The sequence below is a fragment of the Coregonus clupeaformis genome, chromosome 20 (assembly GCF_020615455.1).
Source record: "Coregonus clupeaformis isolate EN_2021a chromosome 20, ASM2061545v1, whole genome shotgun sequence".
NCBI classification, from domain to species: domain Eukaryota; kingdom Metazoa; phylum Chordata; class Actinopteri; order Salmoniformes; family Salmonidae; genus Coregonus; species Coregonus clupeaformis.
Window position 1 is genome coordinate 28,711,588 of NC_059211.1, and position 72,089 is coordinate 28,783,676.

The 72,089-nt window shown below is 41.5% G+C and overlaps 1 protein-coding gene across 1 annotated transcript; it reads right to left on the reverse strand.

Moving 5' to 3' along the window:
• Positions 1-26,987: 26,987 nt before the first annotated feature.
• Positions 26,988-40,396, reverse strand: LOC121532953 (calcium-activated chloride channel regulator 1). Its single transcript, XM_041838731.2, has 14 exons — positions 40,247-40,396; positions 39,879-40,016; positions 37,907-38,057; positions 37,703-37,808; positions 36,751-36,910; positions 34,791-35,012; positions 34,295-34,519; positions 33,926-34,103; positions 31,553-31,659; positions 31,256-31,471; positions 28,725-28,995; positions 28,405-28,569; positions 27,934-28,167; positions 26,988-27,689 (listed from the first exon to the last, which is right to left on the reverse strand). Exons 1-14 carry the CDS (start codon positions 40,394-40,396, stop codon positions 27,283-27,285), a joined length of 2,730 nt encoding a protein of 909 aa, XP_041694665.2. The 3' UTR covers positions 26,988-27,282.
• Positions 40,397-72,089: the final 31,693 nt, after the last annotated feature.

Consider the following 72,089-nt stretch of genomic DNA (forward strand, 5'->3'; position numbering starts at 1 on the left):
GGACAGTGTCAGCGGATTTCTTGTCATCACAGCATATCATCATCGTTGTCTCGACACCACAACAATACAGCCACGGTTTCCTTCCTTGCCCACAATGGACCAGCTGTAGTGTTTGACCTGATTAAGTTCACCCAGTACTACTATTGTATTGGTGTAACACTCTTTCAAGAGCCACCATCTTTCCAACTCTAATGAGTGATCATGGAAAGTGTGACTGTGTTTTCCAGACTGAGTATAACAAGTGATGATAATATGAGGGTTTCTCTGTAAACTCAGAACTCCAAACCACCAATTTGATGATTGTTTTATTGGGTGTTTTTTCTGCGGAGGTATCCATGCTTGTCCCTAGAAATTGCTTTATTGTAACTAGTGGTTTTATGTAGTTTACTGACGCTCCTAAACATTAGATGACATCATCATGAGTAGGTTAATACTTTGTGCTAGCTACAATTACAGTGTCATATTACAGCAAAGATCTGCTGTTGTCAACTGCAATATAGGCCACAAAGCTAGCTACTCAACAATATTAGAAAATAATTTACCTGACTTAGTTACTGGATAGCTACAGTAGCTGTATTGTTTTGGGGCTGGCCAGCTAATAACGTACATGTGTAGCTAACGTTAGCTAGCTAGCTAAATCCATCAGGTACAAGCTAACTAGTGAAGTAGCTTTATGGCGAATACGTTCTTTAGTCACGAAATTCTATGCACAGACGTGTCATTACATGCCTCGATTGGCTTGTCAAACCATGAACCTTGATCACATTTCCCAAGTTTATTTCACTTTTCCCGGGGTGAAAGTTGCTTTCGTGAACTGGAATTGACTGACGAGGCAATACAAAAGCATTATGGGACTTGAAGTTTATGGGAAGTAGGATCCCCTGTAGCTCAGTTGGTAGAGCATGGCGCTTGCAACGCCAGGGTTGTGGGTTCGTTTCCCACGGGGGGCCAGTATGAAAAGGTATGCACTCACTAACTGTAATTCGCTCTGGATAAGAGCGTCTGCTAAATGACTAAAATGTAAATCATTAGCCTATGAAAGTTTGAGTTTTTAGTGACAACCTAGTTTACTGCATTTAGATGTTTTCCTTCAGAGTACAAAGCATTTGATGTGTTACGTTGTTAAATAAGGTATAAATCAGCTATATATTGACATGTTTTAGCCCTTCCATTGATGAGAAGTACTATGAGATTATTGCCTTGCAGTTTCCTTGGACCTTGGAAGTCACTTCACTTCATTCTGACCTGGAATCTGTTTGAATGATATGTTTGAGGGGAAATACCTGAGATGCAAAGGAAAGCAATAGGACCGTCTCAGTAAGCCCTGGCCTTATAGGAAAATGACCTGTTTTGAAAGTCAAAGACCAAAGAAAGGAGAATATTTGCATAGTGTTGGATGATGCTAGATTATTTTGGTGTTAGAATCATGAATTGTATCATATACATACACATACTTTTGCTGGCTTCTGTTTGAAATAGAAATTTTCCAACATCATGACCACAATACTAAAGCACCATACCAGACAGACTAAAGACAGTGAAGAAAAGCTAATGCTGGTACTTGACTGTCACCCTGTGGTTAAACTAAGCAAATACATCTCAAATCAAATATTCAAAGCATGCAAGATGTTAATGTGTTTGTCCTGAAATAATATAAAGTTTAAAAATATGTATGAATATGATGACAAGTTACAAAATATTATGAATATAATGAAAAGAGAGAAGTAGAGTGGGGGGTTCAGTTCATATCATGTTTACCTGTGGGCTGCCACTCAAATATAACATAAAAAAGGCACATAAATACAAAGTATTGATCATTATGATCATATTGCAGAGTTAAAAAGTAATAATAGATTTAGTATGTAAAGGAAAATAAATGAAAAGAAGTATGCCTCTGCCTATCCAACAAGACTCTGCCCATCCAGCCTCCAGCAACTACGGTTGCTTGTCACTGTTGCTTGTAGGGAACACAGTGAACAGTTGGGAGTTGGGACCAATTTCATCGTTAGACGTTTCCTTGATGTTTAACACAGTCTGTAAACAACCTTTAAATGTATAAACTGATGGTTCGGATTACGGGATGCCAATGTCATATTTTTCCATATTCTGTTCCAGTTAAAGGGTTCAGATTCACTTAGATCTGTGGACCATACTTTTTTAATGGCTATCTCAGAATATGAGCTTTCCTAAAGTTGTTTATACTGTATATTGTAGAGATCAGTCCTTTCCGGAGCCCAGATAATGAATTTATAAATCCCATCATTGGATGGTTCGGTAGTTGGGTTCCCATGGGACTCCATAGGCCAGCATAGCTGATCTAAATTGTAAATAAATAAAAAGGAGTTGCCTGGTAATATATATGTGTCTTTCAAATCTTGGAATGTTCTAAAACAATTACTGTCCATGATATCATCAAGAGTATGGATTCCATATTTGGACCATTGGCAGGCCCGGCGCCACCAGGGGGCAGAAGGAGGCAATGCCCCCTTAGTTGGAATATTGTGCCCTCTCAGTTTTGTATCCCTATTCTGTCCCACAATCTGCCCCCTCCGTCATGCCCAACCGATTTCTTGTGCATGCTTCATTCATGCAACTCCCTTGCACGCATCATACCTACATCATACACATTTTACCGGTTGAAAAAAATGATTGATTGGCGTTCACAGTAGAAGGGCGGGGTCAATTTGACCGTTTAGGTTTACTTTCAAAGTTACGTACTACGAAGAAGAAGAAAAAAAAGTTTCACCGCGCAGCTGGATGGAATTTAGCTAATGTTAACAGTTAGGTAGGTAGCTGATAGTATGATGGATATTAGAAAGTGGCTTCGCCAGGGCACAACGGCAGCATCGTATCAAAGTGGCGGGGAGGGGGAGAAGCCTGCCACAGAGGCCAAAGGCAAGGCCGCTGAGCCGACGCTAATCACCGAGGCCAAGGCCGCCGAGCCCAGCAGCAAAGGCAACCTGCGCAACCGTCTTGCAGCCTGGTGACATAGGAGGTAACCAACCCAAGGAGGGGCCTGCAGCCGACAAATCCGAACCTAGCAGCAGCACCGCCAGTACATTACAAGCACCAACGCCTCCGTTAGTGCCTGACGACCTCGGTGATGAGGAACCAGCGCAGGTTTGTCTGGGGAAATATTCAACCCGCCTGTACTGTGGGAGAAAACGGGCATTTTGTAGCGTGTGGTTCAAAAACAGAGAGTGACTGGAATATTCCTGCAAGGCAGATGCAGTTTGATGAGTTATGGACATTTGGACACCCCCGCTCCAAGCAAACGGCAAAGAGTAGTGAGTAGTAATCTGAAAGAATATGTGGTGGAAACAACAATGGGCCAGCAAGAAGAGGACAATGAGAGGGAGTGCAAAATACTGTTTTTCAGCACTCTGGATGCTGTACTGAGAGAAATGTCAGCAAGATTTGACGAACGAAACAGCCAACTTGTTGAGGCCATGTGTGCCTTGCACCCAGAGAATGAAACCTTTATGGATGTGGTGTGGAAAAAGTTAAACCACTGGTGGACTTAATCTCAGGAGATTTTGTGGAAACTGAGTTTACTGTCGCACGCCAGTTTCTACAGACTGAAATCGGCCGATCTGGAGAAGAAAAATTGACAACGCAGAGCATTTTGGATAGATACTCCGGGCATATAACAGCAATGCCTACTGTGATGATGGGATTAACATTTGGAGCATCCTCAGCAATTTGCGAGAAATCTTTTTCAACATTGAAAAACATATTCAGCGAGCACAGACGGAGCATGTTGCACAGGAGAGGGATCCTACAAGCAAATTCCGTGGGGAGTGGAACGAGAGACTGCTGAGGAGGTTCAAAACAGCATCAAGGTGGCTGCAACTTTTTTGAATCCGGGTAAGAACAGGCAGCCTGGCTGGGCTTATATTATTTTGTTATTTGCTAGCTTTTGTAAATGCATGACAAATGTCAGAAATAGGCATAGACGTGATTTTCTTTATTGGCGTTGCTGCCAAGTCTACTGCTTGATTTCTGTGATGTGATTGGATTGGTAATGTTTGGTTTATAATATAATCTGATAGTTTTTTATGTTGTTTTAAATGGTAGAAGATATGCTTTGCATTACATTGATTAGGGTGGGCAGACCTTAACCAATTGTTGAGTAATGATGTGGCTATTATGTTGCCATAAACAACTTGTTGCTATGGAATACTAATTTCTCTGTTATCATACACAGCGTAGTACGGCACTTTTGTGGGAAGACAGCTTGGTAGCTGCGTCCATGCTGCATTGTACCGATAAATCGTGGTAGTGCATTGTACATTATTGTTTGCTTTCCGCGATTGGAAATGCATTGTATTGGCATGAGGAAGTATTATTACGGTAATTAGCAACTGTTTTGCATTAGATTGATGGGTATTGTGCATGTAACTGTGTAGCGTTGTCATAACTTGCAATTTCTCGAGCCGGTTATGAATTGTCCATGTTTGTAAAGCGGTGTAGTAGCCTGTATTATTGCGGCAAGACAGCCGTGCGTGGCTGCAAATACATTGTGTGTAATTATACTATCGATTATTATCCATCCTGTGTTATCAGCAAGCGAAAATAGTTGTGTCCCCTTAGTCATTTCTGATGCCCCCTTGCCGAGTTAATCGTGCCGCCGGGCCTGACCATTGGGGAGATGCAAAAGGCCCCGCTCCAGATCGCAAGGCATTATTGTGAAATATTTGATTATAGGCATGCCATTTTGATTCCCAGTTACATTGTTTTTCAATTTTGAGCCAAATAGAAATTGTATGAGCAACAATAGGACCAAAGCTTAGTTTACATTCTTTAAGGGAGTCAGTGTCAGTGAAGACCACCTCTTCCAGGGCTATAGGAGACACCATTTTTCTCTCTATACTCAGCCAAGGGGCAAAATAATAATTTAAAAACCAATTTAGGATGGGAGAAATGCTAGTGCCTGTCACGAATGCTGTAGGTGGGTGTAGTGGTGGAATCAAACGCAGGACACCGAAGTATAGTCCAAAAGACTTTAGTCAATTTCCAACAAGGAAAAATACGAACTGACTTGCCTGAAGGCGAAATTACGCACGAAGGCGAACAAAACAAAAGGCGCACTAAACAGGTGCGATAAACGCTCCATCTGTCATGGTGTGCTGAAGGTGGGTGTGGTGTATGAATCAGGCGCAGGACGCAGAGGCTCAGTCCAAAGGCTTTAGTGCAAAATTCACACAAACAAAAGCACAATAAGCCTGAAGGTGAATACAAGGCGCACACAGGCGACAAAATAAATGGCGCACAAAACATGTGCAAAGTAACCACTCCAAACACTGGAGGGAAATAGTAGCTCCAACACGTAACAGAAGCGCAATCACACACAAACACAGACACACACAACGAGAACTAAATAGAACACTAACGAGGACTAACTAGACACAGGTGTACAACATTAAGACCAAACCAAACGAACATGAAACATAGATCGGTGGCAGCTAGTACTCCGGGGACGACGACCGCCGAAGCCTGCCCGAACCAGGAGGAGGAGCAGCCTCGGCCGACACCGTGACACCAACGCAGTGGAGGGAAGCTCAACCGAGCGAAATAGCAAAATACAAGCCCAACACACGACAGACCTAAATCAATAACACACAACACTAGACAAACACAACGAGAAACTTATAGGACACTAATTACGCTAAACGAGAACAGGTGTCACAACAAACAGACAAAAGCAAACGAACATGAAACATACAACGGTGGCAGCTAGTATTCCGGAGACAACGAACGCCGAAGCCTGCCCGAACAAGGAAGAGAGGCAGCCTCGGCCGAAACCGTGACAGTACCCCCCCCCCTTGACGCGCGGCTCCAGACGTGCGCCGACTCCGGCCTCGGGGACGACCCGGAGGACGCGGAGCAGGGTGCGTCGGGTGCCCACGATGGAATTCCGTCAGGAGAGACGGGTCCAAAATGTCTCTCCTCGGCACCCAGCACCGCTCCTCCGGACCGTACCCCTCCCACTCCACTAGATATTGGAGACCCCCCATCCGACGTCTCGAATCCAAGATGGACCTCACGGAGTACGCCGGTACCCCTCGATGTCCAATGGGGGCGGAGGAGTCTCCCTGATCTCACTTTCTTGGAGTGGGCCAGCTACCACCGGCCTGAGAAGGGACACATGGAACGAGGGGTTAATACTTTTATATTCAACAGGTAGTTGTAATTTGTAACACACCTCGTTCAACCTTCCCAGGACTTTAAATGGCCCTACAAACCGCCGACCCAGTTTCCGACAGGGCAGGCGGAGGGGCAGGTTTCTGGTAGAGAGCCAGACTCGATCAGCAGGTGCGTACACCGGTCCCTCACTGCGGTGGAGATCGGCGCTCGCCTTATGACGTCGGAGGGCCCGCTGCAGGTGGACGTGTGCAGCGTTCCATGTCACCTCCGAGCGCTGCGCCCACTCATCCACCGCAGGAGCCTCGATCTGGCTCTGCTGCCAAGGTGCCAGAACCGGCTGGTAACCTAACACACATTGGAAAGGGGTTAGGTTAGTGGAGGAATGGCGTAGGGAATTCTGGGCCATTTCGGCCCAGGGAACGTACCTTGCCCACTCCTCCGGCCGGTCCTGGCAGTATGTTCTCAGAAACCTACCCACATCCTGGTTCACACGTTCCACCTGCCCATTACTCTCCGGGTGGTAACCCGAGGTGAGGCTCACCGAGACCCCCAACCGCTCCATAAAAGCTCTCCAGACTCTGGAGGTAAATTGGGGACCTCGATCAGACACAATATCCTCGGGTACCCCGTAGTGCCGGAACACATGGGTGAATAGGGCTTCGGCAGTTTGCAGGGCGGTAGGAAGGCCCGGCATGGGGAGCAAACGACAGGCCTTAGAAAACCGGTCCACAACGACCAGTATAGTGGTATTCCCCTGTGAAGGAGGAAGGTCAGTAAGGAAATCCACCGAGAGGTGGGACCATGGTCGTTGTGGAACGGGCAGGGGTAGTAACTTACCCCTAGGCAGATGTCTAGGCGCCTTACACTGGGCGCACACCGAGCAGGAGGAAACATAAACCCTCACATCCCTTGCCAACGTGGGCCACCAGTACTTGGCACTAAGACAGTGCACTGTCCGGCCGATACCCGGGTGTCCAGAGGAGGGTGACGTGTGAGCCCAATAGATCAATCGATCCCGAACCTCGAGCGGAACGTACTTCCGACCCTCCGGGCATTGCGGTGGACTAGGGTCGGTGCGTAACGCCCGCTCGAGCTCAGCATCGACCTCCCACACTACCGGTGCCACCAGACACGACTCCGGCAGTATGGGAGTGGGCTCCACGGACCTCTCCTCCGTGTCATACCGCCGAGACAGCGCATCTGCCTTACCGTTCTGTGACCCAGTGATGTACGTGATCTTAAATGTAAACCGGGTCAAAAACATATTCCATCTTGCCTGCCGAGGGTTTAGCCTCCTCGCTGCCCGGATGTACTCCAGGTTACGGTGGTCCGTCAAAATGAGGAAAGGGTGTTGAGCCCCCTCGAGCCAGTGCCTCCACACCTTTAGGGCCTGTACCACGGCTAACAGCTCCCTGTCCCCTACGTCATAGTTTCGCTCCGCCGGACTGAGCTTCTTGGAATAAAAGGCACAGGGGCGGAGTTTAGGTGGCGCGCCTGACCGTTGTGAAAGCACGGCTCCTATACCGGCCTCAGATGCGTCCACCTCTACCTGAAATGGTAAAGAGGGATCCGGATGCGCCAGCACCGGAGCCGAGGTAAACAGGTCCTTCAGCCTCCCAAACGCCCTGTCCGCCTCGGCAGACCACTGCAGACGCACCAGACCCCCCTTCAAAAGAGACGTGATGGGAGCTGCCACCTGTCCAAAACCCCGGATAAACCTCCGGTAGTAATTCGCAAACCCCAAAAACTGCTGCACCTCCTTCACAGTGGTACTCACCTGGAAGGAATCCCCAGTGCGGGACCTGTCGTCCTCTCCCCTAGGAGGCCATCCCCAGCACCTAGCCGCGGTGTGTCCTCCCCGACCACAGTTGGTGCAGGAGATGGACCCCTAGTAAGCCGACCCCTCCTCTCTCTAGCGCCAGCGCCCGAGCTCCATGGGGCACGGCTCGGAGGCGCTGGAGGGTGAAATGGACGGACCCCCCTCGGGACGTCCGCGGGTAGCTAGCAGGTTATCCAGCCTGATGGACATGTCGACCAACTGGTCGAACGAGAGGCTGGTGTCCCTACAGGCCAGCTCCCGGCGGACGTCTTCTCGTAGACTACATCTGTAGTGATCGACGAGAGCCCGATCATTCCACCCTGCATCTGCCGCTAGAGTACGGAATTCGAGGGCGAACTCCTGGGCACTCCTCCTCCCCTGCCGGAGGAAGACCAGACGTTCCCCCGCCGCTTTCCCCTCCGGGGGATGGTCAAACACCGCCCTGAAGCGGCGGGAAAACTCGTCGTATGTGATGGTGTCCGCGTCGATCCTCCTCCACTCCGCGTTGGCCCATTCCAACGCCTTCCCGGAAAGGCAGGAGATCAGGGCGGACACGCTCTCATGTCCCGAGGGTGCCGGGTGCACGGTGGCCAGGTACAGCTCCACCTGGAGAAGGAATCCCTGACACCCGGCCGCGGTCCCATCGTAGGCCCTCGGGAGCGAGAGTCGGACTCCTCGGGGTTCCGGTGCGGGAATGGGCTGACTGGCCGATGGTGCTGGCAGGGAGGATGGCGGTGGAGGCGTCCCCCAGCCTCGGATGGTGGTGATCACCTCCTGCAGTGCGGTCCCCATCTGCAGGATCTGGTCACTTTGTTCCCGGACCTTGTCCTCCAGCGTCGCCTGGGCTGCTGCGGCTCCTGCTGATTCCATTCTTCAAGGTGTGTTATTCTGTCACGAATGCTGTAGGTGGGTGTAGTGGTGGAATCAAACGCAGGACACCGAAGTATAGTCCAAAAGACTTTAGTCAATTTCCAACAAGGAAAAATACGAACTGACTTGCCCGAAGGCGAAATTACGCACGAAGGCGAACAAAACAAAAGGCGCACTAAACAGGTGCGATAAACGCTCCAACGCAGTGGAGGGAAGCTCAACCGAGCGAAATAGCAAAATACAAGCCCAACACACGACAGACCTAAATCAATAACACACAACACTAGACAAACACAACGAGAAACTTATAGGACACTAATTACGCTAAACGAGAACAGGTGTCACAACAAACAGACAAAAGCAAACGAACATGAAACATACAACGGTGGCAGCTAGTATTCCGGCGACAACGAACGCCGAAGCCTGCCCGAACAAGGAAGAGAGGCAGTCTCGGCCGAAACCGTGACAGTGCCGGGAAAGTTTGGTATGGATAGTCCTCCTACGTCTTTCCCTCTTTGTAATATATATATATATTTTTTTTTTATCAAGGATCGCTTACCTTGCATTTACATTTTGAAACCACATTATGAATTTGATCACAATAGCTAGAAGGAAGAGACATGGGAAGAATTGAACTACAGAAATTCAGCCGTGGCAATATATTCATTTTGACAATAGATATTCTGCCGGTTAAAGCAGCTGGGATGTTAGTCCATCTACTGAGGTCGGATTTGAATTGATTTGAGTATTCTGTTAAAGTTTCTTGCAATGGTTTTATCTATGGATGAAATATACCTACTCCCAAATATTTTAAATGGGCAACGATTGGGATTCAATAACTAAAGATTGAGTCCTCCATCGGGGTCTTGAGAGGCAGTAGGGCTGATTCGGTTAGATACATTTTATAACTTGGGATGAAGCTGAATTTTTCTATATCTTCAATGCATTTAGGAACGATTGAGGTACATTGTCTAGATATAATAAAATGTCATCCGCGTATAATGACATGAAGTGATCAGTAGATTTTTAGGGAAGTTGGTGTTATTTCCTTCGATTGACGATTTTCCTGGGCCAGGGGTTCCATGGAGAAGTCGGACAGCCTTGTCTGCTGCTTCAAGTGATTCTGCCTGTTATAACTATGGCTGAGATATTGGCATATAGTATTTTAATCATATTAATGAAATTGGAGACAATTCCCATATGTTCCAAGACCGAGAGATAAAACAGCCCAAGGAGCTGTTGTTTCTGTTGAAACATTTATGATATGTAACAGTCGACGGCGATTGTCCGAGGATAAATGTTTTTTAACAAACCCTGCTTTGGTCCGTGACGACCAATTTGGGTAAGAAAGTCTCGAGACGGGATGACAACATTTTGGAAAACAGTTTAATATCTGTGTTTATCAAAGATAGGGGGCGATAGTGAGAACAATGAATGGCATCCTTTTTTTAAATAAAAGCGAAATCTCTCCCAAATGAGCCTTTGTGAACGGCTGTCTTAATAATTACGAGCAATAGTGGGCCGAATTGATTCCAACATTTTAAATAGACATCAGGGTTCGGAATACAAGTGATTTGCCTTTATTCATTCTTTCCAATGCCCTTTTGAGTTCATTGAGAGAAATTTGGGCTTCCAGCGAGGCAGCATCCTCTGAGAGAAGAAGAGTTGTTCATTCTTTTTAGAAATGACTTAGTCTGGCTTGGTGTGGATTTACAATAAGAGGTGTACATTTTGTAGTGTATTAGGATTATGTCTTTGTTAATGTTTTTCATGTGGAACTGAACGGATGTTTATTTTAGTTCAAAAGTAGCCATTTGTAGGGTGACGCCCCAGGGGAGACAGGTGATTGGACAGCAGAGGGAGCAACCCATATTTTTGCATTGTTTATAAGTATATGCTGGACGAAGAAGAGGTTAGAGCAGCCATTGCAATCTGGGACGTTGCTCTCCGGGTGATCTTGACACCTGTAACTCATGCTGAAAGCTTGTGATATGAATAAACTTATGATCAAGGTTCAGTATGAGCGGACTCCTTTGTTACAGCAATGACTAGCAACTTTTACTCGATACTACAGAATGGCGTCACGAAAAGGGACGGTCTGCATCTCTTCAGTGTTTTATTCATGAGCAACGACGTGACTCTCGCTCAAGGCGCCGGCATAAGGTGAGATTTCTCACGGTCTTGTGTGTGTGTTTACTTCGTCTGCTTCTGGGTATGTGCGCTGGGTAGATGTACCGTGTAAAGGAACGATGTGTGCCTGGTGTTGCTTTATTGCTGAGAACTGGGGGTCTGGCTAATCATTATAAATTTGGTTGCACTGGTAGACAGCGCAAAAGGGGGGAGAGAGCCTATAGGGTGTCTATAGAGATATTTGCTTGAATAATAGTTCAAGAACAATCGATTAAGTGGAATAAGGAATGCCTAGGCAGATGTGTGTGTAACTTAGAGCCGCTGTAAATCATGGAAAAGCCCTGCTAGACAGGCGGCCTATTAAAGGTGGGCCAGAAAAGCCTGAAAACGCGTTAGATGCGTTTTAGGTGAGCCCTATGGGCTGGAGACCGTGGTATATTGATGATGTATATTGCCCCTCAGCTGGCGGTTGACGGCTTGTTTGATGTAATCTCTCGTGTCGATTCCACAGATCTCGTGGTAGCATAAATTTAGCTAACAAATGGTATTTTACGGTACAGCGGAGGGAGAAATGCTAACGTGGCCTGCTAATTATGCTTCATGCTACATGCTAATGCTAAATGCTAATGCTAATCATGCTACATGCCAATTTTGGATGCGGGTTATGATTAATATTTCTTCCTTGGTGGTCCATAGGAATGGGACGAGCCATCAGAAATGTGTTTAGTTAGCTTGGGCTTGGTGCCTGGTGTCTTGTGAACTGTTAAGTGTTATTGTTTGTCTATAAGGGGTAAAAGAGAGGAGCTATAGCGGAATGCTAACATTCTGTTGTCTGGAGCTGCTTCCATGGTGAAATCGTATTGATGAATGTAATGCGCATGCGTTTGATTTTACGGCACTAAAACTACAACACGAGGGGTTTTACTAAAACTACAACAAGGGGGATTTTGGGTAAATGGGTCATACTTCTGTTACACTGCAGGGGGAGACAGAGACACAGACGAGGGAACAAAGAGGAGCGATTTTAACACGAATGGAATCTTCTAGTTGTTACATCGGCTGTTGGTTAAAGATGAAACTGTTTTTGTGACCTATTGAATTGATAAATGAGAGAGAGATGTTGACGGATTAAAAATAAAAATAATGAAATAAATAAATAAAATAAAAATGTTATTGAGCTATTTGAATGCGATTCCTGAGTTGATTCTTTTATTCTGTAAAATTAAGATAATTAGGTGCTTATAGAGCAAGGGGGTTTATGGGTATTGTAGTCTGAAGTTGACTACTTGCATTTACTTTCCGGATGGGTTGTGGTAAGATAGCCACTAATTGATAAATTGGTAAAATAGGATATAGAAATAAAAAGTTGTTTTTGATTATTCATAATTTTTTTATTGATTTTTTATTTTAATTAAAAATATTTTTTTGAATAAATTTTTTTTAATGGAATTTTTTTATATTCATATTTTTGTTGATTGATTATTATTTTTTTTTTGGTTGTTTAGTTTATATTAATAATTAAAGGGGGGAGGCCATAGGCTATATAGTCTAAAGTAAAATAATTCACAATAAAGGAATATAAAAGAGTTGGTACAATGGGAAAAAGATATCAGGACTATGAAGGTAATTACACCTGCTGGTATAGTACAAAATAGTAATCCTTTAACTAAAGTATTGCAAGGTTATCTGGCAAATGAAACAAAAGTTGGCCTGACATTGAACAAACCATAGCTAGTAGAGGGAATCTTAACCCTGACGTCATCAACATAATGAAAGTGCTTCTGTCAATTCATAAAGCAGATCAAAAAAAGGGAACTACGTAAAGAACAGAGACAGAGAGCTGGGTGTTCTTAAGTTGTCCTTCATTCTCAAGCAAAAACTGATAAAAGATTCCAGCGATAAGATAAACAAAGGTATAGAGAAAATGCTAAAGGAAGAGAAGGCGACAGAAAAACTAATGGCAGAAGTTAGTACACCTTTCTCACACACGGATTCAGCAAAAAGACACCCACCTTATGAGAAGGAAGTAGAGCTTAGGGATGTTTATCCTCAGCTTCCAGTGATCATCCAGGAGGGTGATTATTGCATCAGAGATGAAGATGAACGAATAATAGATACAGTGGGGAAAAAAAGTATTTAGTCAGCCACCAATTGTGCAAGTTCTCCCACTTAAAAAGATGAGAGAGGCCTGTCATTTTCATCATAGGTACACGTCAACTATGACAGACAAATTGAGAGAAAAAAAATCCAGAAAATCACATTGTAGGATTTTTAATGAATTTATTTGCAAATTATGGTGGAAAATAAGTATTTGGTCACCTACAAACAAGCAAGATTTCTGTCTCTCACAGACCTGTAACTTCTTCTTTAAGAGGCTCCTCTGTCCTCCACTCGTTACCTGTATTAATGGCACCTGTTTGAACTTGTTATCAGTATAAAAGACACCTGTCCACAACCTCAAACAGTCACACTCCAAACTCCACTATGGCCAAGACCAAAGAGCTGTCAAAGGACACAAGAAACAAAATTGTAGACCTGCACCAGGCTGGGAAGACTGAATCTGCAATAGGTAAGCAGCTTGGTTTGAAGAAATCAACTGTGGGAGAAATTATTAGGAAATGGAAGACATACAAGACCACTGATAATCTCCCTTGATCTGGGGCTCCACGCAAGATCTCACCCCGTGGGGTCAAAATGATCACAAGAACGGTGAGCAAAAATCCCAGAACCACACGGGGGGACCTAGTGAATGACCTGCAGAGAGCTGGGACCAAAGTTACAAAGCCTACCATCAGTAACACACTACGCCGCCAGGGACTCAAATCCTGCAGTGCAAGACGTGTCCCCCTGCTTAAGCCAGTACATGTCCAGGCCCGTCTGAAGTTTGCTAGAGTGCATTTGGATGATCCAGAAGAGGATTGGGAGAATGTCATATGGTCAGATGAAACCAAAATAGAACTTTTTGGTAAAAACTCAACTCGTCGTGTTTGGAGGACAAAGAATGCTGAGTTGCATCCAAAGAACACCATACCTACTGTGAAGCATGGGGGTGGAAACATCATGCTTTGGGGCTGTTTTTCTGCAAAGGGACCAGGACAACTGATCCGTGTAAAGGAAAGAATGAATGGGGCCATGTATCGTGAGATTTTGAGTGAAAACCTCCTTCCATCAGCAAGGGCATTGAAGATGAAACGTGGCTGGGTCTTTCAGCATGACAATGATCCCAAACACACCGCCCGGGCAACGAAGGAGTGGCTTCGTAAGAAGCATTTCAAGGTCCTGGAGTGGCCTAGCCAGTCTCCAGATCTCAACCCCATAGAAAATCTTTGGAGGGAGTTGAAAGTCCGTGTTGCCCAGCGACAGCCCTAAAACATCACTGCTCTAGAGGAGATCTGCATGGAGGAATGGGCCAAAATACCAGCAACAGTGTGTGAAAACCTTGTGAAGACTTACAGAAAACGTTTGACCTGTGTCATTGCCAACAAAGGGTATATAACAAAGTATTGAGAAACTTTTATTATTGACCAAATACTTATTTTCCACCATAATTTGCAAATATATTCATTAAAAATTCTACAATGTGATTTTCTGGATTTTTTTTCCTCATTTTGTCTGTCATAGTTGACGTGTACCTATGATGAAAATTACAGGCCTCTCTCATCTTTTTAAGTGGGAGAACTTGCACAATTGGTGACTGACTAAATACTTTTTTCCCCACTGTAGAGGACAAGCAGAAACGACCAGAAAGATGAATCCAAAACTCCAGAAGTAAGGAAAACCGAGATGTCTGGAAACTAAGAGAAGAATGAGGTTCGGAAAGATGAAGATGAAGAGAAGAAAAACTGCTGAGAAAAGAATCCCAAGAATTGGAGGAGAAGAATACATTGAGGTCAAGGAAAAAGGCCAATAGTAAGAAGATGATGGAAGATGATATTTCGAGGACAGAACTTAGAATATAAGCTGTTGAAGAATACTGATATGACAACAACAAGAAAGAACAGGACGAAGAAACTCTCAGAAAACTCAATCAAATACAACTGAAGGAGAAGAAACAAGCTTTGGTTATGAAGAATCAGAGTGAACCAAATCAACAATCACTGCTACAGCTTCAACTGAACAAGGTCAAATGCAATTGTACCAGCCACCATTGGGGGTACCAGTTGTTTCATATCCACAGACAGTTTCTGGACAGACACAGAATTGGAGAGGAAGAGGACGAGAAGGCTTAGAAGGAGGAGGAAGATTTCAGCCACACTTACAGCAACTTTCAGAAGAGTGTTATAATTGTGGACAGGTTGGTTACTTTACCTGTGAGTGCAATGGGCCAGGAGGAAACAACAGAGGAAATTTCTGAGGAAGATAAAGGAGCAAGTGAAGATCACCTGTTCTCTAGGTGAACCCTTCAAGGATTCTAGAGTGCCTAGAAGATACGAAGGGGGTGTCAGCTGATAGCACCAATTAGAGAAGAAGATAAAATATCTAACAATTGAAGTAAAAACAAAGGACTAGGAGAGGTGAATAGTGGAAAAGCTTTTATCTGTGTTCAGCCTAAAGAGGTTAAACATCTCACTATGTAAAATTAACTAATTAGGATAGGGATTTGAGGTAGTAAAACAGCTAATTACTCTTAAGGAACCAATTGAGCTCTTCTATAAAAATCAAAGAGAAATTAAAATAGACATACTAATATTAGAACATATACCTATTGCATTGTTGGGAAGAGATGCATGGTGTAAATTGAACTGTACAATAAGATGTACACTAGACGGCTGTCTGGTAGAAGATTTTTAAAAGAATAGGGTTTTGGGGAATCATATTTGCTTAAAAAGATAATATCATAGGAAGGATGACAATCTATTAGACTGCCTATTAGACAATCTGTCTGAAAAATAAAGTTAAAAGGGGTGACTGTTATTCTTGGTTACATTCCTACACCAAGGGATTTCAAACTAGGCTAAAAGGTGTTTAGTCGTTTGCCAAGTCTGTGTGTAAAGAAGTCAGAAGCAGGTGGGGACTTCCCAATCACATATTCAAAAAATTGGTGGTAAAGGGATTTTGTGAATAAATCAGTGGAAAAGGTTTTTAAAGGTTAGGAGAAAAGATTAGATTAAAAAAGTTAGGAGAACTAGGGTTGAAGGAACTCTAAGACAGTAAGCTAAGTTTCAATGTTAGTTAGTAGTAAGAGAGAGAGAACAGTGGTGAAGGACATTTTAGAGTTTAGTGGGAAGATAGATATGGTAGGAGTTTAGATCTGTTAGGAGCAGATGCATTGGGAAAGTATGCGTTGCTGAATGATAAGAGAAGATTGAGGGTGATTGAGTATCTATACTTACAGTTCCCAGCAGGAAGATCAAGGTAATTGTAGGTGTATTTTTTATAATCAAAAGTTTGAAAGTCAGGGATTAGAGGTAGGACTGAGAGTTAAAAAAAAAGTGACACTAGTGGTGATAGAGGGAAATACAAGTAAGGAGTTAAAAGTCTTAGGGAAAATAGATGAAGTAACAACAATGACATTAACACTTCAGCATATTAAAACAACAGTGAGAAGCAATTTAACTCTTTCAACATTGATAGTTATTAAAGCCATAAATATATCGCATTTGATTATAAGGGAACCAATAGCTCCAGCACCAATTTTAGGGGAAAAAAGACTGTTGTTAGGGTTAGGATGGTGACGTTCCTCCCACATGGAGAGATAATTATGGAGAATAAGTATTGTTATCAGGACCAGATGTAGAAGCTGTTGCACCTAGTCAAAGGAAGTATAGTTTGTACAACGATATGAAGTGGAAGAGGGTTATGAGTGATTGTTCATTTATTTTGCGTAATGATAAGAGAAAGATTAGGGAGAATATATGTGTACTTATCTAGTGCAAGCATTAACATTTGTTCCGGTTAAGAATTATTGGTTAAAAGGCTATGTAATTCGTAAAGTGACGCTTATAATGGAAGATTTGAAGTCTGTTGAAGCTTCCACAGTCACCGAAGGAGTTCAGGAGAAGTATATTACAGTAGCCACTCCAACAGTAAATAATACACAGAGGATATTGGTAGCTTTCCCACTAGAAGTAGTCAAGGGTGTAATACATCAACTAAATCAACTACTTTAATGGTAACTTTGGAAGGGATTAATGATGCGACGGCAATAACAAATGTAGGAAGTATGACACCGACACCGACAACAACTTTTCTAAAATTAAAGGGGGTAGCAAGAGGGACTCAGGGGTTTATGGTACGGATGGAGAGTGCTGTCAATGATAGTAAGGATAGGGTTAAAATAGGAGAGCAGATAGTGGTAGAGAAGAATATAGATTCATCTGAAATAGTGAAGGATACTATCATGGAGGTACAGGATGAGTTCTTTGATTTTAATGACAGACAAGGAGAGGTATCTGATCAGTACCGCTCGTTAGGGAAGAGAGAAACTAAATGGAAGGCATATGGTTTGATTCTTCTGTTGTGAAAATTAAAGATGGATGGGCAGGTAGGAATCTTTGGTTCCAGCAGCTAGCTCATTCTGTAAGATCAGTGAGGAATCTTGAGGGTCCATGTCTGTTGAGAATTCCAGCACCAAACATTTTAGAGACGGTCGCTCAACCTCTATCGAGTATGTGTCAATCTTATGCTTTGTCATGACTGTTGTATCAGCAACAATCAGTAACAGATAAAATAATGTCGTTGTCAAAACATTTGTTTAAGCCTAGGTTTAAGTGTTATTGGGTTAAGTGAATTAACCTATGTGAATTTGTTAGATGGGAAGGAAATCAGGTAACAGCGAACCCTGAAGCATTGGAGGTGAAACCAGTGAGGGCTAAAAGTTGTTTTTGTTCTAATAAAACATATGATGTAAGGGGTATGTTTATGGGAATATCAGATTGTGATGATGACTTTGGGTAAGCATGACCTTAAGGGTAGTAATGAGAAATATAATGTTACTTTTTATGTTCCAGGTAGTAAGAACAGTAAGACTTTGATGGTGAAAGATTAGCTTTTGCCTGACAATGTGACTATTGGGAATCTTAGAGATATTTGGAGGGTTTGTGGTGATAAAGCGTATATATTCTTACCCTATGGATGGACAGGATGTTGTTACATGTCAACGTTGAAGCTTCCATATGAGGCTTTTACCATTAAAAGAGGGGTAGCACCGGACACAGATAAATCTGAATCTAGGTTTGGAAGTAGGGTGAAAAGGGACATGGCGACATGTCATAGTCTTGAAGCCTATCATTGGAGGATAAGTCTAAGAGAGAAGGGGGGACTTTTTCCATGGTATGGTGTAACATTTTTGGCAGATCATATTGATAATATTACCTATACTTTGATTCCAGATAGTTATAGATGCATTGAAGAATATAAGGGATGCGTTTGGTAGATCTGAAGGAGCTGGATGGTCAGCAAAGACTTGGTTGCAAGATCAGTTAGGCCCAGTAGGAGCAGTGATGGATTAGATTTTAATGGCAGTTTTGATAGCACTGTGTGTGATGTTTGTAATTTGTTACTGACCTTTGAGAAAGCTATGATATTGAGATAGGTTGGAGTTGTGATGCCTGGAGACAACACTCAGATGCCGTTGTTGACTGTTCCTGATCTGGATGAAGAGGGACAAGTGGGACTGGATGGAGTATTGATGATAAATATCCTTTTTGATTTTTTGATCATTTTTCAAAAAAAAATTCAATATTAGTGTGATTTTAGTATGATGTTATGAATCAAAGGGGGGAAGTGTATGAATGAATCACATTATCCTATTTCATTATTCTATCATTTATATTGATTCATACATCATTTATATATAATTTTTATATTCTTAGTTGATATTGATGTTTTAATTTGAAAGTGTTGTTTTGCAAAATATACTGTTTGGTCTTTTCTTTTCTTCCAGAAGCATTTGGGGGAATATGTAGAGATTGAAATACTCAAACAAGGACAATATGAAGGGACAATATGAAAGGACAATGACTGGAGGAGATGGAACAAGGAAGGTGTGGAAAGGTTCCGATTCCATCATCAACAATGCATTGGAAGAGGAGACTACGGAGGAGATGAAGTGTAGTGGACTACATTCCAGTGTCTGCAATGAAATATAGACATATTTGCATGTGTAATACATAATTTGTGTCATATTCTTAGGTATTAATTTTTGTAGAATGATATTTGATGTTATTGAATACATGTGGGAATCTTAGATGTTTTTGTTTATTTCGTGAATGCTTAGGGACAGGGAGTCTAGGCAGGGATAGAGGTCCACTATAGGGTCCGATGGGTTGACCAGCCTTAGAGTGGACATTTTGGATAGTATTTTGTTTGCAGGGGCTTACATGTGTATTTAATTGCATCATACTTTCAAATGCATTGATAAAGATTTATGAATTCATCGGGAGTACCTAGGTGGTTGCCTGGGGCAGAGGGACCGTGAGAGAATTTTACTGTCTTGATTGATGGATGGATTTGGAACGAAGGTTGCCAGACAGTTTTTCGCTCTCACACTCCATAAAGATTTGTTCATGGTTCATAGTAATGTATTCACACTTCATAAACAGTTATTCATATTTCATAGAAAGGTATTTACACTCTAGAGAAAAATGTTTTTTGGTTTAATGTTAAAGATACTCAATAAGATAAATTGTTACTTCTCATAATCCTGTTTTGTTTGTTTACGAGACTTTTAGTTCGTCTCGAAGGGGGGAATGTAGTGTATTAGGATTATGTCTTTGTTAATGTTTTTCATGTGGAACTGAACGGATGTTTATTTTAGTTCAAAAGTAGCCATTTGTAGGGTGACGCCCCAGGGGAGACAGGTGATTGGACAGCAGAGGGAGCAACCCATATTTTTGCATTGTTTATAAGTATATGCTGGACGAAGAAGAGGTTAGAGCAGCCATTGCAATCTGGGACGTTGCTCTCCGGGTGATCTTGACACCTGTAACTCATGCTGAAAGCTTGTGATATGAATAAACTTATGATCAAGGTTCAGTATGAGGGGACTCCTTTGTTACAGCAATGACTAGCAACTTTTACTCGATACTACAATTTCTTTATAGAAGAAGGATCATCTTTGATTGATTAATTTGGGTTCTGATAGTAATTCCCCTGTTTCAGATTCAAAAGTTGCTATATCAGCTAATTGGTCATTACACCTAGTTTGTTTGCCGGTAAACAACTGGGGCAATTACCATGATGGAAGTAATGGTTGTGTCTTACTCGATGGATGGCAAATTCTGCTCTCTGTCTTCTCAGTAAATACAATTCTGTCTTGACTTTGGAAAGGGTAATAGCTTTCAAATTCCAAGAGAGAATAGCTTGCGTTGCCATTGTTTTTCAGAAAGGAGTGTTATATTAATGATATAATTGTTATCTTTAGTGTTGATAAGCCCATGGATGCATACGTGCTGTGAATTGTTACAGAACGCTTGTAGAGACCTGTGTCTCTGTGAAGTCGGGATTCTTCCTGGGTCTGTTGGGTCGCATCCTGCTTACAACTAGCACAGCAATAATGACTGCAGCAGTACCAATGACTGATACAACCACTGCCACTATATTTGATCCAGAGGACTGCTTTTGGTTTGGACTTGAATATTGTGATATCGTTGACGTAGTTGTAGTTGGAACAAATGGTACAAATGGTACGATTTTTGTGGTTTTAGCAACATTAGAAATGTCAGACTTCAGAGAATCCTTGTCACGAGAAAGCAAAGAACATGACAGTCTCTGGTTCAGTATTGATGATGTAGCTGGAAAGGAAGGAGTATTCCTCTATAGAGCCTGCCTCTAGTGGTCGGATGTCAGAGGTGTTCATTAGATGTGCTCCACTGAAATTTCCTCTCAGGACTTCCAAGTCCATGCTGACTCTGATCTCATAGGAATCAGCTGGAAGAAATGCATGACAAAGTGGAAAGGGAAAATTTGAACAGGCTATAACACATATGTATGAGATTCACACATGGTTATTCAATGCAAATGTCTGATCTCATCTAGAAAGTGTTATGGTAAATAATGATTTCAGGATCAATATGTTTATGATGACGATGATGATAAATAGTAGGGATGGACATTTGAAATGATTTGACTAATATCATGACATTTTTTTCGGATATCCGTATAGTCGAAATTTAAAAACCAAAACAAATGTTTTTTATTTTAAAAAATCATATTGACTCTCGACCAATCAGAATGACGCAAATGCACATAGCAGAGGTAAGCAGCAGACGTGCTTTTCTGAGGTAGTTTGGCTAACAGCAAAAGAGAAGTCAGATTTTTCGCCATGATAGAACCTATTCTGTTACAAAAAGGTTTTCTGGTGAGTGTTTTGCATTGATCTGTGTCAGGTATTGTGGAAACTCCATTAGGTGAGCACCTGTAATTACTATTTAAAGTGTGGAAAATAGCATACCGATATCAGGGCAGCCTTCCGTAAGGCCAAATAAAAATGCTAATTCCTTATCTTCCTGTGAGATGATAAGGCTTAGAAGGGTGCAACATTGCATGATGGTAAAGGGCCACACCCTCTCATGCAATGCCATGCATATTCACCATATGGTGGCGCTATAACAATTGATTTAAAATGCAAAAATTGAAAGGTCACACCTCTCACCCCGTGTGATCTAGAGTCATAAAATTCAGAACATAGGTCCCGCTCATTACAAGGAACAAATTTGCCCCATAAGGTCCGCCATGATGGATTTTCCACCATTTTGAATTTTGCCAAGAGAATGCCAAGAGTGTGCAAAGTTGTCATCAAGGCAAAGGGTGGCTATTAGAAGAATCTCAAATATAAAATATATTTTGATATGTTTAACACTTTTTTGGTTACTACATGATTCCATATGTGTTATTTCATAGTTTTGATTCTTGACTATTGTTGTACAATGTAGAAAATAGTAAAAATTAAGGAAACCCTTGAATGAGTAGGTGTGTTCAAACTTTTGACTGGTACTATATATATACAGTGAGGGAAAAAAGTATTTGTTCCCATGCTGATTTTGTACGTTTGCCCACTGACAAAGAAATGATCAGTCTATAATTGTAATGGTAGGGTTATTTGAACAGTGAGAGACAGAATAACAACAACAAAAAATCCAGAAAAACGCATGTCAAAAATGTTATGAATTGATTTTCATTTTAATGAGGGAAATAAGTATTCGACCCCCTCTCAATCAGAAAGATTTCTGGCTCCCAGGTGTCTTTTATACAGGTAACGAGCTGAGATTAGGAGCACACTCTTAAAGGGAGTGCTCGTAATCTCAGTTTGTTACCTGCATAAAAGACACCTGTCCACAGAAGCAATCAATCAATCAGATTCAAAACTCTCCACCATGGCCAAGAACAAAGAGCTCTCCAAGGATGTCAGGGACAAGATTGTAGACCTACACAAGGCTGGAATGGGCTACAAGACCATCGCCAAGCAGCTTGGTGAGAAGGTGACAACAGTTGGTGCGATTATTCGCAAATGGAAGAAACACAAAAGAACTGTCAATCTCCCTCGGCCTGGGGCTCCATGCAAGATCTCACCTCGTGGAGTTGCAATGATCATGAGAACGGTGAGGAATCAACCCAGAACTACACGGGATGATCTTGTCAATGATCTCAAGGCAGCTGGGACCATAGTCACCAAGAAAACAATTGGTAACATACTACGCCGTGAAGGACTGAAATCCTGCAGCGCCCGCAAGGTCCCCCTGCTCAAGAAAGCACATATACAGGCCCGTCTGAAGTTTGCCAATGAACATCTGAATGATTCAGAGGAGAACTGGGTGAAAGTGTTGTGGTCAGATGAGACCAAAATCGAGCAATTTGGCATCAACTCAACTCGCCGTGTTTGGAGGAGGAGGAATGCTGCCTATGACCCCAAGAACACCATCCCCACCGTCAAACATGGAGGTGGAAACATTATGCTTTGGGGGTGTTTTTCTGCTAAGGGGACAGGACAACTTCACAGCATCAAAGGGACGATGGACGGGGCCATGTACCATCACATTTTGGGTGAGAACCTCCTTCCCTCAGCCAGGGCATTGAAAATGGGTTGTGGATGGGTATTCCAGCATGACAATGACCCAAAACACACGGCCAAGGCAACAAAGGAGTGGCTCAAGAAGAAGCACATTAAGGTCCTGGAGTGGCCTAGCCAGTCTCCAGACCTTAATCCCATAGAAAATCTGTGGAGGGAGCTGAAGGTTCGAGTTGCCAAACATCAGCCTCGAAACCTTAATGACTTGGAGAAGATCTGCAAAGAGGAGTGGGACAAAATCCCTTCTGAGATGAGTGGAAACCTGGTGGCCAACTACAAGAAACGTCTGACCTCTGTGATTGCCAACAAGGGTTTTGCCACCAAGTACTAAGTCATGTTTTGCAGAGGGGTGAAATACTTATTTCCCTCATTAAAATGCAAATCAATTGATAACATTTTTGACATGCGTTTGTCTGGATTTGTTTGTTGTTATTCTGTCTCTCACTGTTCAAATAAACATACCATTACAATTATAGACTGATCATGTCTTTGTCAGTGGGCAAACATACTAAATCAGAAGGGGATCAAATACCCTTTTCCCTCACTGTAGGCCTCGTAGTCCCAAATATTACAATTTTAGAACTAATTAAGATTGGACTCTGATGACCCCGCTGACCTGAAGAGAAGAAAAAGAGGACATGAACATTCTGGGATTTTCCGGGTCAAACACTTTCTTACAGTTAGCTAATAATGTCTCTGTACCACAGAATGTACTGTATCAGCTTTCTGGGTATGTGGATTGTTACCAGACAGTGCACAACTGAGCAAGAGGACAAATACATTAGAGTGTCTAGTTTGAGAAACAGGCACCTCACAGGTCCTCAACTGGCAGCTTCAATAAATAGTACCCACAAAACACTAGTCTCAACGTCAACAGTGAAGAGGCGACTCTGGGATGCTGACCTTCTAGGCAGAGTTGCGAAGAAAAGCCATATCTCAGACTGCCCATCTTTAATGTTTTCTTTTTATTGGCCAGTCTGAGATAACGCTTTTTCTTTGGAACTCTACCTAGAAGGTCAGCATAATATGAGGTTTGCTAACATTACAAGTTGGAATGTAAAAGGTTTATATGATGCTGTAAACAGAGAGAATGGCATGAATCATCAGGTATAGGCCTACACACCTCCAGGGTCTGGTTGGACAACCAGATACTGTCTTTCCAAAGATCCTTACAGTTACACAGAGACTTTTCAATATGGGCGTTCTAATGTCCGAAGTCCAGGTAAAATGCACATTTATGGTACTCGGCTTTGCCTGGTACCTGGTACCTACGACCACAGCCAGGCTAAAAAGGTTGTAACCCACTCCCTTTCGTGTACAATTTCTTTAATGTGTACAATTGCTGTTAGCAGCTCTGCTGTGCACATTAACACAGCAATAGGCCTATTCAATGATAACTTGATCTATTTGGTTCAACCAGAAAATAATATATTAATTAGTAATTGTTTTATATGCAGTGCATATTTTTTTGAAGCATGTTCAATAGAAAATCCAAGGTGCTTTTTAGTCATAGAACAGACTATCTTGGTCTGGGAAACCTGAGACAGTGATAGTGACAGTAGTCCATATAAAACCATGATTCTGGTAAGTCATAAAGAAGTATGAATTTGCATTCCTTTATGCATGTTCACAACACTCCTTTGTATTGGTATCTGGCCTCTGTTCCATCATGATTCTATGATTATAGACACAATTGCATTGTTTAGCTCTGAGCACAGAAGCAGGGATGCTGCATATCACACCAAGTTGATGAGGTAGTTTTAAAGGGGCAATCTGGGATTCGAAAAACAACAAGCGGTCAACCTGCTGCTTGTTTTGGTTAACAGCTGAGAGATGGGACTAGAGAAATCGACAGAGCTCTGAATGACCATCCATGAGATCAAAATGATAGTTTTAACCATGTTTTGAAGCTAAACAGTGTTTGACATTTTTAACAAACAATGAAGTTGAACTAAGCTCATAACTAATAAGTTATATTATTCAAGAATCAGTGGCTATAGGTAATTAATTTAAAAGTCCAAAAATGTATGTAGCAATTAGGGGCTGCCCCTTTAAAACCTGCTGTTTTTTGTGTCATGGTACCCTCAACTTTCAGCTTGAACTCTACCAGGAAGTCCACTAGACAAATGTTGTTACATGTTTATTGTTCCAGTAAAGGTACTTATCTTTACCATGCCGTCCCTAGGAGGGGTGCGTCACTTGAGTGGGTTGAGTCACTGACGTGATCTTCCTGTCCGGTTTGACGCCCCCTCAGGCTCATGCAGTAGAGGAGAACTTCGTGGGCTATACTCAGCCATGTCTCAGGGTAGTAGGTTGGTGGTCAGTTGATATCCCTCTGGTGGTGTGGGGGCTGTGCTTTGGCAAAGTGGGTGGGGTTACATCCTGCCTGGTTGGCCCTGTCCGGGGGTATCGTCGGATGGGGCCACAGTGTCTCCCGACCCCCCATGTCTCAGCCTCCAGTATCTATGCTGCAATGGTCTATGTGCCGGGGGGCTAGGGTCAGTCTGTCTTATCCAGTGTTCTGTGTGAATTTAAGTATGCTCCCTCTAATTCTCTCTCTCTCCCTCTCTCCCTCCCCTCCCGGAGGACCTGAGCCCTAGGACCATGCCTCAGGACTACCTGGCCTGATGACTTCTTGCTGTCCCCAGTCCACCTGGTCATGTTGCTGCTCCAGTTTAAACTCTTCTGCCTGCGGCTATGGAACCCTGACCTGTTCACTGGACGTGCTACCTTGTCCCAGACCTGCTGTTTTCAACTCTCTCTACCGCACCTGCTATTTCAACCTATGAAAAGCCAAGTGACATTTACTCCTGATGTACTGACCTGTTGCAACCTCTACAACCACTGTGATTATTATAATCTCCACCGGGCACAGCCAGAAGGGGACTTGCCACCCCTCAGAGCCTGGTTCCTCTCTAGGTTCTTCCTAGGTTTCTGCCTTTTTAGGGAGTTCTTCCTAGCCACCGTGCTTCTACATCTGCATTGCTTGCTGTTTGGGGTTTTAGGCTGGGTTTCTGTATAGCACCTTGTGACATCTGCTGATGTAAAAAGGGCTTTATAAATACATTTGATTGATTGATTGATTTTATTATTCTGACATGGTCCATCAGCAAGGAATTTCCTTTTCACTGTAATGATCGTTATATAATTCTAGAGGATAATGTGGTCATATAGGGACCTTAACAGACAGCAAGGTTTATACAAATCTCCGCTGTTGATAACTAAATGTTAGTCTAAAAGAAAATGTGAGATAAGGTCTAGATGCTTTTTATAGTGAAGATCACGTTTATAAATTGCCTGGCTGGGCTGATGAGACAGTGTATTGCTCAGTCAGATGGAACAGAGTAAATATATTATTATATTATTATATTATTATTATTATATTAAATAGGCATTTTAACGTGATTAGATTTAGCCAGTGGTAACTTGTGGAATAGACACCGGCTGGAATGCGGTTTTAACCAATCAGCATTCAGGATTAGACCCACCCATTGTATAACATAGCACAATCATTTTAATTTAGGTAGCTATCATTCTAACATTTCAGCTATTTAAAAAATAAAATAATGGTAGATGAGAGAATTTGAAGTTTCCTTCCAAAACGCTATATATCCATTTTTGTTGGTAAGTTTGGCAAATTAACTTTTTTTGTTAAAATAAATTATTAAATCTAATCATGGCATGGGGTTGTTCAATGACAGACATGATGGTTTCATTTCAGAGTGACAAATAATCATTTATTTTTGCACAATTCTATATATCCACCTCACTGAGCGAGATAAGTAGTACTTCTAGGTTTTATATAGTCATAACAAAAAACTGCTTTTTTTAATCAAGTAAATTATACAAAAAATATAAACAAAAAAAACACAAACAAAAACAGTAATATGAGATCTGTATGTAAAACATTTACATTTGACATTGTAGTCATTTAGCAGATGCTCTTATCCAGAGTGCATTCATCTTAAGATAGCTAGGTGAGACAACCTAATATCACAATCAAATATACAGGATATGAACTTTCCATTCCAGCCAATGGATATATAGCATTTTGCAGAAAAACACATTGTTTTTTTTTTACAATCTATGAATACAAAATTGATTACAAACACATGAAGGCACCCATAAGGAATCATTTCTGATGAAAAAACACAAAGGTGAAAAATGCATGGATATAACATTTTGGAAATAAACTCTTGATTTCCCTCCACTTTTGATTTAATGTTTTCTACAGTCTGAAATAAAGGAAGGTTTGCTATGATTCAGTTCAATGAGCTGCAGCTACATTTGTTTATAATCATAGTTTGTCTTAAGCATGACTAACTCTCCTTGATTTCATTGAACACATTGTCACACTAGCAATCAGACAAGCCACCATAGTTACTGTGGTGACTGATATGACTATAGCAGTAATGTTCACACCACCGCCTGATGTACCTGGCCCACCAGGAGCATCAGTTGGAACAGGAGCTTTGGGAACAATCTTGGTCACTTGAATAATGTTGGATGTTTCAGATTTCAGGAAAGCTTTGTCTTCTGCTTTTGCTGCAAAGAACAGAGTGGTGGCGTTTTTTATGATTGAGAAGAGAGTGAAAGAGAGCTTTTCTATGGAGCCTGCCTTCTTTGGTGGGAGGTTGTATGTGACAAGATGTGCGGTACTGAAGTTGGATCTGAGTAGGTCCGAATCTTCACTAAAACGGATCTCATAGGCCGTTGCTGAAAAATAGAGATGCCAAGTAGGTGTAAGTATATCATACACCAAGACAGCACACAGATTATCTGATTGTTAGCATTTTGCACCCATGTCGTATGAAATATAAGTATTGGTGAAATACTGTACATGTCAGTGTTGCAGTGTTTTTTATTATTATTATTATTTTGTGAATATTAGGCCTGCAATACAGATTTTAATCCAAGCAAAAAATCTGGAATGAGATGCTCATTATTTATTATTATTTACCTGTGCCTTGATCCATGTCTTCCCCAGGTGCAGTCCAGATGAGTACTACTTTGTCCTCCTCTATCTCTGCATTCAGGTCTGTGATTTTGTTAGGGGGAAAATTTGGAGGGGGGACACCAGGTGGGAGACTGACTGAGAAGCTCTCTCCTATAGCTGTCCTGGTGAAGCTGCCCACATCAGCCTGCAGGTCGTCCTCACTGACTGGGGGCTTTGGGGGATTCATCACTACTTGTCCTGGGACAAATTCATCAAACAAATGAATTTATACATATCCCAACTAATTTACTGCCTACAGAAAATCATACACTTGATTGTTATAAGGCTAGTCATAGGTATGGATACTGATCAATCACATTAAACGATATTTGGATATTAAGAGATATCATGATCAGTGGCATTTATACACCAGTGATCATGATCTACAATTCATGAATGAAAAACATATGTAGTGTCAGATGTAATATACTGTACCATCAACCACATATCCAGGTATGTAAAGTGCTCCACTGTGTCTCCTGAGGGAGAATCTGGCTGTGCCGTCATCGTTCTGTACTTTCACTTTCAAGCTGTATTTTCCTGTTGCTAGATTAGTGAAGTAACTGGAATAGATGCCGTCATGTCTGAAAGCATCAGCACCTGAAAAAATAGGATTTGTTATGGCAAGATGATCTTAATGAAGTAACTTGAATAGATGCCATCATGTCTGAAAGTATTTTTTTCAAACTTAAATGAATAACAGCATTTGAGGTTTTGACTCCTGTAACACCTACTCCATTGTGGTTCTACCTTACCTGCTCCATTATCTTGCAGTTTCAGCTCATATGGGACTCCACTGTCAGGCGTTATTGTGGCAATCACATCTGCCAGAATCACTGGAACTTTATCCTGGCTGACCTCTGCATACACCACCATGGGTTTGCTGCCATCACTGGACAGTTGGCTCATGTGGGCTTTGGCAGTGACTGGTAATATATCTTTACTGACAGCACGACTTGTCACAGTCATTGACATAGCCTGGGGTGTTGGTTGTTTATTTCTAAGGCTGTATGTCCACTTTCCAGTCTAGTAAATAAGATAATGATTAATACAATTTGACATTCAACTATTGAAATAATGTTTTACTACTTGCAGATATGAAACAAACAGACAATCATAATATCAGTTACAAATATCAAATTCCCAGTTTATGCTACAAAACCATCTTTATAAGAGGTTTTAAAAATAGATTATATTTTACTTAAAATTCCATGACGTACAGTAAGGCATTGTGGCAGAATAGATGGAAGCAGTTCAATGTATGATTCATATAATTCACCAATACATCTTGGTAGTCCCAAAAATATTGCTATCAGGTTGTAAATCACAGCTGGCCTGGTACATTGTTTGCTGCCTCCATTCGGGATGCACTGTTTCAGTTTCAATGACTCAATATTTTGAACAAAAACAGACTACTGTAACTAAGGCTGGGAATGTCGATACAATCAAACTAGCAAGGGCAATGATCACAAGTCAGTCATAATGTGGCTAATAGGCTAGCGCACGTGTCAAACACAAGGCCAAATAGGACACACAAGCGAGTATAAATGAGTCAACAGTTGAGTCATCTACTTTATGAAATTACAGCCTGATGCATCAGTGAATTCGACTTCAATTGCGCTGCTTTCGTGTGTCCCCTTTACAACACGCAGCAGAGGGAATGTTTACAGACACATGGTACAGTCCTAGCTAGGCTACTAAAATGTTGGTCTGACTTCGGTTTTTAAAGCTTGACAATGAATAACCAAAAAAACTAAATCTGCAACAAAACACCATGCAAAGGAGAAACATGTAGGCAGCATATTACAGCAATATTTGAGCAAGTAACCTAGGCTGGCTAAACAACTACAATACATTTTGAGTACACCATGCAGCAATGCTGCATTCAACCGCTTCGGTGATCCATGCAGTGCAAAAAAAATGAAATCATTTTTTAAAGTTAAAATGTTACAACAACCTATAGCTATGTTTTTTGATTAGGGTTGCATCATATTAACACATCTGCAAGCATAGCAGCAAAGGATGGTCAAATACACATTTTCTTTTGTCTTAATATGTTAAAATGCTATAGGCCTGTACAGCATCCTATGTATATAAGTGGACATTTGAAAAGGACATATTTTTCAAACAATGGCATAGTTTTTTCGATATGGCCCTTGCACCGATTGAGTTTGACTCTCCTGGGCTAGCGTATCTATTTATGTAGCTAGCTATTTATTTAGCAAGCTAAAAACACGGAGCCTAACGTAAGCTAGCTAGCTAGCTGCTGGGAGGATGTCATGTCATTGGAGGAGTGGGTGGGTGACCAACTTTTTCCCCTCATATCGTTTTTCGGTGGCTACAGGCTACAGCTAGAGATGCAGGTGTCATTTGGTTAGCTAGCAATAAATATATGAATCGCTTTGCTAGCTAGGCTGAACTTAAATGACTGTTATCCACAGTTAGCATATCTCTTAGTTGTCATTTCAATATATTTGGTATCGATCAAATGGGCAGACAGGCAAGTTACCATTCAGTTGTCAAAACGTGGGTTGGGACAAGCATGCATTAACAGGCAAGATGCAGAAGGATGAGCAGCCTATTCCCGATTGTTTATCAGTGCAATTTTGACAGACAACTAGCTGTAGAAGTTTGAGAGGGTTTATGTTCCCTCGTTAGATTTTAGCTCATCTCGCTCTGGCTAACATTAGTTCTTAATCTTGTTGTTGTTGATGTGCATAGGCAACTGAGGGAGAGAGAGCCTACCTTTTCATGGTTGTTTGATCAATAGGACTGTAAAGTTCCCAAATGTAAGAGGACTCCCGTGATATTTATATATTTACATATTATGCTCTAAAGTTGCAATGCCTTTAAACACACAGTCCAGTTCAAAGTGAATGACGGCAGGCCCATGTGGCAAATAGCTTATTTGCATATAGGCCTTCAGTAGCTGTGATTGGCTATGGCGCACCGGTCTGTGTAGACTCAGGTCCTGGACAAGACAGATGGTTTCATTTACTGCAGTGTCTATTATTTGTCCAAAAGCACGGCCGCTTTCCAACATTATGTTGCTATAGAATTTTCACAAATGCCTTACTATATGTTATTCCCAAAATTTGATGAATTTATGAAAACGTGAAAATGACCATATCTAAGTGCTTGCTTGTTAGAAAATGTTTTTTAAAAGTGTCACTTTAATTATTATTGGCATAAAGCAAATTCAAAAACCAAGGCAAAGACTATGAAAACATGTTCATTAATACCAAATCTGTTTTTCAACATGTAAAATGCACACAAAAAGACTCACTTCTGCAGTTCCTGGAATATCCATTGTGCAACTCTTTGCTGAAGGGTCAGCTTTGAATTTTGATTCATCATATATTTGTCCAGAGGGGCTTGTTAAAAGGATGGCAGGTTGAGTTTTTTCATAAAGGACTAAAACACTTGTGTTGTTTCCAACTGTTCTGTCAATAGACACAGACCCATTAAACCAATCACTAGTTGTCAATCCAGAGCTTTCAAGCTGTTGAGGAGAAATGAAAAAAAAATTAACATCTGAGAATATTATCAGTATTTTACATAATTGCCTGCAGTTCCATCTCACCTGAATTGTTTGCTGAGTCAGATTTCCATCAGATGTTGTGAGTGAAGCGAAGACATCCACAAGTTCATTGGAATTCAAACCATCCTCAGCTCTGAAAAATTTACCACCTAGAACATAAACAGCATGAGGGAGAGCAGGGATGATCAGATGATAGGGCTGTAATAGCTTTATTCTCTGTTGACAATTAAAACTGCTGTGTCTGTTATCCCTGCCGATGTCAAAAGTGATGCTTTAAAGGCCCACACTGAATATATAGTGCATTCGGAAAGTACCCCTTGACTTTTTCCACATTTCATAACGTTACAGCCTTATTCTAAAATAATCATCAATCTACACACAATACCCCATAATGACAAAGCAAATACAGGTTTTTAGAAATTGTTGCAAAAGTATTAAAAATAAAAAACGGAAATATCACATTTACATAAGTATTCAGACCCTTTACTTAGTACTTTGTTGAAGCACCTTTGGCAGCGATGACAGCCTCGAGTCTTCTTGGGTATGACGCTACAAGCTTGGCACACCTGTATTTTGAGAGTTTCTCCCATTCTTATCTGCAGATCCTCTCAAGCTCTGTCAGGTTGGATGGGGAGCGTCGCTGCACAGCTATTTTCAGGTCTCTCCAGAGCTGTTCGATCGGGTTCAAGTCTGGCTCTGTCTGGGCCACTCAAGGACATTCAGAGACTTGTCCCGAAGCCACTTCTGTGTTGTCTTGGCTGTGTGCTTAGGGTCATTGTCCTGTTGGAAGGTGAACCTTTGCCCCAGTCTGAGGTCCTGAGCGCTCTTGATCAGGTTGTCATCAAGGATCTCTCTGTACTTTGCTCTGTTCGTCTTTGCCTCGATCCTGACTAGTCTCCCAGTCCCTGCCGCTGAAAAACATCCCCACAGCATGATGTTGCCACCAACATGCTTCACCTTAGGGATGGTGCCAGGTTTCCTCCATACGTGACACTTGGCATTCAGGCCAAATAGTTAAATCATGGTTTCATCAGACCAGAGAATCTTGTTTCTCATGGTCTGAGTCCTGTAGGTGCCTTTTGGCAAACTCCAAGCGGTCTGTCATATGCCTTTTACTGAGGAGTGGCTTCCGTCTAGCCACTCTACCATAAAGGCCTGATTGGTAGAGTGCTGCAAAGATGGTTTGTCCTTCTGGAAGGTTCTCCCATCTCCACAGAGGAACTCTGGAGTTCTGTCAGAGTTACCATCGGGTTCTTGGTCACCTCCCTGACCAAGGCCCTTCTCCCCCGATTGCTCAGTTTGGCCGGGCTGCCAGCTCTAGGAAGAGTCTTGGTGGTTCCAAACGTCTTCCATTTAAGAATGATGGAGGCCACTGTGTTCTTGAGAACCTTCAATGCTGCATACTTTTTTTCCCCCAGATCTGTGCCTCGACACAATCCTGTCTTGGAGCTCTACAGACAATTCCTTCAACCTCATGGCTTGGTTTTTGCTCTGACATGCACTGTCAACTGTGGGACCTTATATAGACAGGTGTGTGCCTTTCCAAATCATGTCCAATCAATTACATTTACCACAGATGGACTGTAATCAAGTTGTAGAAACATCTCAAGGATGATCAATGGAAACAGGATGCACCTGAGCTCAATTTCGAGTCTCATAGCAAAGGGTCTGAATACTTACGTAAATAAGGTATTTCTGTTTTTTATTTTTGCAAAAATTTCTAAAAACCTGTTTTCTCTTTGTCATTATGGGGTATTGTGTGTAGATTGATGAGGAAAAACAATTATTTAATCCATTTTAGAATAAGGCTGTAACGTAACAAAATTAGGAAAAAGTCAAGGGGTCTGAATACTTTCCGAATGCACTGTAAGAATATCACCTTAAAATGCCTCATGACCTTAGCTCAATTGTCTAACAACATGATCACACAATGAATGCTGACATTGGTCGAAAATCCCAGCCACAGATAGTCGTCTTTTTACTTAAACTGAAATTGCCCCTAGAAGGCACTGCACAACCGTACAACAACATGGGGTCAAATACCGTAACTGAAAAACAGCATTGTTACAAATCTGGTGAGTGACCAGGCTGGCCTAACCAATCAAAACCCAACATAATGTATATGTTTGTTTTACTCCACTGTAAACAAATAATGTATAGCTTCATAATATGGTTAAAATGATAATGTTTATCTCATGGACTTGTCAGTCCTTGTATCCAAAGCTCCATCTATGAATTTGAGAGTAATTACATTTCTCCAGCCCCATCCGTCAGCTTTATAGCAAATCCTAGTGGCTGGGCTTCTGTTTTATTGTTTTCTAAATGCCTGAAGCACATGCAATTTAATATTTTGCAAATGGTTAATAATGTCCATAATTTGTCAGCTCTAGAACTTGCCTTCTCGCTATTGCCTACCTGATACATTTGACATTTCTGGCAATAGTTTGTCTCCATTTGGTCCCAAAGAAATTGTATGTATAATTGCACTGCTTTTTTTGACTAACGGCAAACAATCCATTGGTGTATTTGATTCCCCATCAGTCAAGAAAACTATTTCATCTCCTGTAGCGTTTCCATCATCTTCTTGAAGAACCTTAAATAGGAATGTATATACAGTCGTTTTGGAAAAATTGAACTGAGGTTCTTACTGATGTTTCTGATTTCTAAGAGTCTGATCAATCTAATCGACAGGATAAGGAATTATTGTAATATTAACGTCTGATCTGTGTTTCCAGGTTTCAATTCTTTACAGAGTAAAGGTTGAAGTTAGTTTAAAAAAAATACCTTTAAACCTTCTTTAAGGCCTTCACAAATTTGAGTGCCTCCACCACTATCTTTTGGCAAAGAATCAACCAGCTCTTCCCTCTTGCTGTTACTGTTAATCAGAGTCAAAGATTTTAGGGGTCTGCCAGTGCTGTCAAATATTGCAATCCCAACTAAAGATTGGTCTTCAATGATCTGCCTCAAGAACAATGAGGCTGCCTGCCGTAGTGTCTGGATTCTCTGACCCTTGTGGAGAAAACAAAACAGAAAACAACTTGTTTGTATCAATATTAATTTCAGTTGCCACTGTACCATTCACAATTTTAAGACTGATACACTGGTGCCATTTTTTTTGGCTACTATTTTGATGAAGTTTGCTTTCTGGACAGCCCTTTTCCAATTAGTAATGAATAAAGTGTTCACTAACTGTTATTACTGAACCAGATTTATCCACAAATTCCCTGTTGCACTGCCCGGACTGTGCTGTGAGTGTAAAACGTTGCCCTTACATACATACCGTCATGCTTCCTGAAACATCAAGGACAAGACAGACAACTCTTTGCCGTCGCTGAACCACAGTGAATGTGGGTAGTATACTTGGTGGTGTTGGCACGACTGCCACACCGGCATCTACAGACAGTGAGGTGATAACTTCCTCTACACCTCTGTTACCACACAGTCTGTTCTGCATGTTTGGAGCCTCAGTGTTGTGAGTTTTTTTTGTACAGAACTCTTTTACCTGTAGGGCGAACACAACACAAGTATTACTGTAAATTGACCTTAACAGGTAGGATGGGATAAGTTGTGCATTACACCTGCATTACGTTAGGGATAATCAATGAGGGGCTATGTGTTCTATGGGATGACGTGGAAGGTGTGTTTCCTGACGTGCTAGCAGAGTGGCACTAATCTTCCACGGAGTTGCATTATTTTCCATAGAACACATTGCCCCGAGTTGATCATCCTGCTTTTGAGCTGCTTTTGAAAGCAAAAGTTGAATTGAAAACAGTATTGCTATTGTTGAATTCGATTTTCATAATAGCAAGCTAGGAAGTCTGTTTGGTTACCACGGCAACTATTGTAGCTATCTAGTAAACTTGCTAGCTACTTCAGTGGATGTTGAACATATTTCTACCGGCAAATGAACACATTTCTAGTGGCAAATGTATTAAATTATAGCCATGGTATCAAAGGGATAATCAACCCAGGGCTCTATGCGTTCTCTGGAAAATAATGTAACTCTGTGGAAGGTCAGTTCCACTCCGCTAGCACGTCGGGGAACACACCTACCACGTCGTTCATTTTTTCCATAGAACACATAGCCCCGAGTTGATTATTTCTTACTTATACAACGGTTGTGTCTAATCCTGAATGCTGATTGGTTAAAACCGCAATCCAGCCGGTGTCTATTCCACAAGTTACCACCGGCTAAATCGAATCACGTTAAAATGCCTATTTACTCTGTTCCATCTGACTGCGCAATCCACTGTCTCATCAGCCCAGCCAAGCAATTTATAAACTTGATCTCCACTATAAAAAGACATTATCTCACATTTCTTTTAGACTAACATTTAGTTTTCAACAGGGGAGATTTGTATAAATCTTGCTGTCTGTCTCTCCGACATTTACAACATTGTTTCAATATTCAAATTAGATCTCCAGCTGTCCAATAGTAATGAATGTGTCTGGAGTCTGGAGGAGACAGACACCCAAGCAGCATTTCTCAGCCAGTCGAAATCATGAATCAGCTGGCATAATTTTTATGGATATATAAAAATAAATGTCAATTGAAAAAAGGTAAAAGTCTTTCCAGCTTCAGTTTGAAGTGATTGTGTGAGCTGTGTTGTTGGCTAGCTCCTCTGAACAACAGTGTCCTGACGAGAGAGCACATGTTCTACGCCAGGCGAAATCGCACATCATTAGCTCATTGTTATGGATGTATCCAAATAAATGTCACTAGAAAACAGCTTAAGCAAACGCAAATGCAGCTACCTTGACATTATTCTGGCTGCACTCTTTGACGTGACTGTAAATTAGCCGTAGTTGGCTAGCTAGTAAGCAATGGATAAGAACGTTGCCAGCCAGTATGGCAATGGAACATTTAGAACGAATGTCTGGGCCACGTCCATAGATACAGAACAAAAAGACTGAACAACTGGATCGCGTCTCTGGCAACCGAACCGATAGAACGAATGACCAGCCAGCTTGGGTAGCAACCCTAGATTTGTGTCGGGACTATATCTTGTGGAAGCATGAAATAGTATGAATAAATTCATCAAAATAATGTTTTTATGAAAATATGTCGATCTTTAATTTAATATGTTGGTAACCCGTTGTATAAAAGTGATAATGCCCTCGAAGCCGGTGTTTGGAGGATACAGTATATTGGCACGATTATTCAACATGCCGTGGTATAAATGTGTATAACCTTCTTCAGTGGGCAGCGGTGGGCAGCGGCTTTGAAAGCTTCTACTCACAGCATCAAGGCCTTGATTATACATGATAGATGCAGAGGTTGTCTGGTGCATGTCAGGATAGAATACACAGTCTTTGGTGTATAACCCAGTCACAGGATCAGTGGTGCAGCTGTTTTGGTCATTTTTGTTGATGGACTTTCCTGTAATGTTTATGGTACATCTGAAAAATGTGAAATGAACATTGTTCAATTAACAATAAAATGATTGTGCAGATAGGGTTGGTTGGCTCAAAGTCTCAATAATTTAAGAAACATCATAATTTAGATGTTGGGAGATGCATGTCATAGTGGAAACTGAATTAAATCCATAAATAGACAATGGGCAATAAAAGTGAAGAGAGTCACACATTATGTCTAAGCTCCCAGTCATGTATTGGGTAAAACACCAACGTTTGGCATCACTGTGCCTTCTTCAGGCCTACAGTTTACTTGCCCTTAGTCAGCACCTCTACTAACTTGTGTTGGTGTGCGCCAGCTCATGCTTTTCACTAGACACAGACAATAATAACGGGCAGGTACAGTTTAACTGGGACCTTTGCCATGTTCTGCAAACAATACGGAATCTATTGAAAATGTGTTTGATATTAAAAATAAAATAAAATGCAACTTTTTTAACTCCTTCAACTTTAAGGACAAATTAAGCCACTTAAAGGGGAATTCCACCCCTTTTCAACCCATATTCATTATCTCCAGCACCATACCAGTTTCTACATATGTATAATAGCACATTTATACATTTGTAGTTAAAAACATAAGAAGGTCCTAATTAAGTGCAATTTTATGATGTCATGAAAAATAAAAACAGTGATCTTCCTGCTCCCCTCATCACAGTGAATTTCATATTCTTTGAAAATATATATTTTTTAACTACAGAACGCATAAATGTTGTGTGTTGGAATTCCCCTTTAATGGATACAATATGAATATGGAATTGTATAAATTATAAAGATTACCTTGTTGCCTCGATTGAAGAACCTGACGTGTAGAATGGTTTTTCTTCATTATATTCATCAAAAACTCCCCATCTTAGATGTGCCCATTCATGGACAAAAACCTTACCTGGAAGTGATTTTTAGAAGGGAAATTCAACAAATAGGATTTCTGTGTTGGGTCTTTTACAGTAACAGCAGATAGAGTTTACGGCAGGTGCCTCTAACCTCTGGGTCCATAGTTTTTAGCGACATCATCATCTAGCATGAAGTCAGGAGTCAAATGAATGTACCGGCCCTCAGATCCACATTCACCATACTGCAGAGTGTAAGGCTGATCGCCATGTGATTTATTTGGCTCATCAATTATTATATTGGCCTATAACAGAGACAATGCAAATGATTAACAAAATAACTAGATTTGCCATAATACTTCAAAGTGTTTGTAATTACTAGAGAACACTTATACTTTAGAAAAGAGGATACCATGCCTATTTACATACTGACTACCTGGTCTTATGAGTTATATATTGATGTTTTTGAACAAACGTCCAATTTTGTAAAATGTTCCCCTTAACTATAAAATTGTAATTTATGTCTTCCTTGTTGTATTTTAACAATTAAGGTTACGGTTACTATTACAGTTAGAGTTATGTAACAGATAATATAATTGCAAATCTACACTACATGGCCAAAGGTATGTGGACACCTGCTCCTCGAACATCTCATTCCAAAATCATGGGCATTAATATGGAGCTGGTCCCCCCTTTGCTGCTATAACAGCCTCCACTCTTCTGGGAAGACTTTCCACTAGATGTTGGAACATTGCTGCGGGGACTTGCTTCCATTAAAAAAACAAGAGCATTAGTGAGGTCGGGCACTGATGTTGGGCGATTAGACCTGGCTCATTCATCCCAAATGTGTTCGAAGGGGTTGAGGTCAGTGCTCTGTGCAGGCCAGTCATGTTCTACCACACCGACCTCAACAAACCATTTCTCTATGGACCTCACTTTGTGCACGGGGGTGAAACAGGAAAGAGCCTTCCCCAAACAGTTGCCACAAAGTTGGAATCACAGAATTGTCTAGAATGTCATTGTATGCTGTAGCATTAAGATTTCCCTTCACTGGAACTAAGGGGCCTAGCCTGAACCATGAAAAACAGCCCCAGACCATTATTCTTCCTCCACCAAACTTTACAGTTGGCACTATGCATTGAACTGCCAGATGGTGAAGCTTGGTTCAACGCGTTTCCACTGCTCCAGAGTCCAATGGCGGAAAGCTTTACACCACTCCAACCGACACTTGGCATTGCGCATGGTGATCTTAGGCTTGTGTGCGGCTGCTCGGCCATGGAAACGAATTTCATGAAGCTCCCGGCGAACACTTCTTGTGCTAACGTTGCTTCCAGAGGTGGTTTGGAACTCGGTAGTGAGTGTTGCAACTGAGGACAGACAATTTTTATGCACTACACGCTTCAGCTCTCAGCGGTCCCATTCTGTGAGCTTGTGTAGCCTCCCACTTCGCGGCAGAGCTGTTGTTGCTCCTAGACATTTCCACTTCACAATTGCAGCACTTATAGTTGACCAGCAGGGCAGAAATTTGACGAACTGACTTGTTGGCAAGGTGGCATCCTATGACGTTGAAAGTCACTGAGCTCTTCAGTACTGGCCATTCTACTGACAATGTTTGTCTATGGAGATTGCATGGCAGTGTGCTCGATTGTATACACCTGTCAGCAACAGGTGTGGCTGAAAGAGCCGAATACACTAATTTGAAGGGGCGTCCACATACTTTTGTAGTGTGTAGTGTATCTTCCCTATGAATGAATGTCTATGAATGAACGCCTCTCCCCTATTTCACCTAGATAGTTTGTGTGTATGTATTGATATGGTAGGCTATGTGTGGCTACGATGTAGTTCTGTTCTTGAGCTGTTGTCTATTAATGTTCAGTATTATGTCATGTTTCATGTTTTGTGTGGACCCCAGGAAGAGTAGCTGCTGCTTTTGCAAGAGCTAATGGGGATCCTAATAAAATACCAATACTAACTGAAATAAATGTAATGATGAGGAACCAAAAGCTAATAGAATGTCAGTCAGGTTCCTTCTCTGTCAATGGTGGTAATGATGACTTCAACTGAGCACAAAGGACTCCAACATCAGTGTAAATCAGACTTTTGCATGTTTTAGATTGTCTCAATACCTTATCGTAGACCTCCGTCTTTGCTCTGGAGTAATTTCTTTTGTTCCAATTTGGTGGCACTAATATTGTGACTTCCTTGAAATAGAAATTTTTCTCTGTTGCGCTAAGTAGATGTCTGGAGGCTTCTTTAATCATTTCCTGAAGTAACAAATGAAATAGAATAAAACAAAAACTGTCTAATTGAATCTTTTGGTTTACTTTCATTATTAATAAAACAATCACAGCATGTCTGTTCTATGGTTAGATACAGCATTTGAATTTCAACATCAAAAACAGCAATATCCTACATTCATTAACATTCACAATATCCTAAAATATGTATTACCTGTTGAGTGGAGAAATAATGTTTTTCTTAATTAATTTATTACCTCGATTTGTGTGATGAGCACTGGGTCCTCAGGCACCTCAGGGTTAATTGCAACCAGAATGTCAGTGTATCCATTTCCTTCCAGCTTGATCCCAAAAGTAAATCCTGACAGGTAAACCAGCAGCAACACAGCCACTGCTTTAGAGGCCATGGTGGTGGACTCAGTGATGTGTAGGAATGATCTGTGATCTGTCAGTTATATTAGCTGAGATAGCAGGGGGTGGAAATAAACATAGAATTGCCCCATAATTATGTAAATAAGATGTCATTGGATTAGATGCCCTTATCACATGCCCAGTGTTTTCGAGAAGCCACAAGTGCTGATTCACCTAGAACTGTATTTCAGGGAGGGGTTGAGGGGAACTGAAGGGCAAAAAAAAAAAAAGGAAAAATTTGTTATGTACAATATACTGTGTCCGTAAAATATATGGCAAATAGAAATCAAAAATGGATGGCCTTCAGAGATGGATGGGAGAGGTTGAGGGTAGCTGAAGGATGGGACTAAAATTAAACAAAAGATAACAAATGTAAAATATAATGTCAAATGTATAACAAAATGTGGAAATATATAAATATATGCCTTTCTTATTATTTTCCTATATATATATATATATATATAAATATAGTGTACAGTTGAAGTCGGAAGTTTACATACAATTTAGCCAACTACATTTAAACTCAGTTTTTCACAATTCCTGACATTTAATCCTAGTAAATATTCCCTGTCTTAGGTCAGTTAGGATCACCACTTTATTTTAAGAATGTGACATTTCAGAATAATAGTAGAGAAAATTATTTTCAGCCTTTATTTATTTTTTCACATTCCCAGTGGGTCAGAAGTTTACATACACTCAATTAGTATTTGGTAGCATTGCCTTTAAATTGTTTAACTTGGGTCAAACGTTTCGGGTAGCCTTCCACATGCTTCCCACAATAAATTGGGTGAATTTTGGCCCATTCCTAATGACAGAGCTGTTGTAACTGAGTCAGGTTTGTAGGCCTCCTTGCTCGCAGACGCTTTTTTCAGTTCTGCCCACAACTGTTCTATAGGATTGAGGTCAGGGCTTTGTGATGGCCACTCCAATACCTTGACTTTGTTGTCCTTAAGCCATTTTGCCACAACTTTGGAAGTATGCTTGGGGTCATTGTTCATTTGGAAGACCCATTTGCGACCAAGCTTTAACTTCCTGACTGATGTCTTGAGATGCTGCTTCAATATATCCACATCATTTTCCTTCCTCATTATGCCATCTATTTTGTGAAGTGCACCAGTCCCTCCTGCAGCAAAGCACCCCCACAGCATGATGCTGCCACCGCCGTGCTTCACAATTGGGATGGTGTTCTTCAGCTTGCAAGCGTTCCCCTTTTTCCTCCAAACATAACGATGGTCATTATGGCCAAACAGTTCTATTTTTGTTTCATCGGACCAGAGGACATTTCTCCAAAAAGTACGATATTTGTCCCCATGTGCAGTTGTAAACCGTAGTCTGGCTTTTTTATGGCGGTTTTGGAGCAGTGGCTTCTTCCTTGCTGAGCGGCCTTTCAGGTTATGTTGACATAGGACTCGTTTTACTGTGGATATAGGTACTTTTGTACCGATTTCCTCCAGCATTTTCACAAGGTCCTTTGCTGTTGTTCTGGGATTGATTTGTACCAAAGTACGTTCATCTCTAGGAGACAGAATGCGTCTCCTTCCTGAGCGGTATGACGGCTGCGCGGTCCCATGGTGTTTATACTTGCGTACTATTGTTTGTACAGATGAACGTGGTACCTTCAGGCATTTGGAAATTGATCCCAAGGATGAACCAGACTTGTGGAGGTCTAAAATTTTATTTCTGAGGTCTTGGCTGATTTCTTTTGATTTTCCCATGATGTCAAGCAAAGAGGCACTGAGTTTGATGTAAGGCCTTGAAATACATCCACAGGTACACCTCCAATTGACTCAAATTATGTCAATTAGCCTATCAGAAGCATCTAAAGCCATGAAATCATTTTCTGGAATTTTCCAAGCTGTTTAAAGGCACAGTCAACTTAGTGTATGTAAACGTCTGACCCACTGGAATTGTAATACAGTGAATTATAAGTGAAATAATCTGTCTGTAAACAATTGTTTGAAAAATTACTTGTGTCATGCGCAAAGTAGATGTCCTAACCGACTTGTCAAAACTATAGTTTGTTAACAAGAAATTTGTGGAGTGGTTGAAAAACGAGTTTTAATGACTCCAACCTAAGTGTATGTACATTTCCGACTTCAACTGTATATACACTACCAGTCTTCCACTACCAGTCCTCTGTAGCTCAATTGGTAGAGCATGGCGCTTGTAACGCCAGGGTAGTGGGTTCGATCCCCGAGACCACCCATATGTAAAAATGTATGCACACATGACTGTAAGTTGCTTTGGATAAAAGTGTCTGCTAAATGGCATATTGTTATTATTACCAGTCAAAAGTTTGGACACACCTACTCATTCAAGGGTTTTTCTTTATTTTTTACTATTTTCTACATTTTATAATAATAGTGAAGACATCAAAACTATGAAATAACACATATGGAATCATGTAGTAACCAAAAAAGTGTTAAACAAATATTTGAGATTTGAGAATCTTCAAAGTAGCCACCCTTTGCCTTGATGACAGCTTTACACACTCTTGGCATTCTCTCAACAAGCTTCATGAGGTAGTCATCTGGAATGAATTTCAGTTAACAGGTGTGCCTTGTTAAAAGTTAACTTAATGCATTTGAGCCAATCAGTTGTGTTGTGACAAGGTAGGGGTGGTATACAGAAGATAGCTCTATTTGGTAAAAGACCAAGTCCATATTATGGCAAGAACAGCTCAAATAAGCAAAGAGAAACGACAGTCCATCATTACTTTAAGACATGAAGGTCAGTCAATCTGGAAAATGTCAAGAACTTTTAAAGTTTCTTCAAGTGCAATCGCAATAACCATCAAGCGCTATAATGAAACTGTCTCTCATGAGGACCTCCACAGGAAAGGAAGACCCAGAGTTACCACTGTTGCAGAGGATAAGTTCATTAGAGTTGCCAGCCTCAGAAATTGCAGCCCCAAATTTTCCTTCACAGAGTTCAAGTAACAGACACATCTCAACATCAACTGTTCAGAGGAGGCTGCGTGAATCAGGCCTTCATGGTCGAATTGCTGCAAAGAAACTGCTACTAAAGGACACCAATAAGAAGAAGAGATTTGCTTGGGCCAAGAAACACAAGCAATGGACATTAGACCGGTGGAAATCTGTCCTTTGGTCTGATTTGTCCAAATTTGAGATTTAGGGTTCCAACCGCTGTGTCTTTGTGAGATGCAGAGTAGGTGAACGAATGATCTCCGCATGCGTGGTTCCCACCGTGAAGCATGGAGGAGGAGGTGTGATGGTGTGGGTGTGCTTTGCTGGTGACACTGTCTGATGTATTTAGAATTCAAGGCACACTTAACCAGCATGGCTACCACAGCATTCTGCAGCGATACGCCATCCAATCTGGTTTGCGCTTAGTGGGATTATCATTTGTTTTTCAACAGGACAATGACCCAACACACCTCCAGGCTGTGTAAGGGCTAGTGATGGAGTGCTGTGTCATGGTACCCTCAACTTTCAGATTGAACTCTACCAGGAAGTCCACTAGACAAATGTTGTTACATGTTTATTGTTCCAGTAAAGGTACTTATCTTTACCATGCCGTCCCTAGGAGGCGTCACTTGAGTGGGTTGAGTCACTGACGTGATCTTCCTGTCCGGTTTGACGCCCCCTCAGGCTCAATCTTTTATTATTCTGACATGGTCCATCAGCAAGGAATTTCCTTTTCACTGTAATGATCCTTATGTCATTCTAGAGGATAATGTGGTCGTAAAGGGACCTTAACAGACAGCAAGGTTTATACAAATCTCCGCTGTTGAAAACGAAATGTTAGTCTAAAAGAAAATGTGAGATAAAGTCTAGATCATTTTTATAGTGGAGATCAAGTTTATAAATTGCCTGGCTGGGCTGATGAGACAGTGGATTGCACAGTCAGATGGAACAGAGTAAATAGGTTTAGCCAGTGGTAACTTGTGGAATAGACACCGGCTGGAATGCGATTTTAACCAATCAGCATTCAGGATTAGACCCCCCTTTGTATAATATAGCACAATCATTTTAATTGAGTTAGCTATCATTCTAACATTTCAGCTATTTAAAAAACGAAATAGTGTTAAATGAGAGAATTTGAAGTTTCCTTCCAAAACGCTATACTTCCATTTTTGTTGGTAAATTCGGTAAATTACATTTTTTGTTTAAAGAAATTATTAAATCTAATCATGGCATGGGGTTGTTCAATGACAGACTTGATGGTTTCATTTCAGAGTGACAAATAATTATGTATTTCTGTACAATTATATATATCCACCTCACTGAGAGAGATAAGTAGTACTGCTAGGGTTTATACAGTCATAACAAATAAATGCTTGTTTTAATAAAGAAATGTAAAAATTACAAAAAGAATATCAAAGTAAAATATCAATACAGTAATATGAGATCTGTATGTAAAACATTTACATTTGACATTGTAGTCATTTAGCAGATTATCCAGAGTGCATTCATCTTAAGATAGCTAGGTGAGAAAACCAAATATCACAATCAAATATACAGGATATGAACTTTCCATTCCAGCCAATGGATATATAGCATTTTACAGAAACAATATTTTTTTTACAATCTATGAATAAAAAATAGATTACACACACATGAAGGCACCCATAACTCTTGATTTCCCTCTTGATTTTATTTAATGTTTTCTACAGTCTGAAACAAAGGAAGGTTTGCTATGATTACTACATTTGTTTATAATCATAGTTTGTCTTAAGCATGAATAACTCTCCTTGATTTCATTGAACACATTGTCACACTAGCAATCAGACAAGCCACCATGGTTACTGTGGTGACTGATATGACTATAGCAGTAATGTTCACACCACCGCCTGATGTACCTGGCCCACCAGGAGCATCAGTTGGAGAAGGCACAGGAGCTTTGGGAACAATCTTGGTCACTTGAATAATGTTGGATGTTTCAGATTTCAGGAAAGCTTTGTCTTCTGCTTTTGCTGCAAAGAACAGAGTGGTGCCGTTTTTGATGATTGAGAAGAGAGTGAAAGATAGCTTTTCTATGGAGCCTGCCTTCTTTGGTGGGAGGTTGTATGTGACAAGATGTGTGGTGATGAAATTGGATCTGAGTAGGACCAAATCTTCACTAAAACGGATCTCATAGGCCGTTGCTGAAAAATAGAAATGACAAGTGAATGCAAATAATATACACCAAGACAGCACAATGATTATCTGATTGTTAACATTTTGCACCCTGTTCAATGAAATGTAAGGATTGGTGAAATACTGTACATGTCAGTGTTGCAGTGTGTGTTTTATTTATTTAGTGAATATTAGGCCTGCATTACACATTTTAATCTAAGCAAAATATGTGGAATTATATCGATAACTTGTTGTTGAGATGTTCATTATTTATTTTATTATGTACCTGTGCCTTGATCCATGTCCTCCCCAGGTGCAGTCCAGGTGAGTACCACTTTGTCCTCCTCTATCTCTGCATTCAGGTCTGTGATTTTGTTAGGGGGGACATTTGGAGGGGGGAAACCAGGTGGAAGACTGAGAAGCTCTCTCCTATGGCTGTCCTGGTGAAGCTGCCCACATCAGCCTGCAGGTCGTCCTCACTGACTGGGGGCTTTGAGGGATTCATCACTACTTGTCCTGGGACAGATTAATCAAACAAATTAATTTATACATATCCCAAATCATACACTTGATTGCTATAAGGCTAGTTGTTGATCTTAAGTACGGATACTGATCAATTACATTAAAATATGTTTTTTGTATGTACATATCATAATTCACAAGCCATGAATAAAAACATATGTAGTGTCAGATGTATTGTACTGTACCATCAACCACATATCCAGGAATGTAAAGTGCTCCACTGTGTCTCCTGGGGGAGAATCTGGCTGTGCCGTCATCGTTCTGTACTTTCACTTTCAAGCTGTATTTTCCTGTTGTTAGATTAGTGAAGTAACTGGAATAGATGCTGTCATGTCTGAAAGCGTCAGCACCTGAAAAGTAATCATGGGGATGAGAATGGGTTGTCTATGTGTGTCAGTTTCACATATTTATAGCAGCATAATCAGACTGAATGTGTCTCAGATAATGATCATAGTGTTTGGGAGGTTTTTACTCTGAGCTCCATTGTGGCTCTACCTCACCTGCTCCGTTATCCAGCAGTTGAACCTTATATTGGATTTTAGAGTCAGAGTTTTCCAACGTAGCCATCACATCTGCCAGAATTACAGGAACTCCTCTCTGCCTAACCTCTGCAAACACCAGCATGGGTTTGCTGCCATCGCTGGACAGCTGGCTCATGTGGGCTTTGACCGTGACCGGAGGTATATCTTCACTGGCAGCACAACTTGTCACAGTCACTGACATAGACTGGTCTGTTGATTGTTTACTATTAAGGCTGTACTTCCACATTCCACTCTACAATTATAGATTATATAATATTGTGAACATGCAATCATATTAGAAAATGCTATGAGCCACATAACTATTTCAATGGCTAAATTGTCATTGTGTTGTAGTAAATGGAAAAAGGTGCACACAATTTGTAACAGAATGTGTATTTGGTTGAATATCTAAAATCTAGAAAACCAGACCCACCTCAGCAGTTCCTGGAATATCCAGCGTGAAAGTGTCAATAGAAGCATTATGTTGGAAATGTGTTGCATCAAAGACTCCTGAAGAGGGGCTATAAACAATGATGTCAGGTGGAGTAGAAGCATATATGACTGGTGGTTGACTCAGTTGTGTGAGTTGGAATGAATATGATCTGCCAGCTATATGTCCTTAGCTGGCAATAAACAGATAATCTACTATGTAAATCAGATGCCCTTATCACATGTCCAGTGTTGTTTTCGAGAAGCCACAAGTGCTGATTCACCTAGAACTGTATAAATAAGATGTCAGAGAATATGATACGCCATTTATAGTTACACTTTTGATCAGATATTTATTTGTCTATTTCATCTTCAGAAGATGGTTGTCTTCTAGCCTACCCATGATGTGTCTGACACACCAATATGCTGGGTTTACTGTTTTTTAACAAATCAGTTCTGAGAAATGGCAATGCTAACATTAGGTTTAAATTATGTAAAGACAAAGAATGGCAAGAATCAGCAGGTATAGGCCTACACACCTCCAGGGTCTGGTTGGACAACCAGATACTGTCTGTCCAAAGATCCTTACAGTTACACAGAGACTTTTCAATATGGGCGTTCTAATGTCCGAAGTCCAGGTAAAATGTATATCTACAATGCTTTGACTGGTACCTACGAAAATAGTCATAACCCTGGTGCTTGGTACTCGCACTGTCCCCTTTACTCCAGGCCGGGAGGGCCTTCCTCTCCTGCTCCATGGCTGAGTGACTCATTGCGAGCTTACAGAACAGGGCTGCGGGCAGCTAAGCAAAAATGGAGGAAAACTAAACTTCCAGAGGACCTATCACCCTTTCACTCCTTCCTCTCTACCTTCTCTTCCTCTGTATCCACTGCTAAAGCCACTTTCTATCACTCTACAGTTCTACAGTTCTACACACAGTTCAAGCTTCTGCCTCTAACCCTAGGAAACTCTTTTCCACCTTCTCCTCCCTCCCTCCTTAATCCTCCATCTCCTCCCTCCTCCCTCTCTGCGGACGATTTTGTCAACCACTTTGAAAAGAAGGTTGATGACATCCGTTCCTCATTCATTAAGCCTATTGAGTCCACTGGTCCCACTCACACATAACTACCCTACGCCTTGACCTCTTTCTCCCCTCACTCTCCAGATTAAATCCCTGTGACTAATGTGGTCCGGCCGACTGACAACCTGCCCCCTCGACCCCATGCCCTCTTCCCTTCTCCAGACCATCTCTGCAGACCTTCTCCCATTCCTCACTTCCTTCATCAATCTCTGACTTCGAAATGGCCAGAGTCGCTCCCCTCCTCAAGAAACCATACCACTCTGATGTCAAAAACTACAGACCGATATCCCTTCTTTCTTTTCTTTCCAAAAGACTTAAGCGTGCTGTCTCTGACCAACTATCTCGCTATCCTTCTCAGAACAATCTTCTTTATCCTAACCAGTCAGGCTTCAAGATGGGTCACTCAACCAAGACTGCTCTCTGTGTCACGGAGACTCCCTGCACTGTCAAAGCTGACTCTCTCCCCACTGTTCTCATCCTCACAGATCTATCCGCTGCCTTCAACACCGTGACCCATCAGATCCTCCTCTCCACCCTCTCAGGGCTGGGCGTCTCGGGCTCTGAACACTCTTGACAAGTGTTGCTATTCTTCCCTGGGAAGATTTTTAGCGCTGGAGAGGTTCCAACAAACTTGATGCACCATAGTGAACGTCTGTCAGGAGCTCTAACGGGGCAGCCCCGTAAGTTCCCTTATATACTGACAAGTTATATTTGCATGATTTAGCTTATTCATCATTCATAATTAATGTTTGCTTCATGCATGTGACAGACCAATACCTCACAAGGCTTCTTCTCTCTGAGACCTTGAAATTGAGATATCCCTTTCTCTAAACAAGGTTCTGGACGTTATTAGAAAAGCCCAAACAGAACACAGAAATAGGTTATAAGGAAAGCACAAACAGAACACAGAAATTGGTTATTAGAAAAGCACAAACAGACCACAGAAATTGGTTATTAGAAAAGCACAAACAGAACACAGAAATTGGTTTATAGAAAATCACAAACAGAACACAGAAATTGGTTATTAGAAAAGCACAAACAGAACACAGAAATTGGTTATTAGAAAATCACAAACAGAACACAGAAATTGGTTATTAGAAAATCACAAACATAAAAATGTCCATCACACTGCGTATCAGGTACATCACAATTTGGTGAGGTTGTATTAAGGGGGCAATCTGGGATTCTAAAACAACAAGCGCCAAAACGCCACATGTTTTGGTAAACAGCTGAGGGATGGGGCTAGATAAATGTAACCAATCTCAAATTCATAGACATACCTATGAATGCAAGGACTGACAATCCATGAGATCAAAATTATAGTTTTAACCATGCTTTGAAGTTATAGGCCTACAGTGTTTGTTTACCGTTACATTATTAACAGACAATGGAATAAAACAAGTTCATATTTTGGGTTATAATGAGTTATAGGGCCCTATAAACTCCATGATGCGGAGAACACGAACGGAATCATTGTCTCCAGACCTTAAAATGGAATTCAACAATGTTAATAAAAAATGTATTGAACTTACTAGGAAATCAACTAAATGTATTGAACTTATTACAAAAATAATTAATTTGCCCAAGTTTTCATAAGACAAACAGAATGCACTAGTGATTTGTATTTCCTGCAACTTTCTGAAGCAGCAGTGGCACGGGAATGCCCCTGTCTGTGTGTGTGCACTGTGCACATCTACCTCTTTGTGTAGCCATTAGCAATGATGCTAATGATAACCGTCTTCTGGTAGATGGAAAGGCTTTCTCAAAAACCTAATCAATTAAATGTTAACTACAAAGTACAGTGCATTCGGAAAGTATTCACAGCACTTTTCTCATCAATCTACACACAATACCCCATAATGACAAAGCGAAAACAGGTATTAAAAATAAAAAACTGAAATACCTTATTTACATAAGTATTCAGACCCTTTGCTATGAGACTCGAAATTGAGCTCAGGTGCATCCTGTTTCCAATGATCATCCTTGAAATGTTTCTACAACTTGATTGGAGTCCACCTGTGGTAAATTCAATTGATTGGACATGATTTGGAAAGGCACACACCTGTCTATATAAGGTCCCACAGTTGACAGTGCATGTCAGAGCAAAAACCAAGCCATGAGGTCGAAGGAATTGTCCGTAGAGCGCCGAGACAGGATTGTGTCGAGGCACAGATCTGGGGAAGGGTACAGTTTTTTTTTTTCTGCAGCATTGAAGGTCCCCAAGAACACAGTGGCCTCCATCATTCTTAAATGGAAGAAGTTGGAACCACCAAGACACTTCCTAGAGCTGGCCACCTGGCCAAACTCAGCAATTGGGGGAGAAGAGCCTTGGTCAGGGAGGTGACCAAGAACCCGATGATCACTCTGACAGAGCTCCAGAGTTCCTCTGTGGAGATGGCAGAACCTTCCAGAAGGACAACCATCTCTGCAGCACTTCACCAATCAGGCCTTTGTGGTAGAGTGGCCAGACGGAAGCCACTCCTCAGTAAAAGGCACATGACAGCCCGCTTGGAGTTTGCCAAAAGGCACCTAAAGGAATCTCAGACCATGAGAAACAAAATTCTCTGGTCTGATGAAACCAAGATTGAACTCTTTGGCCTGAATGCCAAGCGTCACATCTGGAGGAAACCTGGCACCATCCCTACTGTGAAGAATGGTGGTGACAGCATCATGCTGTTGGGATGTTTTTCAGTTGCAGGGACTGGGAGACTGGTCAGGATCGAGGGAAAGATGAACGAAGCAAAGTACAGAGAGATCCTTGATGAAAACCTGCTCCAGAGCGCTCAGGACCTCAGACTGGGGCGAAGGTTAACCTTCCAACAGGCCAACGACCCTAAGCACACAGCCAAGACAACGCAGGAGTAGCTTCGGGACAAGTCTCTGAATGTCCTTTCAGTGGCCCAGCCAGAGCCCGGACTTGAATCCGATTGAACATCTCTGGAGAGACCTGAAAATAGCTTTGCAGCAATGCTCCCCATCCAACCTGACAGAGCTTGAGAGGATCTGCAGAGAAGAACGGGAGAAACTCCCCAAATACAGGTGTGCCAAGCTTGTAGCGTCATACCTAAGAAGACTCGATGCTGTAATTGCTGCCAAAGGTGCTTCAACAAAGTACTGAGTAAAGGGTCTGAATACTTATGTAAATGTGATATTTACGTTTTTTATTTTTAAGACATTAGCAACATTTCCTAAAAAAATGTTTTTGCTTTGTCATTATGGGGTATTGTGTGTAGATTGATGAGAGAAAACAACAATTTAATACATTTTAGAATAAGGCTGTAACGTAACAAAATGTGGAAAAAGTCAAGGGGTATGAATACTTTTCGAATGCACTGTAGCCTCTATGCCTACCTGGCAGAATGATATCCTGATTATTTGCATCAATCCAGTGTGCTTTTTTTTGTTGCAAACTCTGTATCATCAAAACAACAGTCTCTTGCTATGTGCATGCACACTTGAATTAAAGGTTAACTACACACATATTTTTCCCAGACCTCAAAAGTGGTCTCCTGATGTGGTTTAAACAATTGTTTTGGAATTAGAAAATCCAATGTTATTGTTTTTCTATACAATCTGAAACCTGGAAAAACAACACCTAGAACAGAATTTTGGAAGAAAAAAACTAAATGGAAATATAGCAGTGAGCAGCAATGAACGGGGTTCACATGATGACAGAAAGGACACAAGATCAGTTGGACAAACCAAGCACTCTATCATGTAGGAACAATCGTCCATTATGCGCAATCATGAGTCTAAATACATCTTGAGTGAATCTGACATATAGTTCAATAGTTGATTTTGAGCATTAGCGTTACATATGCAAAGAATGAGTTGTTAATAGTTTCCTTGTTTTTTGAGATATCTATACCACATTCAGTGTGGTTCATCTGAGGGACGTCCGTGATGACAAGTTTCAAGTTGATTGGCCACTGTGGAGTGGATTTGCAGGGGTTTAAATGGACAGATAAAATCAGATTTTTGATTTGTCAATAACTAATTTTTGACCAATCCCTTAGCTTTTCTTAAACTAAGTTACAGTGGGGAAAAAAAGTATTTAGTCAGCCACCAATTGTGCAAGTTCTCCCACTTAAAAAGATGAGAGAGGCCTGTCATTTTCATCATAGGTACACGTCAACTATGACAGACAAATTGAGGGAAAAAAATCCAGAAAATCACATTGTAGGATTTTTAATGAATTTATTTGCAAATTATGGTGGAAAATAATTATTTGGTCACCTACAAACAAGCAAGATTTCTGGCTCTCACAGACCTGTAACTTCTTCTTTAAGAGGCTCCTCTGTCCTCCACTCGTTACCTGTATTAATGGCACCTGTTTGAACTTGTTATCAGTATAAAAGACACCTGTCCACAACCTCAAACAGTCACACTCCAAACTCCACTATGGCCAAGACCAAAGAGCTGTCAAAGGACACCAGAAACAAAATTGTAGACCTGCACCAGGCTGGGAAGACTGAATCTGCAATAGGTAAGCAGCTTGGTTTGAAGAAATCAACTGTGGGAGCAATTATTAGGAAATGGAAGACATACAAGACCACTGATAATCTCCCTTGATCTGGGGCTCCACGCAAGATCTCACCCTGTGGGGTCAAAATGATCACAAGAACAGTGAGCAAAAATCCCAGAACCACACGGGGGGACCTAGTGAATGACCTGCAGAGAGCTGGGACCAAAGTAACAAAGCCTCCCATCAGTAACACACTACGCCGCCAGGGACTCAAATCCTGCAGTGCCAGACGTGTCCCCCTACTTAAGCCAGTACATGTCCAGGCCCGTCTGAAGTTTGCTAGAGTGCATTTGGATGATCCAGAAGAGGATTGGGAGAATGTCACATGGTCAGATGAAACCAAAATAGAACTTTTTGGTAAAAACTAAACTCGTCGTGTTTGGAGGACAAAGAATGCTGAGTTGCATCCAAAGAACACCACACCTACTGTGAAGCATGGGGGTGGAAACATCATGCTTTGGGGCTGTTTTTCTGCAAAGGGACCAGGACGACTGATCCGTGTAAAGGAAAGAATGAATGGGGCCATGTATCGTGAGATTTTGAGTGAAAACCTCCTTCCATCAGCAAGGGCATTGAAGATGAAACGTGGCTGGGTCTTTCAGCATGACAATGATCCCAAACACACCGCCCGGGCAACGAAGGAGTGGCTTCGTAAGAAGCATTTCAAGGTCCTGGAGTGGCCTAGCCAGTCTCCAGATCTCAACCCCATAGAACATTTTTGGAGGGAGTTGAAAGTCCGTGTTGCCCAGCGACAGCCCCAAAACATCACTGCTCTAGAGGAGATCTGCATGGAGGAATGGGCCAAAATACCAGCAACAGTGTGTGAAAACCTTGTGAAGACTTACAGAAAACTTTTGACCTGTGTCATTGCCAACAAAGGGTATATAACAAAGTATTGAGAAACTTTTGTTATTGACCAAATACTTATTTTCCACCATAATTTGCAAATAAATTCATAAAAAATCCTACAATGTGATTTTCTGGAAAAACATTTCCTCATTTTGTCTGTCATAGTTGACGTGTACCTATGATGAAAATTACAGGCCTCTCTCATCTTTTTAAGTGGGAGAACTTGCACAATTGGTGGCTGACTAAATTATTTTTCCCCCCACTGTACATGTACCATGGGCCTAAATTCCAAATTTGTTGTCATTTGGTCCTTAGCGGTGCACATCTTTGGAGTTGACTCTGACTACTGTAGTTGTAGTCAAAAGGAGACGACTCTTGCTCGACTCTGACTCCTGTCAGAGTCAACTCTTGCTCGACCCCAACTCCTGTTGTAGGAGTCGACTCTTGCTTGACTCCGACTCCTGTCGTAGGAGTTGACTATTGCTTGACTCTGACTCCTTTCGTAGGCGTCGACTCTTGCTCGACTCCGACTCCTGTCGTAGGAGTCGACTCTTGCTCAACTCCCAAAACACGCTGAAATGGATGCACACATGTACACACCACCTCATTATTGCATAGTCCTACTAGGAAGACTACGTTTTCACATTCTAGAGGACTGACATGAGCATGATGCTGCCCATTTGCTAATCAATTTAGCCTATAAAAGGCCTAGATGATGTGTAGGAACTAGAATATTTCAGTGATATTTCTGCTGTGTGCAGCCTTGACGGATCCTATGATATGATGCGGAACACTCTACGCTGATAAGCCTATTCTTTGCCATGTTATAGCCGTGTGCTTCGCCATTTACCAGATCTTTTTTCAGCAGTTTTCTTGAAGATCACTCCGCGACCCACATGTTACAGCGCTGTCGTTCAGCAGCATATGATAAGCTGTCAGCCACTGATTTGTCATTCCCACTCGCCATCACTCACCGCTGTCATCGAATGGACTAATGCTAGCCACAAGTTCTGACTGAGCTCAATCGTCATGAAATACAGCGATGAGTTGTTCTCTCTTGGTTTTGTACAAACTTAAATAATGAGGATCAACAGCAATGTGTTTTGTGCGGGGAAGTGCTTAGTAATGAGTCTCTCAATACGAACAAATTCAAACGACACGTCCTGACCAAACATCCACAACATGAAGGTAAACCCAGGGACTTCTTTCAGAACAGGGCAAAATGCTTCAAGAAACAGTGCTTCGACAGTGGAAGAGTAAGTCAGCTAACAAGGCATTGTTGTCATTTTATAACAGGTGATGATAAGCAGAAATAAGGGAGAACTATCTTTCATTGAAGTAGATGTGAGTTTATATTTCACACAATCCCCTCATACACAGCTAATAGCTAGCTAGCTAACGTTAGCCAAAGCAAGCTAGCTAGATACTGATAGTGCAATCCTAAGTAACAGATTATATAAGAAATCCCGCTATGCCCTCAGACGAACCATCAAACGGGCAAAGCATCAATACAGGACTAAGATTGAATCCTACTACACTGGCTCTGACGCTCATCGGATGTGGCAGGGCTTGCAAACTATTACGGACTACAAAGGGAAACCCAACCGCGAGCTGCCCAGTGACGCGAGCCTAAATGCCTTTAATACTCGCTTCGAGGCAAGCAACACTGAAGCATGCATGGTTCCGGACAACTGTGTGATCACGCTCTCCGTAGCCGATATGAGCAAGACCTTTAAACAGGTCAACATTCACAAAGCCACGGGGCTAGACAGATTACCAGGACGTGTAATCAAAGCATGCTGGCAAGTGTCTTCACTGACATTTTTAACCTCTCCCTGACCGAGTCTGTAATACCTACATGTTTCAAACAGACCACCATAGTATAGTCCCTGTGCCCAAGAAAGCAAAGGTAACCTGCCTAAATTATTACCGCCCTGTAGCACTCACATCGGTAGCCATGAAGTGCTTTGAAAGGCTGGTCATGGCTCATATCAACACCATCATGCCGGAAACCCTAGACCCACTCCAATTCACATACCGCCCCATTAGATCCACAGATGACACAATCTCAATCACACTTCACACTGCCCATTCCCACCTGGACAAAAGGAACATCAATGTGAGAATGCTGTTCATTGACTACAGCTCAGCATTCAATACCATAGTGCCCTCAAAGCTCATCACCAAGCTAAGGACCCTGGGACTAAACACCCCCCTCTGCAACTGGATCCTGGACTTCCTGACTGGCCGCCCCCAGGTGGTAAGGGTAGGCAACAACACATCTGCCACTCTGATCCTCAACACTGGGGCTCCTCAGGGGTGCGTGCTTAGTCCCCTCCTGTACTCCCTGTTCACCCACGACTGTGTGGCCAAACACGACTCCAACACCATCATTAAGTTTGCTGACGACAAAACAGTGGTAGGCCTGATCACCGACAACGATGAGACAGCCTATAGGGAGGTCAGAGACCTGGCAGTGTGGTGCAAGGACAACAACCTCTCCCTCAACATGAGCAAGACAAAGGAGCTGATCGTGGACTACAGGAAAAGGAGGGCCAAACAGGCCCCCATTAACATTGACGGGGCTGTAGTGAAGCAGGTTGAGAGTTTCAAGTTCATTGGTGTCCATATCACTAATGAACTATCATGGTCCAAACACACCAAGATAGTCATGAAGAGGGCATGACAACACCTTTTCCCCCTCAGGAGATTGAAAAGATTTGGCATGGATCCCCAGATCATCAAAAGGTTCCACAGCTGCACCATCGAGAGCATCCTGACCGGTTGCATCACTGCCTGGTATGGCAACTGCTCGGCATCTGACCGTAAGGCACTACAGAGGGTAGTACCGGAGCGCCAAGTCTAGGTCCAAACGGCTCCTTAACAGCTTCTACCCCCAAGCCATAAGACTGCTGAACAATTAATAAAATGGCTACCCGGACTATTTACATTGACCATCAGTGTTTTTACACTGCTGCTACTCGCTGTTTATTATCTATGCATAGTCACTTTACCCCTACCTACATGTACAAATTACCTCGGCTAACCTGTACCCCCGCACATTGACTCAGTACCGGTACCCCCTGTATATAGCCTCATTATTGCTATGTAATTTTCTTGTGTTACTTTTTAGTTTATTTTTTAGTTTAGTTTATTTAGTAAATATTTTCTTAACTTTATTTCTTGAACTGCATTGTTGGTTTAGGGCTTGTAAGTAAAAATGTCACTGTAAGGTCTACACCTGTTGTATTCGGTGCATGTGACAAATACGATTTGATTTAATTTGATTTGAGATGAAGATGAAAAATAAGATAAATCAAGAGTAGGTCATATTTAGATTATTATTATTTTTTTTTACATGATAGTTCATTGTACGTGGCTTTTGACAAAAGGCTTTCTCTGCCCCTCTAACAGGCATTCAAAGGGAACAGAGCTATCCTCAAAGCTTCATACCAGGTGAGCCTAAATATGGCCAAGGCAAAGAAGCCCCATAGTATAGGAGATGAGCTCATCAAACCCTGCCTGAGGGTTGTCTGTCTATCTCTTTTGGGTGAGGAGGCAGCAAAAAAAGTGGACTCAGTCCCACTTTCCAATGACACAGTGGGCAAAGGAATAAGAGACATGTCAGGTGACATAGAAGCATCTGTGATAGAAAAGATGGAACAGCACAATAAATTCTCTCTTCAATTAGATGAGTGCCACGACTTCGGCCGAGGCTGCCTTCTCTCCTTACATAACATTGTGTTGCCAGGGTAGATTTTCCCCCTGTGCCTGTTTCGTTGATCGCTATTGGAGCGCATTTGTGTGTCAACGAAGGAATAAACTCTGTATTTGGTGATTACGCTCCTGCGCCTGACTCCTTTCACCACACTCACCACAATGAGTCAGTAGATGTGGCTGGAATTCCGCAGTTGATGGTATATGTAAGATACGCATTTGATGATGATATCCAGGAGGAATTTCTTTTTTGTGACCATTTACAAACAACAACAAGTGGAGAGGACATTTTCACGGTGATAGACACTCAATTGAAAGACTTACAAATTGACTGAGCAATTTACAACCTAACCTAGGGGCTGTTTTCGACTCTGATCAAATAGAGACCTCTTCAAACAAGGCTGTTCAGAGAGCTTTGCAAGGAGATGGGAGCAGACCATGAGCACCTGCTCTTTCATTGTGAGGTTAGGTGGTTGTCCAGGGGGAGGGTCCTGGAGAGGCTGTGGGAACTGAGAGAGGGGGTTCTGGCCTGTCTGGAGAAAGAGGACAGTGACCTAGCAGACCTCTTCCGTTACAAACTGTGGCTGGCTAGGCTGACTTACCTGGTTGACATTTTCAGAAAAAATAATGAGCTAAGCACAAGCCTCCAGGGCACAGAATCAACCATTTTGAAGCTTGAAGATGGCATCAGAGGATTCACTGCAAGCCTGGGATTGTGGCAGTCACAGCTGAATGCTGGAGCATATGGCATGTTCCCTGTTCTGTCAGCTCACATGCAGCAGATAGATTCCCCCCTGTGTGAAGCTGTGAAGAAGGACATGGCTGAACACATGGCCAGCCTGCACCAGAACTTTGACCGGTATTTCCCTAACCCACAGAGATCTCAAAAACTTAAATGGGTGAGGTATCCCTTTCAAGCTGTTTCCTCATCAGACGTAGGACTAAGTCTGCCAGAGATGGAGGCCTTAGTGACACTACAAGCAAGCTGCTTTTTGAGGCAAACACACTCACACAGTTCTGGGTTGCTCATCTACAGAAGGAAGCGGTCTCCTGCCTGGCTGAGAAAGCAGTAGATGTTCTGATCCAGTTTGGCACCACAAACCTACAATACCGTTCAAAAGTTTGGGGTCACTTAGAAATGTCCTTGTTTTCGAAAGAAAAGCAACTTTTTTGTCCATTAAAATAACATAAAATTGATCAGAAATACAGTGTAGACATTGTTAATGTTGTAAATGGCTATTGTAGCTGGACACGACTGATTTTTAATGGAATATCTACATAGGCGTACAGAGGCCCATTATCAGCATCCATCAGTCCTGTGTTCCAATGGCACGTTGTGTTTGCTAATCCAAGTTTATAATTTTAAAAGGCTAATTGATCATTAGAAAACCCTTTTGCAAATATGTTAGCACAGCTGAAAACTGTTGTGCTGATTAAAGAAGCAATAAAACTGGCCTTCTTGAGACTAGTTTAGTATCTGGAGCATCAGCAATTGTGGGTTCGATTACGGGATCAAAATGGCCACAAACAAATAACTTTCTTCTGAAACTCGTCAATCTATTCTTGTTCCGAGAAATGAAGGCTATTCCATGCGAGAAATTGCCAAGAAACTGAAGATCTCGTACAACGCTGTGTACTACTCCCTTCACAGAACAGCGCAAACTGGCTCTAACCATAATAGAAAGAGGAGTGGGAGGCCCCGGTGCACAACTGAGCAAGAGGACAAATACATTAGAGTGTCTAGTTTGAGAAACAGACGCCTCACAGGTCCTCAACTGGCAGCTTCATTAAATAGTACCCACAAAACACCAGTCTCAACGTCAACAGTGAAGAGACGACTCCGGGATGCTGACCTAGGCAGAGTTGCAAAGAAAAAGTCCAGTGTCTGTGTTCTTTTGCTCATCTTAATCTTTTCTTTTTATTGGCCAATCTGAGATATGGCTTTTTCTTTGCAACTCTGCCTAGAAGGTCAGCATCCTTGAAGTGAAGGGTTCTCAACTCTAGCATACTTAAAAAACAAGTACAGCAACAGACTCAATGCTGAGCATGACCTCAGGGTTGCACTGTCAAAAACTGAGCCCAGAATACACCTGCTTGTTGAAAACTTCAACCAGCCACACACCTCTCATTAGGAATGTGTGTGTGTGTGTGTGTGTGTGTGTGTGTGTGTGTGTGTGTGTGTGTGTGTGTGTGTGTGTGTGTGTGTGTGTGTGTGTGTGTGTGTGTGTGTGTGTGTGTGTGTGTTCTGGTCTATATCTGTTGTATAGATATATAGATGTGATCAATCAGATTATTCCAGTTCAGAATAACAATTATTTATTGTATTTTAACAGCAACAGTTCCAACCTAGACTTTTTTTCAACAATAATTTCTACAGTAGGCCTAATAATTTTTCATCTGTACTGTTACTTAGGGTAGCACTCTCTAAAACTGAGCCTGTGTGTGTTCTGTTCACAGGAGGTTGGTGGCACCTTAATTGGGGAGGACGGGCTCATGTTAATGGCTGGAGCGAATAGGTGGAATGGTATCAAATACATCAAACACATGGTTTCCACAGAATTTCTCATTTGGGTCCCAGGCTGAAAAAGTTTAAGAACCCCTGGGCTACACTGATAACTCGTGCTTGGCTGCCAAGTGTCTCCATAATATTTAAATTGATGAAGTGTGATCATAATAATTATTTTAGCGATCCATGGTAGACATCCTGCTGATTTGAGCTACTGAACTGTATTTGCACTTGACTTTGTTTATGGATGAGAAAGTGAACTTGCCATTTCCAAAACGTTTAGCGGGGATGCTGCTTACGATCTACTTCCTAGGCCTCTCCAACCCTGTTCAATAATTAGCTGGTTGATAAACTGAATCAGGTTAGTTACAACTGGGGTTGGAGAGCCCTGACCTAGGACATCAACAGCCAGCCAGGGTTTCATTAAAAAAATTATAGGCACAATACTTTTTATATTGCACATTTAGGGATAATTAAACTGATGCATTTGGCGATGTTCAACTTCAATTTACTGGCACCATGAATAATAGCTTAGCCATACTCATTGATAGCCTAACATAAAGTGGGGAGAACAAGTATTTGATACACTGCCGATTTTGCAGGTTTTCCTACTTACAAAGCATGTAGAGGTCTGTCATTTTTATCATAGGTACACTTCAACTGTGAGAGACAGAATCTAAAACAAGAATCCAGAAAATCACATTGTATGATTTGTAAGTAATTAATTTGCATTTTATTGCATGACATAATTATTTGATACATCAGAAAAGCAGAACTTAATATTTGGTACAGAAACCTTTGTTTGCAATTACAGAGATCATACGTTTCCTGTAGGTCTTGACCAGGTTTGCACACACTGCAACAGGGATTTTGGCCCACTCCTCCATACAGACCTTCTCCAGATCCTTCAGGTTTCGGGGCTGTCGCTGGGCAATACGGACTTTCAGCTCCCTCCAAAGATTTTCTATTGGGTTCCGGTCTGAGACTGGCTAGGCCACTCCAGGACCTTGAGATGCTTCTTACGGAGCCACTCCTTAGTTGCCCTGGCTGTGTGATTCGGTCGTTGTCATGCTGGAAGACCCAGCCACGACTCCATCTTCAATGCTCTTACTGAGGGAAGGAGGTTGTTGGCCAAGATCTCGCGATACATGGCCCCATCCATCCTCCCCCTCAATACGGTGCAGTCGTCCTGTCCCCTTTGCAGAAAAGCATCCCCAAAGAATGATGTTTCCACCTCCATGCTTCACGGTTGGGATGGTGTTCTTGGGGTTGTACTCATCCTTCTTCTTCCTCCAAACACGGCGAGCGGATTTAGACCAAAAATCTCTATTTTTGTCTCATCAGACCACATGACCTTCTCCCATTCCTCCTCTGGATCATCCAGATGGTCATTGGCAAACTTCAGACGGGCCTGGACATGCGCTGGCTTGAGAAGGGGGACCTTGCGTGCGCTGCGGGATTTTAATTCATGACGGCGTAGTGTGTTACTAATGGTTTTCTTTGAGACTGTGGTCCCAGCTCTCTTCAGGTCATTGACCAGGTCCTGCCATGTAGTTCTGGGCTGATCCCTCACCTTCATCATGATCATTGATGCCCCACGAGGTGAGATCTTGCATGGAGCCCCAGACCGAGGGTGATTGACCGTCATCTTGAACTTCTTCCATTTTCTAATAATTGCGCCAACAGTTGTTGCCTTCTCACCAAGCTGCTTGCCTATTGTCCTGTAGCCCATCCCAGCCTTGTGCAGGTCTACAATTTTATCCCTGATGTCCTTACACAGCTCTCTGGTCTTGGCCATTGTGGAGAGGTTGGAGTCTGTTTGATTGAGTGTGTGGACAGGTGTCTTTTATACAGGTAACGAGTTCAAACAGGTGCAGTTAATACAGGTAATGAGTGGAGAACAGGAGGGCTTCTTAAAGAAAAACTAACAGGTCTGTGAGAGCCGGAATTCTTACTGGTTGGTAGGTGATCAAATACTTATGTCATGCAATAAAATGCAAATTAATTACTTAAAAATCATACAATGTGATTTTCTGGATTTTTGTTTTAGATTCCGTCTCTCACAGTTGAAATGTACCTATGATAAAAATTACAGACCTCTACAAGCTTTGTAAGTAGGAAAACCTGCAAAATCGGCAGTGTATCAAATACTTGTTCTCCCCACTGTATACTTCAATACACAGTTGAAGTCTGAAGTTTACACAAAAAAAATAAAAATAAAAAAAATACATTAAAACTCGTTTTTCAACCACTCAACCATCTATTTTGTGCATGACACAAGTAATTTTTCCAACAATTGTTTAGAGGCAGATTATTTCACATATAATTCACTGTATCACAATTCCAGTGGGTCAGATGTTTTCATACACAAAGTTGACTGTGCCTTTAAACAGCTTGGAAAATTCCAGAAAATGATGTCATAGCTTTAGAAGCTTCTGATAGGCTAATTGACATCATTTGAGTCAATTGCAGGTGTACCTGTTGATGAATTTCAAGGCCTAACTTCAAACTCAGTGCCTATTTGCTTGACATCATGGGAAAATCAAAAGAAATCAGCCAAGACCTCAGAAATAAAATTGTAGGCCTCCACAAGTCTGGTTCATCATTGAAGGTACCACCTTCATCTGTACAAACAATAGTACGCAAGTATAAACACCATGGGACCACGCAGCCGTCATACCGCTCAGGAAGGAGACACGTTCTGTCTCCTAGAGATGAATGTACGTTGGTGCGAAAAGTGCAAATCAATCTCAGAACAACAGCAAAGGACCTTGTGAAGATGCTGGAGGAAACAGGTACAAAAGTATCTATATCCACAGTAAAACGAGTCCTATATCGACATAACCTGAAAGGCCGCTCAGCAAGGAAGAAGCCACTGCTCCAAAACCGCCATAAAAAAGCCAGACTACGGTTTGCAACTGCACATGGGGACAAAGATCGTACTTTTTTGAGAAATGTCCTCTGGTCTGATGAAACAAAAATATAACTGTTTGGCCATAATGACCAATATTATGTTTGGAGGAAAAACAGGGTTGCTTGCAAGCCGAAAAACACCATCCCAACCGTGAAGCACAGGGGTGGCAGCATCATGCTGTGGGGGTACTTTGCTGCAGGAGGGACTGGTGCACTTCACAAAATAGATGGCATAATGAGGAAGGCAAATAATGTGGATATATTGAAGCAACATCTCAAGGCATTAGTCAGGAAGTTAAAGCTTGGTTACAAATGGGTCTTCCAAATGGACAATGACCCCAAGCATACTTCCAAAGTTGTGGCAAAATGGCTTAAGGACAACAAAGTCAAGGTATTGGAGTGGCCATCACAAAGCCCTGACCTCAATCCTATAGAAAAAGCGTGTGCGAGCTAAACTTCTGACCCACTGGGAATGTGATGAAATAAATAAAATCTGAAATAAATCATTCTCTCTACTATAATTCTGACATTTCACATTCTTAAAATAAAGTGGTGATCCTAACTGACCTAAGACAGGGAATTTTTACTAGGATTACATTTCAGGAATTGTGGAAAAATTGAGTTTAAATGTATTTGGCTAAGGTGTATGTAAACTTCAGACTTCAACTGTATATATATATATATATAAATGTATTGTATGAATCCTATGAATTGAAATAATGAAAACTTCATGTAAAATAGAATCAATTGCTATACGTCATTCATTTAAAAGTCCAAAAATGTATGAAACAATCCCGGACTGCCCCTTTAAAACCTGCTGTTTTCTGTGTAATGGTACCCACAACTTTCACCTTGAACTCTGACAGGAAGTCCACTAGAAAATGTTGTGTCATATTTATTGTTCCTGTAAAGGCATTTATCTTTTATTATGCTGACAGGGTCTATCAGCAAGGAATATACATTTTACCTTGCTGATCCTTATAATGTCATTCTAGGTAGTCATGTGGTCATAAAGGATAAAGTTATTAACTCAACCACACCTCTCATGTTTATTACAGGCTTATTTGTTATTGTTTTTGTTTTGTTTATCCTACCTTGTTTTTGTTTTGTGTAGCTTACCTTTGACATTTAGAAAGACTGTCCTTTTGGAGAAGTTGACTATGTTGCCTGGCAGGCTAGAGAGAAAAACAAGTTGCATATGTAATCAAGTTAGAGACCATAAACAGATTAAAGTCAGGAGTAACATTCAATCAAGATTAAAATTGTATGTTCCAAAGTACGTTTTTGCTGTTCTCTAAATCACTTGTAAAAGGTATGTTAGTTATCTGTTGTATTAAACAACCTTGATTATGGGTTTTAAAAGTAAAACAGCTGGTATTCGAAACTGCCCAGTACCTTACACTGCGTAAAATGGACTGTTTCCGAGTGTGTACATGTAAGTCAGAATATCTTTAACCAAAATTCACCCAACTTATAGTGGGAAGCTTGTGGAAGGTATGGTAATATTTTATGTATCATTAAGGCAAATGTTGGGAAATGTCAAAAGTAAAATATAGTAAACATGATTGACATTCTATAATCCAGATGTATGTTTAAATAAGCAATATAGCCAATACAGTGTGTAGCCATGCCTTAATGTATGTATGTGTATTATTTTTGAGAAAGGGTCTGCCACCAATATAATGAGATAAGAGGAAGAGGTCATATGGAAAAGTTCACATAGCCTTTTTGGAGAAAAACAACATGTGACATCTAGACGTTGAAAGATAAGGGTGGCGTGGCCATGAAAGAAGTTAATCAATTACCCTAAGGGTAGTAACTGTATATGCTATGTAAAGGATGACTATGCACTTGTATTTGTATAAAAGGAGATATTTGAGCCAAGGAGAGCCAGTTGCTTCATGGAGCAAACTCTGGCTTTGTTGCGCAATAAAGTCTAATTCTTGAATTCACAGGCTCCTGTGTCTTGAGAGATATTTCGTTTTGAGTTGATTATCTCTTAGTCAAATGTTTCTACAACAAAGGCTACCCGTAACGTTTGACCCAAGTTAAACAATTTAAAGGCAATGCTACCAAATACTAATTGAGTGTATGTAAACGTTTGACCCACTGGGGATGTGATGAAAGAAATAAAAGCTTAAATAAATAATTATCTCTACTATTATTCTGACATTTCACATTCTTAAAATAAAGTGGTGATCCTAACTGACCTAAGACAGGGAATTTTTACTAGGATTAAATGTTAGGAATTGTGAAAAACTGAGTTTAAATGTATTTGCCTAAGGTGTATGTAAACTTCCAACTTCAACTGTAGGTGCACAGATCCACAATACTTATTTTCAATGTAATTCTATTAGAAACTTTTATTTGAAAAGTTTTTTGTTAGTGTGATGTTTTCTTTCTTTCATGTAGCCAACTTGGGATTTCACCACCATCTTTTTATCTGTTCAACAACACAGACTCAGGTCAAGCTCCCACTGGTTGCAACAAATGCCTACAGACATTTCCATGGAAATGGGGTGAAAAGCAGATTATTCCATCATGCACTGGACGGACAACCATGTACTGCAACGTCAGAATGAAGTTCACAAAATGGAAGAGAGTGTGGACACAGACGAAGACCAAGGCAGAGAGGGAAACAACAATAAAGACTCAAACTGATTCTCTGAGCTGCAGTATTTAAATGGCCATATACAGTACATGGCTGTAGTGTGCAGCAGGTAGCCTAGCGGTTAAGAGCATTGGGCCAGTAACTGAAAGGTCGTTGGTTTGAATCCTCGAGTTGACTAGGTGATAAATCTGCCGATGTGCCCTTGAGCAAGGCACTTAACGCTAGTTGTCTGGATAACAACGTCTGCTAAAATGAAATGTAGTGGACCCTATGCGTAGTCTTTTACTGGTGACAGCAAAACAAGTTTTTACCATCTGAAAGAATATTGGTGTGCTGGATGATAGAATATTCAAGAATATTCAGCTTAAAGTTGATGCACTGAAAGCACTTGCAGACATGGGCCAACTTCCCACTAAACTCTCATCAGGGTCTTCTCATTTCAATGCACAAGAATGGACAAATTTGACATGCGTTTACTCCTTATTAAGGGACTTATGGAGGATGCCCATTATGATTGCTGGACCCATTTTGTCATGTACAGTACAAGATGTTTCACAATGGAGCGAGTTGGAGAGGGTCATCGCCACTTGCAGCAGTTCTGTGAGAGCTTTGCAAGGTTGTATGGAAAACTGTATTGCACACCAAATTTGCACCTCCGTAGCTCTTGAATAAATGCTCTTTAGACTATGGTACAGTATATGGTTTCTGATGCTTTCCGTTTGAGCGAGATCATAGGTAAACAGAAGACCAACAATCACAGCATTTCAGTTCAGTTAAACCTGCAATATGTAACTTTTGGGCGACCCAACCAAATTCACATAGAAATGTAAGTTATAGATCTGTCATTCTCATTGAAAGCAAGTCTCAGAAGCAGTAGATATGTTCTATGTGCAATGTTTACAATGCTTTCCCTTCTTAAGGTTAATTGTTGTGTCTTTTACTTTCAGTTTTGTACACCAAGCTGAAAATACATTATCTTGGGTTATGGAAAATATATTTCACAATGGTTTAGATGGTACAATGATTCTCTACACAATGACTGCTTGTTTTGTAAAATAAACTGAAAATAGGCTAACTATTAGAATTTCAGCAACCAGGAAATGGCAGAGCGATTTCTGCATATTGCATCTTTAATGAGAAAGGTTTTAACTGCCCAAGAGGTTAAGAGCATGGTCTGGCCAAATGACTTTGATGACAGAGATGAGGTAGTCATTGAAAAATTATGTTAAACATGTACATTTTTAGCAGACACTCTTATCCAGAGCAACTAGGGTTAAGTGCCTTGCTCAAGGGCACATCAACAGATTTTTCACCTAGTCGGCTCAGGGACTAGAACCAGCAACCTTTCAGTTACTGGCACAACACTCTTTACCACTAAGCTACCTGCCGCCCCAGGTAAACACTATTATTATTGCACATAAAGTGAGTCCATGCAACTTATTGTGAGACTTGTTAAGCAAATTTTTACTCCTGAATTTATTTAGGCTTGCCATAACAAAGGGGTTGAATACTTATAGACTCAATACAGTGAGGGGAAAAAAGTATTTGATCCCCTGCTGATTTTGTACGTTTGCCCACTGACAAAGACATGATCAGTCTATAATTTTAATGGTAGGTTTATTTGAACAGTGACAGACAGATCTTTGCAGATCTTCTCCAAGTCATTAAGGTTTCGAGGCTGACGTTTGGCAACTCGAACCTTCAGCTCCCTCCACAGATTTTCTATGGGATTAAGGTCTGGAGACTGGCTAGGCCACTCCGGGACCTTAATGTGCTTCTTCTTGAGCCACTCCTTTGTTGCCTTGGCCGTGTGTTTTGGGTCATTTTCATGCTGGAATACACATCCACGACCCATTTTCAATGCCCTGGCTGAGGGAAGGAGGTTCTCACCCAAGATTTGTTGGTACATGGCCCCGTCCATCGTCCCTTTGATGCGGTGAAGTTGTCCTGTCCCCTTAGCAGAAACCACCCCTGAAGCATAATGTTTCCACCTCCATGTTTGACAGTGGGGATGGTGTTCTTGGGGTCAAAGGCAACATTCCTCCTCCTCCAAACACGGCGAGTTGAGTTGATGCCAAAGACCTCGATTTTGGTCTCATCTGACCACAACACTTTCACCCAGTTCTCCTCTGAATCATTCAGATGTTCATTGGCAAACTTCAGACGGCCCTGTATATGTGCTTTCTTGAGCAGGGGGACCTTGCGGGCGCTACAGGATTTCAGTCCTTCACGGTGTAGTGTGTTACCAATTGTTTTCTTGGTGACTATGGTCCCAGCTGCCTTGAGATCATTGACAAGATCCTCCCGTGTAGTTCTGGGCTGATTCCTCACCGTTCTCATGATCATTGCAACTCCACGAGGTGAGATCTTGCATGGAGCCCCAGGCCGAGGGAGATTGACAGTTCTTTTGTGTTTCTTCCATTTGCGAAATATCACACCAACTGTTGTCACCTTCTCACCAAGCTGCTTGGCGATGGTCTTGTAGCCCATTCCAGCCTTGTGTAGGTCTACAATCTTGTCCCTGACATCCTTGGAGAGCTCTTTGGTCTTGGCCATGGTGGAGAGTTTGGAATCTGATTGATTGATTGCTTCTGTGGACAGGTGTCTTTTATACAGGTAACAAACTGAGATTAGGAGCACTCCCTTTAAGAGTGTGCTCCTAATCTCAGCTCGTTACCTGTATAAAAGACACCTGGGAGCCAGAAATCTTTCTGATTGAGAATGGGTCAAATACTTATTTCCCTCATTAAAATGCAAATCAATTTATAACATTTTTTACATGCGTTTTTCTGGATTTTTGTTGTTGTTATTCTGTCTCTCACTGTTCAAATCAACCTACCATTAAAATTATAGACTGATCATGTCTTTGTCAGTGGGCAAAAGTAAAAAATCAGCAGGGGATCAAATACTTTTTTCCCTCATTGTACATTTCAGCTTTAGGAGTTTAATTTCTTTGTAAACATTTCTAAAAACATGATTCCACTTTGACATTAAGGTATTGTGTGTAGGCCAGTGACCAAAAATCTCAATTTAATCCATTTCAAATTCAGTCTGTAACACAACAAAATGTGGAAAATGTCAAGGGGTGTGAATACTTTCTGAAGGCACTGTAGATGCAGGTCCTGATGGTACCAAGTACTTACATGCCATTGATCAGAGTGAGAATAAGAATGTGACCAGTGTTGAATTTACAGTGAGCTCAGACATTATTTGCCTGCCCCCTAAACAGCTGTTAGTCGTATCAAGTGAAGATGGGAATGATCTGTAAAGTGCAGTTTGTTGCCAGGACTACAGAGACAGTAACTGTGGCAGTACCAGTTTCAGACATTAAAACTATGAGAAATCAAGGGGCCTAGCATTGGGTATTTGAGAGCAAAGCTACTGTTTATTTCTTAAATCAATTGTAGCCGTATCATACTTTTTACACGTTTTATTATCCGTGTTTTATATGGAACTTTGCACTGTACTATGAAACTGCTTGAGGTGTTAAAATCTAATTTGTCATCCAGCCTTTAATCAATGACGCTTGTCTTTTATGTTCTTTGATAACATTTGATCTCTTTTATTGTTTTAAGTGTGTGACTATTTGAAATGTCCTACAAATAAAGTTTGAATTGAAGTTTGATTTGATATTTGATCCTTAATTGATGATTGTATGAATACAGACTCCATTAACTTTATAGTCTATCATTCTTATTAAGACGTTTTTAAAATGTATGAACTAGGTTATAGGCCTAATACCTACATGTTTGGAGTAGATTGCCTGCTGAGCTGAACTGGGGCGTGACATGAGTACATTAGACAAGGTATTAGGGTCTACTACCATGTGTAAAGATCCATGACCTTCCAGAGCTGACTAATCAAGACAGGTCAAGCTCTGTTTTTATTCTGACTTCTCAATACTGAGCTTTTACTTCTTATCATTAAAGATATTCTGACTTACATGTAGTCCATTTTACGCAGTGTAAGGTACTGGCCAGTTTCACCGTCATTTATTTGGCTCATAATTCAAGCCAACATTTATTCGCCCAGGTGAGCGTTTCAGAGAACAGATGAAATAATGACTCACCTCTGCTTACATCATCTGACCACTAGAGAGCAGCATGATTTTAGGAATCAAGTAAAATAGATCACTGGGGATTCTTGGACATCCACTGTATCTATTCAAAATTATCTCAACATTACTCAATGTAAAGTTATATTTCACAAATCATGCATTGACTGGAACAAGGCATTTGAGTCACTTGCCAAATTGTTTTGTATTACTTTTGACTAAACCACAACTGAAGTGTGGACATAGAATTATAATTAATTTGGCTTGATTATAAGACCTCATTTACGTAACAAGACTGCACGAGTTCAGGCCATACCTCCAATCGCGCCACACCAATCAATGGGAAAGTGAGTCTGAAGAAAAGCCATAAAGTTCCTGTCTGGTGAACTACCACTGCCTCCACACAGAAGTTAAACAGCAGGTAGAGGAAGGCAGACAAGGATCTATGCCTGATCTACCGTTCAACTACGTGTAACCTGCCCACTACTCTCTCTCTCCTCACAGCCGAACACCGGCTGCCACACGCTAATGACGACACAGACTCAACACTTCAAAGCATAGCACCATCACAGCCAGCCACAAGATTTACTGTGAAATGGGGACTTTGTCTGACTGTAGGCTGTAGAGTGGCCCAGTGAAGGTGTTGTTATAGGGAATCACAACACAGTCTGAGAGTGGAAGTTCAACTGCAGGGGAGGACTTAGGCCGGATTGAGAGTGAGGGTTGTGGTGTTACAGGAGACAGCCAGCGGAGGACTGGACCCAGCCCAATCCAACTGCCCAAAAAGAGAAGACCTGAGACGGGACAAACCAGCGAGCAGAGGACTGGACCCAGCCCAATCCAACTGCCCAAAAAGAGAAGACCTGAGATGGGACAAACCAGCCAGCAGAGGACTGGACCCAGCCCAATCCAACTGCCCAAAAAGAGAAGTCATGAGAGGGGACAAACCATGCTGGATATAATACTAAACTTAGGTTTAGGGACCTAACATAGGGACAAACACTAACTCTGATGGAGACAGCCAGGGAAGGAGTGGACCCAGCCCAGATCAACCCAATCCAACAAGCGTAGAACACAGAGAGACCATGTGACTGTACGCTGGTAATGGCACTGTCAGCCTGTAACATCTGAAAGGGCTGCATCCCAGGAGATTATACTATATGTGATATAATGCTATCTAGAACCTAAAGAAATGCTATCTAGAACCTAAAAGGGTTATTTGGCTGTCCCCATAGGATAACCCTTTGAATAACCATTTTTGGTTCCAGGCAGAATCCTTTTGGGTTCCATGTAGAACAGAGGGTTCTACATGGAACCCAAAAGCAGCAGGCAGGAAAGCGTCATGGACGAGGAGGCCTTTCGCCCTAATTTTCCCTGGAGCCTGTCCATGAAGTGAGACATTCCTTATAGAGGTGTAAAACCACACCTCGCTAAGTCTCTGTTTAATTTAGCAGTGCATAATCTCTTAAACATGTTTATTTTATCTATGGCTAAGGCCCAGAGCTTGGCATGAAAACATTCAGTCATCTGCCACCAAGATGAATACTGTAGGAGAACGTTAAGCTCCAGTGTTATTTCTCGCCTGTCAGTACTTTCAATGGAGGCAGACAGTGTCTGAGGCTCAGTTATCTCAGGCTGATGCCATTGAGATGACCTATGACCTTATGCCATGCATGATGCAGCCAGATGACATTATGGACATTTGCTACAACATGTATGCCATATGAAGTTACTGTACATGTTGGGGTGATTTTATTTGGCCCCCCAAGTTTTCGGGGCAATAATCTTTGTTGTTGGACATGAAAGACTATAAAATTACCAGGAAATCAGCCCAAAGTTATTTTAATTTAGGAAACCTCTTCCCAAGTATTCCCACGCACAAATGTAGAGGCATATGTGATCGTTTCCTAATGTAAGGTTTTAAATGATTCTGTTTTTGTAAAGATACTATATCTGTTTGGGATTTTTACAGTCAGTTTGCAGTGTACAAATTATTTACAGTACAACTATGTTCCGGCCCACCGACCATCCACTCAAGGAAAAATTGCCCCCAATGCTCAATGTAATTGGGGACACCTGCTGTATATGTATAGTCAATATACTTGTATCAGATAGGGAAGCTATCTTCAGATTTATACCTTTTTGTTTTTGTCCCAAGATGCCTTCCAACAAACAACTTTATTATTTCTCAGATATCGAACATTCCATGCACTCCCTAATACACATAAACAACTGCAAAACCCAGGGAAGGCCTATTCGGTATGTAGCCTGTTTGGTTGACAAAGGGAAGAAAAACAGACCTTCAAATACTTGTTTTGCTGCCGTATGTTTTATACATTTAGTATTATTTCCTTAGGGAGGAGAGAGTCCATAGCTGGAGGCACAGTGTTTTGGGGAGAGGACGAGGAGAGGTATGGACGAGGAGAGGTATGGGCTCTGAATACATAACATAGCTGACTGACCAAGTCAACAAATACATCTAGTGAGCAAATACAACCCCATAGTCAGTGATCATCAACACTTCATCTAATTCATGAATAAGTGTGTCTCTGGGTGTTTGTGCGTGGGGGAAGTTTGTAGACTCTGTTTCATTACATCATGGAGAGCATTAAAACAGTGGTAGTTAAATAATAGGGCCTCTGGACACCGACAGAACCAACGCTCATGTATATTTCATTGTTGAAGCGATTTCCTCCTCTTCTGTTTAGTCCACACATTCCTTCATCTGCATCGGTTGAGAGTCGTTTGATCTAGCGTTCTCTCTCTCTCTTCCTACCTCTCATTCCTTCTCTCTCTTTTGCACTCTCTCTCTCCTTCACTGTCTCTATCTCTCTCCCTCTATCTTTCCTTCTCCCCCCTCTCTTCCCCCTCTCTCTTTCCCT

What these genes read in the sequence shown, in the direction of transcription:
- LOC121532953 (XM_041838731.2), bottom strand. Translation starts at nt 40,396, where the DNA reads ATGGCCTCTAAAGCAGTGGCTGTGTTGCTGCTGGTTTACCTGTCAGGA. An exon ending in ACTGCAAGATAATGGAGCAG is followed by an intron (nt 28,570 to 28,724) that starts GTAAGGTAGAAC and finishes CTATTTTTTCAG; the next exon opens with GTGCTGATGCTTTCAGACAT. An exon ending in AGACATGGATCAAGGCACAG is followed by an intron (nt 27,690 to 27,933) that starts GTAAATAATAAT and finishes TCTATTTTTCAG; the next exon opens with CAACGGCCTATGAGATCCGT.